The 70,791-nt window shown below is 33.3% G+C and overlaps 2 protein-coding genes across 2 annotated transcripts in view; both read left to right on the top strand.

The window, feature by feature from the left end:
* Nucleotides 1–16,019: 16,019 nt before the first annotated feature.
* LOC140447036 (phenoloxidase-activating factor 1-like) lies at nucleotides 16,020–46,835 on the top strand. Its single transcript, XM_072539622.1, has 6 exons — nucleotides 16,020–16,276; nucleotides 17,113–17,390; nucleotides 25,496–25,662; nucleotides 36,922–37,094; nucleotides 39,331–39,555; nucleotides 46,626–46,835. The coding sequence occupies exons 1-6, from the start codon at nucleotides 16,213–16,215 to the stop codon at nucleotides 46,784–46,786; spliced, it is 1,068 nt and encodes a 355-aa protein (XP_072395723.1). The 5' UTR covers nucleotides 16,020–16,212; the 3' UTR covers nucleotides 46,787–46,835.
* A 21,900-nt stretch (nucleotides 46,836–68,735) lies between these two features.
* LOC140446033 (CLIP domain-containing serine protease B4-like) overlaps nucleotides 68,736–70,791 on the top strand; it is a 19,354-nt gene continuing 17,298 nt past the window's right edge. Inside the window, exon 1 of the mRNA XM_072538536.1 lies at nucleotides 68,736–68,890. Coding sequence (XP_072394637.1) covers nucleotides 68,827–68,890 — 64 coding nt within the window. The 5' untranslated portion in view covers nucleotides 68,736–68,826. The remainder of the gene's footprint in view (nucleotides 68,891–70,791) is intronic.

The following is a 70,791-nucleotide window of genomic DNA, read 5'->3' as shown; positions in this document are numbered from 1 at the left end:
GAAAATGTCTTCTCCATATGACAATATCGCTTCTTTCTAATAAAATAGACTTTCTGGGATTCTTTTTCCAGCGGAAGCCTATTTCTTTTAAAAGTTTCCATAACGTACTTCGACTCATTTCTGGGTAATCCTTATCATCTCGAACTGAGACAAGAACTTTATCCAATGTTGGAAATTCTTGTCTAAAGAAGAATTCATGCACTTTCCGTCGAAGTCCTTCTTTAAAATGATATTCTATTTGAAATTTTGGTTTCCCTGGAACATTACGTGGCATTTGAAAACTACCACATTTCTCTTCTTTAATAACTCTGTAAATCGTAGATTTCCCAACACCAAGTGTACTGCTAACTAACTCAACGGTCTCATCAACACTTTCACATAAACGTTTGTCTGTAAATGATTTAAAACAATTAAATATTAATGTTTTTTCATTAACTGTTAGAGGACCAATTTTTCGGCGTTTACACGGCACTTCCAAATTTTCCATAACACTAGTATACACAATAAACTGCACCTTGCAACTGAAGTACCTACTTTTAGTGAACTGTTAAGAATTTTGAATACGCCACTTGGACCTTCCTATATACAAAATGGAAAAACCCACTATCACATTTTCTGTGGAATAAGTTTAGAAGGTAATTATCTAGTCAATTACTGTCGTAGATTCCTGGAATTAAAGAATTAAATGTTTGATTGTTGAAACCCTTACTTCGTGGAATGCACTCATTTCAGATAAAATAAAACGTTTTATTTTATCTAAAGAATTAAACTTTATTTTGCAAATAGGCAAAGAATTAAACTTTATTTTGCAAATAGATAAAATAAAACGTTTTATTTTATCTAAAGAATTAAACTTTATTTTGCAAATAGGTAGGTACTTATTAAACTTTTATTGGTTATATATAACCAATAAAATAAACATCTTACATTTCTTGCAAATTCATTAGTACCTGTTAACCTCCATCACTCCGACACTGGCAACCTTATTTAGGGATTAGTAACCCTCACAACTATTGTATTCTATTCTGCTCCAACCTTTATACCTGGTGGTCATACTCAATTTAAAATTGTTTTCCTATATACTTCTGTAAACTTGTGGACAAATATCTGTTTTTCATTGAGTCACCCGTATCAACAGTTTAGGGATTTGCATACATAATTTATTGTTTTATTACTCTCTCATACATAAAAATACACTATACCTAAAAAAGCTATATGCAGAGGAAGAACAAACGACACTAGAACCTGAAACACCAGAAATTACCACAAATGAAGAACTTAATATAAATGTACAGGAAGTTCCGAAGATACTTGAAAACCTAAAGAACAGAAAAGCAGCAGGTAAAAATGGGATACCAAACGAGTTACTAAAATATTGTGGAGCAGCAATGACAGAACAATTAACAATATTAATTAATAAAATTATACAACACAACGAATCAATAGCAATAATCGCAAATATATTCAACAACATATACAACTCAATTACTATTTAAATGGGAATAAGCCACAATTAAAAGTTAAAGTACGTCTTTTGACGTTTCAATTTCCACTTCGGAAATCTTTCTCAAAATACAAACATTAGTTTAAAAATTTAAAACTCCTAAAATTGTTCCCAAAGATAATTCATAAGAGAATCTACAAGCTGTGCCAAAGTCAAATTTCCACCAACCAGTTCGAGTTCACAAATGGTGTTGGCACTAGAGAGGCTTTGTTCTCAGTACAAGTCTTATTCCAGAGATGCAGAGACGTCAACTGCGACGTATACGCATGTCTGGTTGATTAAGAGAAAGCGTTTGATCGAGTACAGCACGCCAAGATGATGCAAATACTAAAAGAAACAGGAATTAACAACCAAGATCTGAAAATAATTAGAACTCTCTATTGGAGTCAGAGAGCAAATTTCAGAGTTGAAGGTGAACACACTGACTATGTGAAAATCATGCTTGGAGTGAGGCAAGTCTATATTGTCTCTTCTCTAATCTTCAATCTGTACTCTGAAAGAATATTTATCGAAGCTTTGCACGAAACTGAAAAAGGTATTCTACTAATTGGTTACCGGCTAAACAACATCAGATATGCAGATGACACCATAGTATTTTCGGACAACTTAGAAGCCCTACAAGTTCTTATGAACAAAATCACGTATTACAGTCAACAATATGGACTCAATATAAACGTTAAGAAGACAAAGCTTATGATAATTAGCAAGAAAAGAATAACAGAAGGTCAGCTCAACGTCAACCAATCCCCTGTAGAAAGAGTGACGCACTACAACTACCTCGGCACCATAATAAATGAAGAATCGACCAACAACCAGTAACTTGAGTCGGCACGAGTGGAGGCGAAAGACACTGCTCCAAAGACAGATTTAAATCAGGAAGAGGATGGTTAATTAAAACAGTAGCTTCGTTTAGTTCCGGTAGAGATTGATCAACGAGTGCAGCAGTTTGAATGGGTCGATCTGTAGCAAAAGCAGCCATAAACTCCTCAGGAGAGAATATATCCGAGTTAAATGGACTTACTTCAGATACTTAAAAGCCAGCCATAATATTCGTTAGAGTAATTGCATTGGGTAGAGCTGACTTCACCACCGCTGGAATATCATATATGGTCAATATTTGGCCCGGGTTATTCGTTATCCATAAATCGCAGGTGGTGTTGATGTATTTTTTTAGAGGATTATAAACACTTCGGTCTAAAGGCTAAAGTTTATGGCTGCAATGAGTTGAAACCGATAAAACAGTAACGCCGTTTTTTTTTTTTTTAAAATTTTCGAGTACAGTTATTGACAAATAAGAATCATGATTATCGAGCAACAATAACACTGGTTTTTCTTTTGAACATCTTACGTTGTGTATAAAATGCTCTGCAAATTTTATAAAATGTATTTCGGTCATCCCTCTCGAGAGATTCGTATCACCTATACTGCCAGGTGGACCACTTCGAACAAAGTGCCCACGATATTTTTCCCTAGGAAATATGAAATACGGAGGAATTGAATTGCCTGACACTGAAACAGCAATGGCCATCGTCACTAGAGTACCCCGTTCTGCAGATGTTATTCTGCCAATTTGTTTAAATCCTTTACGAGCCACTACTCTATCCGGTTTCTGTACGGTGGTGATACCGGTTTCATGTTATATATGTCACTCGCAGTTAATTTCAGCTGGTCTAAAACTGTTTTAAGATTTTTAAAAAATTGTGACACATTGTGTTCATTAAAACTCCAAGCTCTAGCTTGACTAGTAGCCTCTGGAGTTCTGATGGATAATGTCTGTTGTCGTTTTAAGAACGAAGTAAACCAATCAGGCCCTGCCATTTGGTTTGTAGACCAAGATGTTGAAACAGGAATATTAAGAGTCGTAGCATATTGAAAAGCCAACATTCGAACCTGCTTTAAAACCTGACTGACTCTTAAAAATATTTATACCTGCCTGTTCTTCTGATATCCTACATGCAGTACAGATGAAATACCTCCAGGTTCCGTTTGCAGTATGTTTTCATTTTTTTACAATATCGTGCAAGAGTGCGCACGCTTATATTATAGTCTTGCGAAACAACCTTCAAACTCATCTTGTCGATAATATGAGCACGTAGAGCTCGTTACATAACGTCAGCAGCTGTTTTTCCTAGCTCTGTTTTTCTTTTATAAGTTCGTATGATTACGTCTGAAAATAATTGGATAATATAATTAGATATTACTTTTGTAAAAAACAATAGACTTCATAGTGATACACGGGGCAGGTTGGCACAAATGCCAACCAACCCCGATGACAGTTTTTCAACTAAAATGGCTAACACTTGTTTATGAATTCACAAACTGTAAATTTGTTTACGTCAGATTAAAGAGTTATCAATATATGTTCACACCATCATCACAGAAAATAAATTCAATGTTTGTACTAGATTATATTAACCCTGATATGCCTAAAACCTACATGAAAATATTTTTTTATATTTTTGTCCAAATTTACGTGTTATATCAATTATCAAAAACATATTTATCGTAAAAACAAAATATTTATGAAAAATAAGTAAAAAAAAATAGTGTACAAAATAGGGTACACCAGGCATATAAACTACTATTAAGTTTCAGTGTGGTATGAAACAAAACATTTAACATGTAAGCCTACATTGGATTTTGAACACCTCATTTTTGCTCTATCGTGGCACAAACCACATCGAGTTGGTTTTTCCTGTGGAATTACTAAATGGTCTAGTCGATCATTACGAATATCAATGTTTTCATTGGCTGATGGACGACCTCGAGAATAGGAAGTAGGTTTTTTATTTTGTAGTAACAATGATGTTGCAATGCGTCTTCTAAATGATAACTGGTCCAGTTTTGCTCCACGCAAACGATGAAGTTCCCAGGCATTCTGAACAGTCATGTCAATGCATTGATTAATCAATGAAAAATACCATTTTTTGCCGCGAATAGAATTGCGGTAAAGACTAATATTTTGATCACTACAATCTACTCCGCCCATATTTACCTTATACTCATGTTCGAGATGCGATTGTTCTAACTGAAATGACAAATATTACTAGTATTACAGAGGAAGATTGTCAATGTTGTTTTATACCAAGATTGTCTTCTTCTCCGTCTGTGAATACCGCTTTACAAGATGAATTGGTTGAAGGCTAAGTTTGAACAGAGCGTTACTAAATTATTGTCACGCCATTTTACTGCAATTATATTTTGATCAGCAATTTTTCTGTAGTCATATCCTCTCTTTTGTTTTTTCATAATTTTTGAACCCATATACATGGGTTTATAGTACATCCACTAATAATTTTCCAACATAAACATGCCTCATTCTGGTATCAAAGAGACCGCCTTTCAAATCAAGGTTGTCAGACATATTTCCTAAAATTCCTAAGGTTATATTTAAAAAATATTCTCTATTCCCTATTCGTTATTATTCAATTGCTAGTCAACGAACGACACTCTTAAAAAATAATATGAACATATTCTCAAAAAATATATCTATAAATTAATTAACTAGGTACTAATATTTCCTGGACTCTTCACTAATGAATTAAAGCAACCGTGAACTTTGTATTATTACTTATACTCTAAGTAATTTTCGAATATCGGCAACATTGTAGTCTGGAGAGAATTTGAACATTCCGTTCATATCGACGTTGCCATGTTGGTGAATTTATCGGTAATACTTTTATAGATATAATGATCGACTTTTAAGAAATCAGACAACTTTTGAGAATCCAAGTTCTCAAAAACGGTTTCAAGAATTGTATTATTTTTTTCCAAATTTCATTGATTTTATACCTTACGTGGAAACATGAAAAATTGCAGATATGGTATTAAAGTTATACTCACTAATTTTAAACTCATGCATTATGGCAACAGCGAAGCGCAAAGCTATAAATCATAATGAACACCTGTTTGTCTGGCTATGTGATACCGTAAAATATTTCCTTTTGCAGAGGCGGAGGTTTATTATAATGTAAGTAATAGGATAATAAGGTAAGTTATAATATTTTTCTAGGATGGCATTTTTTAAGATGCATCAACTTCTGTGTTATCAATAAATAATGACAAGTATGTTAATGACAGCTCTGAATTAAAAAATAAAGATTTGCACGTACAATCCCAAAGAATAGTTTTAAATATGTATGAGTGTTTGAAAAAAGAAAATATTGGGATGGCTGATAATGCAATTGTTCTAATTGTATCTAATGCATTGCTATTGTCGGCTAAAAATATAACAAAGTCTTCTGCCGATTATCACGAAGATATGACAGCCGATTTATTTGAAAAGTGGTTTGTTGAACAACTCTTGCCCAATATTCCGCCCAATTCAGTGATTTTTATGGATAATGCGTCGTATCATTCCCGCATATTAAATAAAATACCTAATAATAACACGAAAAAGGACGAAATTTTAAAATTTATGCAACTTAAAAACATCACTGTTCCTAAAAAGATTCCAGTAAAGAAAGAATTAATTAGAATGATCAAAAGTCGGAATTTTAAAAACGAATGCGTTATTGACACCATTTGCAGCAGGCATGGCCATACTCTTTTGCGATTACCCTCATACTATTGCATTTTTAATCCAATTGAAATGGTTTGGGGTACCGTAAAAAAACGATTGCGAAAATATAATCAGTCACCAACATTAAGCGCAATGGCCATTGAGAATACAGTGTGTCGCATTTAAGATGAAGACACCTCTATATATCAGCTACTAAAATACATACAGATTTGACATTTTGCACAGTCATGCATGTTGATAGTGCACATTTTTTTAAGATAGTCATCTGAAATTTAAATTTTAAACGCGGCTTACTGCGAATCCACAAACAGGGTAAATTTTCGATATTTTGCTTCGCTTTAGAGAAATCGGAAAAACTTATTTGGAAAAGTTGTTCCACTTATTGTAACCGCACATACCAAATTTCATGACAAAATTGGCAATTTTAGTTTTTCAGTATTATTTGTAATCTCGATCCTAAATCTACAATTGGCTGTCTAAAGATGCATCTCGGGACAGCCAACTGTCCGTTTTAGAATCCTGACTACAATTGAAGAGCCGGAAACAATTCAAATTCAAAAGATCACCTTTTTCTGCTACGGAAAATATTGCTCCGATTTCTCACCAAAATCAATGTTGAGACTTTAGTTTAGATACTCTTGAATCTCAAAAATACTCATTTACATATTTTTCAAGCCTCGAAAATGCATATTAGGTATCGCATTTTTCGGATTTTAAATCGCCTATATCTCCAAAACTATTAACTTTTTAGAAAAATGACATAGATCTTATTTAGAGTCACCCAAAAACCTAAAAAATATTTTTTGGAGCACAAAAGGTGATATTTTGAATTTGTTAAAAAAATTGTTTAAACAATTTCTGCCCAAAAATTAAGAAATTTTCCTGAATATAAATATGTAAAAATTAATAAAAATTATATGATTTTTCTTGAAATATGCGTTTGATAACTGATCCCTTTTCTTAATTTCCCCGCCAATGGTCGGCATTGGCATCAAAGAATCTCAAAAGCCGACGCTTGACAAACTGACATTGGAAAAAGTATACCAAGAATAAATTGTTTGCATGAATGCCTTCCAAAGTACGGAACGATTACTTCATCTACAGAATGTGTTGTCGTTAAAGGTCCGTACTTCATAAACTTCTTATTCAAATTTACAAACAAAGGCCTGACTTTTGCAAATTTATCTCCTTGTTCTAAAGTACAGTTATCTGTCAGATGAAAATTTGATATAATAAATTTAAATTTATCTCTCGTAAAAGCTTCTGACATAAGTTGATTGTTAGCATCTTTGTCACGTTTCCAAAACATTCTCCTGCTAGGAATGTTTACATACCCACTCAATATGAGAGTTCCCAGAAAAGGATTCACTTCATATTCTCGAATTTCTTGTTGGCGATTCTTCTGTGAAGCATATCGATTAGTTTCTGAAGTTATCAAGTGTATGAGTTCTTTATCAAAAAATAGGGAAAACCATTCAAGGGGACTCTTAGAATCATGCTGTTCTGGAAGTTCGTTTACAATGATACATTGGTCTTTCATCTGAATGTCTTCTTTTAGCCAGTGGTAGATTTTTTTTTCTTAGACCCTTTAACTGTTCTTTTTTCTCCCTGCTCTGGTAATGAAATATCTTGAGAATCGGTTACTAATGCGTCACCGTCATTATTTTGCACATTTATTTCAGCAGAAGCTTTTAATTGCGACCCAGGTAAATTATCCATCAACATTATATTTTTATCACCAGAGTCTTCGTCTGTTTGGACATCATATGCATTTATTGGAGGCATCAAAGTAATACTATCTACATTTGCTACTAATTTTCATCATCTTCTAACATACTAAGCGCATCCTTCAACGAAAAGCCCCTAAAAATAAATAGTATGGTATTTTCCTGTCGTACAATATTTTGTGCACTAAAATCAAATGGCCTAACTCTAGTTATAAAATAATAATTTATCCAATTTATAAATCTAAATTGAAATATAAATGTGGTTTCTACAAGTAAACACAAAATTAATATATTTTTTGTATACAATATAACAAATATTTACTTATTTAGCAAATAGTATTCCGAATTCGGCCATGTTATAAAACCTGTAAACTTTATCACAATATTATCGCCAAATAGTTCGAGGCCAGTAATTCACAACTACACTCTATGGTTGATTGCTACATACTGAAAGTATTTAGGCGGTTATCAAGAAATATGATCCTTATAGATAATCAAGTTAAAAGATATTTGTGATGTAAAGTTTATTGCACGTCAGGCATATCTGGAATAAAAAGTGTACGACAACGAAAATTTAATTACCAAATGTAAAATCACAAATCAGCACTATATTCACTGGATAACGTTACAACTTCGGCTGAAAGTATGGTAACACAAGCGCCAACGGTTTGTGCATACACTGGTCGATGCGCTATGTTTTACTATAAACAGCGCGTAATTTAAATGCACAACGTCAACGTACCCCGTATGATAACCAACGCCGGTCTCCGGGACAATTTCGAGACAAAGAGTTACGTATTAAAATTAAAACCATTAAAACTCAATAAGATCAACGTAGATGATTTAAACACTGCACAACACAAACTAGACCAATATTCAGAAGAACTGGAACATAACATGAACCAACCATTCATCGAGGAACATTTATCCTTGTTGACCATATCAACCTTATCACTGATTATTACCCTGACAGAAACAATTGGGGTAAAAATAAAGAAAGAACGATACGTATGCGAACGGCACTCAGGATTTATTTGGAGAGCTGGGTCGTGGATAAGTGAATGGCAAGGGGGTTCGATTGGGACAACTACAAAAATGAAACAAAGGGGTTAGAGAGGTTCAAAAAAGGGTTAGAGAGTTAGTTAAAAGAAATGAACAAAATGGTTTAGAAAACAAATTAAACTATGTTTATTTTTACTTTTCCTTTAAAATTTAAACACAAAAGTTACCTGGATTGCACTGGGGTTTTACGCAAAAAATGCTGGGGGTGGAAATCAGACCTCACTGGAATTTCTGGGAGAACTGGGCTTAAACTCTCTGCCACACGAACAAAAACTGCATATCATACTGCGAATTATTGAAATTGAAAGTTGGGGTACTGGAACACAAACTTTGGAAACTTTTCTCCTTAAAAAACTGGAACAACTAGAATTGAATATTGAACTTTACAATTAACTGCCACTACACACTAGATTTCCATGAAAAGGCACGAATAATGAGAAAACAATACAAATTCGACGTAGAATTTTGGACAAACGCTAGAAGCAGCTGTCAACGCTGACAACGCCTCAGCGAGAATGAGATAATCCTTAAAAATCATTCACTTCTCAACTTTGTATAAACAAAACACTAAACCGGAATATTTATTTAAAACGCAGTATCGAGCGATTTAACGATAAAAGAATACCGACAACAAACTCTAAAATGGTTTATATTCGACCTCGGTGACGCTAAGATGAATTGAAAGAATTCGGTGTTTTAATACGTACGATAGGAACTGAAATACACTAAAAATATTCTTCGGTACTTTAGCAAATACGAGGGAATTTCAATATATTTCAATATATATTTCAAGAAATTTGCAAATGCTACAATCTTTGCTGTAAATTTTGAAACAAAAAATTCCCAAAAATTGCAATCGCCTGGTTCCAAGATCAGCCTCCACCTTCACCACTACGCAGAAATTCCATTAGACAGAAACTTCAAGGCTTAACCTTCAATCTCCTCAATAACCTCATAACTTTCCTTCATAACCTCAATTTCCAACAAGAATCTGAAGAAGAAGCAGAGATACCAATTACACTTTAAAAGCTAAAGCAATGGCATTGACTTTTTGTTAAAAAGGGGAGCTGTTATATGAGAAAATATTAACCTTGAACTAGCTGAAGTTCGCCGACTTCACATTTCATCATGAAGTTCCAATAGAAACCACTGACTTACAGAAGATTCGTTAGCCAACAGTCCTGGGAACAGCAACTCTGCGTTTTAGAGGCAGGTTATAAATTAGCGTCATAGACGACGAAGACCACCCTTAGCTGTTACTTCAACGCAGTTAGTTTTGTAGTAATTTTAAATTAATTAAATAATGTAATATTTCAATTGTAACAAATAAACTTCTTTTTTATATATATATAGAAAAAATGTATTTGTGTGTATATGTGTGAATAAAGCTAATTTTAAAGTAATAAATCTCAGAACTATTATGTTAGATTATAACGAATTTATAAAAAGTAACCAAGGTGTTTGTGTTTACCTTGAAACGTAAGTGTCGCTTTACAAAGACATCAAACGAATAATTTTTATGACAACCTGCAAGTTAAACATTTGGTTTTCTTCATAATTTGCATAATTTAAAAACTACAACAAAAATACGTCATCCGGTTTTCCCCATAGTACTGGTAATACTGTTCAGTACTATAAATTGCTTATATTTATTATTTAACATAAAATATTCTTGGTATCTGCCAGTTGAATTCGAGGTTTTGTTTCGTTTAGGATAACCTTTTCGAAATTTGTTTAATTACTTATTTACAGATAATTTTAGTAAGCAATATTTTATAAACAATGATGTTATTGTGTATATGTATTTTCGAATATATTATCTTTTTATTAGATTCTCAGAGGTCTTCATTAATCGTTTTGTTCTACTTGTAGATATTTCTGTTCAAATATTAGATCCATAAATAAGCATAGTGTCCATATGTATCTTCTTAATTTTGAGATTACGCTTAATTTACATATACTCCTAAAAGTTCACCAAAGATATATTTATATATAGAAAGGATGTCTTCAATTTCTTAAGAAATAAAAATAATACACCAACATGGTTCACACACCTATATTCCAACTTTATGTCTTACGGTCTTCTTATCGTCTATCATCTGTCAGCTGTCATTACACCTTGACAATCTTAGGAGAGTATCAAATTTAAATTAAAAAAAAGGCGGTAACATTAAGAAGCATACAACTCGGCCAACCGACAACAAGAGCGCCCTCGCTCTTCTATTTACAAAAATACAATTATTTGGAAGTACATAAACATGACAAAAATCATAATATTCATAAATATGTATCATAACATGTCATTTGTCATAAACTGTCATTGAAAGTACATAAACATGACAAAAATCATAACATAAATATTTGTTATAACATGTCATCTGTCATAAACCAAAATATACACTGAAAGCGCGGTTCGTAGACTTACTACGGTTGCCTCTTCTGACTGGAGTGGGGATGCTTGAGTTACGTCACCAGAGTACACAAGAATACAAAACCCATTTATTCGCGATTGAAACTGAATGTAGAGGGCAGGTTGATTGCAGTGTTGATTGGTTGAAGGGGAAGAATTACGTCACGAGAGTACAGTTTCGGGCTTAATGTTCATTGGTTAGGCGGAAGAGGCAACCGTAGTAAGACATTAATTGTTTTGCGCAAATATAAGTTGTAGTTGCTAAACATAAAGTAAGTAATTTAGTGTGAAAAAAAATGTGAATAAAATAAGAACCATAATATAAAAGGTTAAAATACTTAAATAAAATCTTAAGTTCTGTATGGATATAACCCATATAGAACTATTAAGTCGTAAAGGAAGACTTAATTTAGTGTGATAATTTCATCCATAATATGAGATGATCAGCATCAAATACACCTTCGAATGGTTTCTTAGTCACCTGAAACCCCTCAACATCAAAAATTAGATATCTGTCATTAGGTAATATTTTCTTAATGATATAAGGTCCCTTAAATTTAGGTAATAGTTTCTTATTTACACCAGGTGTAACATCAATATTAGGTGTCATGACATAATCGCCAATATTATAAATTGAAGCTTGTTTATGTCCTGAATCGTAATACAGCTTATTGCCTTTTGGGATTTCTCTACCTTGTCACATGCATTACGTCGTAGTTCGTTAATATCAGATTTGTCTTTGTTAATGGATGACAGAAAATACTTTAAATGATCTTTGGCATTACCTACTTGGTTCATTTCAAACAATAGTTTAGAAGGTGTCTGGCCTGTAATTCGATTAACAGTGTTGTTGACGGCAAATTCAACCTCATTAAGTACTTGATTCCAATATTCTGGTCCCTTGGTACGCCAGTAGCTACAAGAACATGCTGTATTCCATTATCTGTTAAAAATTCAGTGAATTGTTTGGACGTAAATGCTGAGCCGCGATCGGTGACTATTTTTAAAAGTTTACTGTAATTAAAGAAGTATGAGTTTAAATACTTAATAATCTCATTACACTTAGTTGACTTTCAAGCATACAATTTCAAGAATTTGGTAAAGCTATCTACAATTGCAAAAATATGTTTATAACCAGTTCCTTAAGATTTTTCAAGTGGTCCGCAATGATCCAAATGTAAAATATTAAATGGTTTGTCTCCTTTTGGTATGCTGTGTGAAAATCCTTACTTTTTACCACTGTTAGAAGCAAATACAATGCACTTCAAACAATTTGTAATATAAGTTCTTACCTTTTGTCTCATATTAGGAAACCAGTAAGATTTTTTTATGGCTTCACAACATTTATCTAAGTCCACATGTCCTAATTCATCATGGAAACTCCGAATCACATTCTTTTCCATTGATTTAGGTACCTAAAATAGTAGTAAATTATTACTTTTTCTATAAAGTATGTCATTGTTCATTTCAAACAACTTATGCTCACTGGGTTGTAACGTCTCCTTTAATTTACATATAATATCATCTTGCCCTTGTTTAATAGTTAAATTATGTTCAAAAGTGTTTTCCTCAATTACTAAAATACTTCCAAAGCACCTACTTAAAGCATCAACATGCTTCATGCTTGTTCCACTTCTGTGTTCTATAGTATAATCAAAATTATCAAGAATGAGACTCCATCTCATAATTTACACTATTACAGTCTGTCAGTATCTTAAATCGAATTCCATATAAGTATACTCTAAATCGGTGTGTTGATAACTTTTAGTTCCAAAATAAAACTATGCTGTTTAGAATCTGCTTGAGTAGTTCTCTGACTGTAAAAGAACACTGGATGAAATTTTTGGTCTGCTTGTTTTTGGAGTAATATTCCACTATAACCACTAGAGCTTGCATCACAATGGATTTGGGTTTCAGCTGTAGGAGAATAGAGAGCTAAACCAGGTTTGGACACTCAAATTTGTTTTAAACTATGAAAACTTTTCATTTGTTCTCTTCCAAATTCAAATGAAACATTCTTTTTTGCAGGCTATAGTCCTTTTCCATCATATTGAGAGCACATTATGTATGCAAATCCTCAACAGGTCAAAAAACCATAGGCGTCACCCTATACTTGTTTTGAAATAAATAAAAATAATTAATATTTTACGATGCCGTCAACAATTCATTATCTTTTAAAAAATCTTCTGTAAAATAAGTGTCCACTAATCTCAGTATACCTTTTTTGTACGTAAAAAACGTCGGTATATATGCCACACGGTTATTGTTAATTATACACGGGTGATTAACGAGAGAATTCAATGTTTCACGAAATAAATTAATGTAAACAGTAATTTAAAGGTGATTATTGTTTTCTATACAAGTTATCGCCTGACACAAAAAGAATACCTTCTTTGAACGATTACCTGGAATTACTGATAAGGCTTCACTAATGATAGTTTAAGTAGTTTTTATGCCACATTACAGCTTATGCCAATAATATAAATTAGAAATTGTTTACATCTTCCATTTAGTTTGTAGATGTACATTGTTCATGTCTTACCTACCTACGTTTTTGGTGTCGATATTTTGTTATTTGCATTTAAAAATGACGTCGACAACAGGTTTTATCCCGGTTAAGTGTAGTTTTAAAGGTGCCTTCAGTCTAAGAAAGAAAAATATAATATTAAATGTACACGATGCACTTGTACATCAACGCCCTTTAAGTAATGTTCGTGAAATCGTTAACATGTGTTCAAATATGACAGGGTTGGAGAAGCAACAATTTATAGATTCCTAAAAGAACGAAAAGGAGGAACTGTTTCATCTCCCAAGAAGAGTGGAGGGAGTAAACCCTTGGAAATTGAAGAAATACATTAAAAACATGATAAGACGCAGCGTCCACTCATTTTTTATAACAAAGAATTTCCAACATTGGACAAAATCCAAACATTAATTAGAGAAAACCAAGAGTTACCAATCATAAGCAACAAGAAATTATGGGGACTATTGAGAGAGATGGGATTTCGTTGACAAAAGAATAGAAGAAAATCCGTTTTAATTAAAAAAGATTACATTGTATGTTGGAGACGAGATTATCTAAGAACTATTAAAAAGTACCGAGAAGAAGGGAAACAATTTTTTATTTGGACGAGACTTGGCTAAATGAAGGTCATACTGTACCATATCTATGGGTTGATACAAATGTGAAAAGTTTCCGTCAGGCATTCATCGAAGGTGTATCTACTGGAATAAACAATATTCCCGTTGGAAAAGGACGCAGACTCATAATAACCCATATTGGAAACGAATACGGTTTTGTCAATGATGGATTATTAAGTTTTGCCTCAAAATCAACCAAAGATTACCACGAAGAAATGACTGCTGACGTTTTTGAAGAATATTTTGAGCAAATGTTGGATTTAATTCCAAAAAATTCTGTCATAGTCATGGATAATGCTAGTTACCATTCAAGACTAGCAGAAAAATTGCCAACAACGGCATGGAAAAAAGGAGAGATAATCGAATGGTTGGATAAACACGCAATTGAGTACAAGGAGAATTTGACAAAAAAGGAATTATTACCTATTGTAAGGCAACATAAAGCAGCTTATAAAAAATATATAATTGATGAAATGGCATTAAACCGTGATGTAATTATTTTATGATTACCCCCATACCAATGTGATCTGAATCCGATAGAAAATATATGGTCTCAAGAAAAGGGTGAAGTCGGACGCAACAACAAAACTTTTAAATTAGAAGACTTACAACAATTATTAGAACATTCCTTATCAAAAGTAACTCCAGAAAATTGGAAAAATGCTGTTAGTCATGCTCACAAGAAAGAAAATAAAATGTGGAATTTGGATAATATGACTGATGCAATGCTGGAACCGGTAATAATTAACATTGGAGTTGAAAATTCCTTAGATTCTGAAGAAAGTAGTGAATCTGAAATGGAATTTGATTAAAATAATATTCATTTTTTTACAAATCGGCCCCTGTTACGGCCACAAATTATTTTATATATAACCAATAAAATAAACATCTTACATTTCTTGCAAATTCTTTAGTACCTGTTAATCTCCATCACTCCGACACTGGCAACTTTATTTAGGGATTAGTAACCCTCAAAACTATTGTATTCTATTCTGCTTCAACCTTTATACCTGGTGGTCATACTCAATTTAAAATTGTTTTCCTATATACTTCTGTAAACTTGTTGACAAATATCTATTTTTCATTGAGTCACTTGTATCAACAGTTTAGGCATTTGCATACATAATGTGCTATCAATATGATGGAAATGGACTATAGAATTTCAGACTTTCAGCTATTTTTGGTGAACTGTACCTATACGAAATTTACCACATTTATTACAACATTCTGTTGCATTACATCATCACAATTGCTGTTGATTATTCTGTATGTTTTATGTTTGTGTTTCCTTTATTTATGTACTTATGGAAATTAATTTCTGATTGACGTAAAAACGCTTTTGATACGAAATAAACAAAAAACATATTAAGTAACAATTAAAGTTACTGAATTATTCAAAATGTTTTTTTATGAATACTTAATCGTTTCTATAATAATTGTTTCACGTCGAAAGATACTTATTTTAGAAAATGTTTTAAATATAAAGTATTTAATTCTTAAACAAGTATTAAAAAATAGGAAATATAAAAAAATATAAATCAAACAATAAATATTTATGGATATTATTACTTAATTCATAAAATTTATTTAGTTATTTGGTTACATGTGTTTAACAAAGACGTAAAAATTAATCGAAAATACCCAGATTATTGACATGCTATTTTTGACTTCTGTCAACACCGTTTTTTTTGCATCATACTGTAATGTGATAATCCGTCTGGTTTTACCAATACCCTCGGTCACAACAGCACGAGAGAAGCTGGTCTTCATAAATAAAAAGTTAAAAAAATAATTCTGATTAGTATAACCAAGGTCGACGAGGAGATTGAAGTTAGTGCTAGTTAAAATGGTGCAGCAATATATTGCGGTTTGTGCATTGTTTTTTGTGTTTGTTTGTTATGTTCATGCAGGTAGGCAATTTTATATACAAACTGAATAGATTATTATATATGTAAATAGACAAAGACAATGTATAGTAGATAAGAAGTCCTTAGTTGACGAGATTTGCTGTTAATGATAAGTGACAATAAATGTTAGTTTTAAGTATTGTTGTATAAAATTAACAAAGAAATACCAATAGAAAAGATCATATTATGATACTGGCCTTTGCTAATCCTCAGCAGCTAAAATAGAATAAAAATATGACTTCCAAGAACAATAACTGCTACAAACCGTTAACGTTATCTTTTTTGTCACCAGTTCCTGCTGCTTTACCATTTTTCGATCTTTTGAGGGCATCGCTTAACTCTCCGGTTGTTTTATCAATTATTTGTGTATGTTTGCATATTTCTTTCATTTCGATCTCTTGTAATTTACATTTATCCTCTGTCAGTAAGACCTCATAATGGCGTTTCCACTGTTTTAGATCTATTAACTGTAAGTTAGATTTTTCCTGTACTTTCCTCTGGAGAGACTGTATCACCTTCCACGCTTGCCAAACTATTGTTCCACCCATTATACCTATCCACCTCTGCACATCTTCGATCCCATATCTTATTTTTACTTTTTACTACTTCTCTTTTTACATCTCGATTTAATTTTTTATATAATATGTTGTGATTTTTTTCCTTTCTCGTTGACATCCATTTCTGATAAGCAGTTTTCTTCTTGTTTACTAACGTTTGCATATTCTCCGACCACCATTATTGATTTTTTGTTTCATGTTTGTTAGTTTTGCGTTGATTAATACAAAATACTTTTCTAGTTTTAATACATACATTCTTAAAAAACTAAACTTCTTTTTCAGATTACAGAATTGACTGTATATCTCCAAATAAAGAAAACACAAAATGTGAGTCAATATATAAGTGCAAAACATTTACAGATGCTCTTAAAAGTACTGTAACGCAATCCCAAAAAGATTTCATGCAAGAATCCCTATGTGGATATTACGATAATCTACCTATAGTGTGTTGTGGCACTCAGTCTGACTACACAGATTCCAACCGACCTCCAAAACGAACTAAAAGAAACACAGACTTCAAGACGAATTCTCTAATTCTGGAAACTCAATGTGGAGTGCTGGTATGTATGAATTTTCTCGTATATATTATTGATATATCCGTCGCTTTTATTTAGCTATACAAGCAAGCAAGCAATAGTACTCAACCCAAATTGTAAAGACTGGCATGCTCGTTAGGACGTTCGGGTATACAGTTTATTGGGGTGAGAAGGATTGATTCAATTAAATCAGGACCACTCCTTCGAGCCCCAATGCTCAACAGGTTATCTTCCAACCCTATGGTATGTTGATGGGATATAAAGGAAACTCTCATCACAATGACTATTATTATTATTATACAATGATATCATTGTACGATATCAAACATCAAACAGACAAAAAAATTAAATTCTTTAACAAAGTAAAAATAAAAATAATATCCAAAAGAGAAAAAAAAAATACTTAAAAAAGTTGAAATTACAAGTACTTGAAATAATAGCAAATTAAATACAAATATAACAAATTACACATAAGATTAGAAAATTTATTGTCATGAAGACAAATCATTTCAATATATCCTTACTACTTTAACAGTTAAAAAAAACAAAAAATACAAATATTATAGTTAATACAAGACTATAGTGTATTTTTATGTATGAGAGAGTCATAAAACAATAAATTATGTATGCAAATCCCTAAACTGTTGATACGGGTGACTCAATGAAAAACAGATATTTGTCAATAAGTTTACAGAAGTATATAGGAAAACAATTTTAAATTGAGTATGACCACCAGGTATAAAGGTTGGAGCAGAATAGAATACAATAGTTGTGAGGGTTACTAATCCCTAAATAAGGTTGCCAGTGTCGGAGTGATGGAGGTTAACAGGTACTAATTAATTTTCAAGAAATGTAAGATGTTTATTTTATTGGTTATATATAACCAATAAAAGTTTAATAAGTACCTACCTATTTGCAAAATGAAGTTTAATTCTTTAGATAAAATAAAACGTTTTATTTTATCTATTTGCAAAATAAAGTTTAATTCTTTGCCTATTTGCAAAATAAAGTTTAATTCTTTAGATAAAATAAAACGTTTTATTTTATCTGAAATGAGTGCATTCCACGAAGTAAGGGTTTCAACAATCAAACATTTAATTCTTTAATTCCAGGAATCTACGACAGTAATTGACTAGATAATTACCTTCTAAACTTATTCCACAGAAAATGTGATAGTGGGTTTTTCCATTTTGTATATAGGAAGGTCCAAGTGGCGTATTCAAAATTCTTAACAGTTCACTAAAAGTAGGTACTTCAGTTGCAAGGTGCAGTTTATTGTGTATACTAGTGTTATGGAAAATTTGGAAGTGCCGTGTAAACGCCGAAAAATTGGTCCTACAGTTAATGAAAAAACATTAATATTTAATTGTTTTAAATCATTTACAGACAAACGTTTATGTAAAAGTGTTGATGAGACCGTTGAGTTAGTTAGCAGTACACTTGGTGTTGGGAAATCTACGATTTAGAGAGTTATTAAAGAAGAGAAATGTGGTAGTTTTCAAATGCCACGTAATGCTCCAGGGAAACCAAAATTTCAAATAGAATATCATTTTAAAGAAGGACTTCGATGGAAAGTGCATGAATTCTTCTTTAGACAAGAATTTCCAACATTGGATAAAGTTCTTGTCTCAGTTCGAGATGATAAGGATTACCCAAAAATAAGTCGAAGTACGTTATGGAACTTTTAAAAGAAATAGGCTTCCGCTGGAAAAAGAATCCCAGAAAGTCTATTTTATTAGAAAGAAGCGATATTGTCATATGGAGAAGACATTTTCTAAGAACCATAAAGGAAATGAGAAACCAAAAAAGAAAAATATTTTATCTTGATGAAACATGGATCAACGAGGGTCATACACCAAATAAATTTTGGCAGGATGAAACTGTTACAAGTCAAAGGCACGCTTTTGTAAATAACTTATCTACTGGTTTAAACCCACCATCAGGAAAGTGACGCAGGCTGATAATAGTACACATTGGCAGTTCAGACGGTTTTGTTGAAGGTGGTTTATTAACTTTTGAATCAACTCGTACCGGTGACTACCATGAAGACATGAACGCTGATGTCTTTCAAGAATGGTTCGAACAAATGATAGATCTTCTTCCTAAGAACTGTGTAATAGTAATGGATAATGCAAGTTATCACTCCAGACTTATAGAAGGACTGCCCACAACCAAGTGGTTACAAAAAGACTTGCAGAATTGGCTGAGTTCAAAAAATATTACGTACCATCCCGGATCTATAAGAAAGGAACTTTATTCGTTGTGTGACCTTCATAAAGAAAAATTTTAAAAATACGAAATTGATGAAATTGCCAAAAATCGTGGAATGACAGTACTTAGATCCCCACCATATCATTGTGAATTAAACACGATTGAACTGGTATGGGCACAGATAAAGAGTGAAGTTTCAAGAAAAAATACCACTTTTAAAATTCATGATGTTAAACGGTTGTTTTTGGAGGCCGCAAATAATGTAAAACCTGAAAACTGGGAAAAGGCAGTAAATCACACTATTAAAGAAGAGGAAAAAATGTGGAAGCTGGACAATATTACTGATAAAATGATCGAGCCAGTTATTATAAATCTTGGTTCTGAAAGTTCATCTTCTGAATCTGATTTGGATTTGTAACAAGTAGCTGTAAGTTTTATATTAATATTTTTATTCATCTATTTAACATACCTTAGACGGTTTTAAAAACTCTTTTTCTCTTTTGTAATTTTTAAAAATTAAAAAAAAATGTGAATTTTTTAAAACCCTTTTTAATGTAGGCCAGTCAGTTCTAATATAGTGTGTGATAAAAGAGGTCACTTTTGTTTACATACACATAACACTTTATAGCACTGAAATAATTCATTTATTTTTTACAATTATTCAAAGTAATTTTTCAATTAATCTTGAGCACGCCCATGGAGTGGTCGGAGCTACCAGTTAAAATTATGCTAATTACTCTCTCGTTCATAAAAATAAACTATAGTTACAATATCCTGTAAGCTTTCATTAAACTTGTTTTTGAAACTATAATATTTAAACTAGTAGCTTCTACTATGTCATCACTAAACTGTTCCATTTATTAAAAACTTGATTAACTAAAAAGTTTTGCCTTTAAAAGACTCCTTTTTCAATATTACCTTTATCCAATTTATAATTATTACCTTTATAATTATTACCTTTATTTATTACTACTTTTAGTCTATCATCTTCGTTAATATTAACCCGTAACTGGTGAGGACCATTTTTTGTTACGTGTATGGTGAGTTGGAGTCACACTGACCCCAATTTGTTTTGCAAAATTAGACACTGATATTTGTTTATATTTAAAAAAAATGACTTCAATAACTTAAAGACGTTTATTTTGTTATAACATTTAACAAATATTTGAAATACTTATTACGCATAAAAAGTTAAACTAAGAAACAGCCCCAAAAACTGAGTTATTTTGTAACTAGACTAAACATTATCCTGTAACAAAAAAATGAGGAACAAAAAAAATTTTTTTTTCTTAAAAAATAAACTTAAACATTCAATTAACCTACCAACACAAAAAAATAACCAAAAACAAAAAACATCATAAAAACTACAATCCATTCTTATAGGCAATCTTTGCAAATGTGTGTTTCACACATGTGGCATATTGGCGCTTTGCAACTAACGCAAACTATCTTTGTTTTTCTATCCAATGATCGTGGACATTTTGAACACCTTACTTTTTTTCTAAAATAGCATTTTTTGTTCAGGAATGTCTGTTTTTAAAATGGAAGCGATATTATGTCTCAGTTGCCTTGGATTTGAGAAATAGTTAGTCTTCTTTCCATATGATCCTGCACAATCTTCCAAGCCAGAGATTTGATGAATTCATATCTCGACTTTTGGGCTTTTTCAGGTAGGGATGAGTATATTATAAACGCATTGACGGACGAAATATCCAAAATTGTATAAAAACAAGTAAGAGGCCATCTTCAACTTCTATGATGTGTAGAATTCACTGTACATTTTTTATGTAATGCATTGACGTCTTCTTTTGTTTGATTATAAAACTCGATAATTTCGGGTTTGTTTGTTTCATCGTTTACTGCATTACTGTAGTGCATTGAAGACATCAAAAGTAACGCTGTTCGTGGTTTAGGTACATATTAAACTAATGTAACTGTATCGCAAATCCAAATAGAGATCGTGTGAGCTCGTTTTAGTTGGCAAAAAAGAAATAGGTATTTCCATTTTATTTTTTTTGTGAGTACTGTAACGTACTCACTTACGTGAGTAACAGTACTCACGTAAGTTAGTAACGGTTAGAACCCTCAATACATTTTACAAGACGAAGAATTGATTGCGTTGGTTTGTTAAATTTTCTTTCTTTTTCTGACAATGTTTGGCCATCACTTAAAGCACCAGTATATACATACACATCCAAAAAGTAATGGATTCGGGCGTCAGTTAGTGCCATTATCTTTAAGCCATACTTTCGGGGGTTTTTGAGGCATGTACATGCGAAATAAACATCTACCCCGAAAACCAATGAGCATTTCATCAATACAAGCATACTGCCTTATGCAATAATTTTTTTTTGCTGTTTTCTACAAACTTATTGAAAATTGATGAAATTGGGGCAAGTTTTTCGGCTTTTTTACGTTCTTCCCTCGTAGTTTCGCCATCAAACCTAAGCGCTGTCAAAAGTATTAAGAATCATTTTACTGACATGGTGCATCTAAAAATTTCTCTACCAGTACTGTCGGTGGCTAATATCGAACTCAAGTCTTCCGTATTGGATTTAAATATGGCTGAGTAAAATAACAAACCGAATAACGCTCTCAGTTCAATAATGTCTAAATCTTTTAGACCCGTTCTATTATTATCGGTATATTTCGTTCTAATCCTGGTAAGTTTTTCATTTGTTCTAAGAACAATTTCTTCTAAAATATTAAGCACTTTTCTGGAGACACAATTTCCCAAGACATTAGGTTGGCCCAATAACTCCAGGAAGATGAGAGATAATTTTGAAACTTCCTGTTCTTACATTTGAAGGTGGAGTTTCTGCAGTACACTTGTATCGATTTTTGCCATAGTACGTTCTCGAAGGTCCTGGAGTTTGTTGCTGCTCATTTGGATCCGAGTCTGAATTAACCTCCGAAGATGCTGCATTTTGCGGGATATTATCCTCAACATTCAATAGAGGTTCCACGGTTTCCGGCTCCCATTCAATTTCTGAATCAGTCTCGTGTTCGCTGATATAGTCAGGATCATTGTCTGAGTCATTGTTACCGCTGAAATCACTCTCATCCGCGTCTAGAATACTTTGAGCCCATTGTTCAAACCTAAGATTATCGAAATATGTTTTCTTATATCGTGACAGGTCTATTTTTAACTGAAAATAAAAAAAAAACGTAACCGGTGAGGTGGGGTCACAGTGTCCCCACATCGCAGTTATTTCCGTATAATTTGTAAACATTTACCTATTTGCTCACGACTATCCCGCTCTATATCACACAATACACTGAGGGAAAGGTACTGAGGCGGTCAAGTAATCGCGCTAAATTGTAAGCTAGGACGTATGTCACTTTAAAAATCTGTTGGGGCTCGCATGACCCCTCATCACCAGTTACGGTTTAAAAAACTTTGATGTTACCCAAAAATCTCCCCTAAGAATTCTATAAGTCGATATGATATCACCACTTTCTCGTCTATTAGTTAATGGAGAGAAATTGAGCTTTCTTAGTTTGTAACGAAAATATTTTGCCTACCTCAGGGAACGAACATAGGGGTAGAAATAGGGGATAAAAACTATGGGGCGAAGATAGGGCAAGCAAAATAAACGCTACTAGTGCATACGACACTCAGTTGGTTGTTGGAGAGCTGGGGTCGTGGATAAGTGAAATAAATGGGTCGGATTGGGGCAGCTACAAAAAAAATGAAAGGGTACTTACATAAATCTCCTGGACAAAATGAAATAAGATATGGCAGACAAGGATACCTCTAGCTATTTAAAAGGGACGCCGCTTCGAAGAAAACTTCCTGCTGGAAAAAGAAAGAAAATTTCTTCCTCCCTAAAATCAAAAATACATACAAGGGTTAGGAGATTTTCTAAACTAAAATAAACAAAGGATCAGAGAAACAAATCAAACGTTTATTTTTGTCTCATACAAACAGTTATCAAACATAAAAATGGCACAAAAAATATACTATATAATTAGTTGCCAAATACAGAATAAAAAACTTACATGTGTCCGTTTACAAACTTCGTTTACAAAGGGGTTGGAGATACTACAAAACTTACAAATGTTATCGCACAGAGATTAACCTTTTTTTAAACAAACAAAACAAATGAATATCGAAAAGAACAAAGCTAGCTGTCATATGTTAACATTATATTAAAAAAAACAATTAAAATGACAGCTGTTAAACCATCAAATTTACAATTTATTATTTATTACAAATCCTTTAAATTTTAATGAAAGCAATTATTGTTTTAGCAAAAAAATGTCTGTCTTTACTTTAAAATTAAAATGTTAATTGTTACCTGATTTCACTGTTTAGCACTTAACTTTCAAAAAAAACTTGTTAACATCTATGGGACTGGAGCTGCAAAGGACATAACTCTCAACTTGAATAAAAATAAACCATTTCCATACGTAGGCAGGAACGATTGGAACAGAAACTTGATGGAGGAAATCAAGCTGTCGACGGGGACATTCTATATAAACATTTTCCAAATTTCATCAGTGCCGGTGTACTGCACAAATCTTATGGGTGATTACTCTGATCTAAACTGTCACATTGCATAGAGTATCATCACCTTAACCGGTCTTAAGATATTACACAAAAAAAATTGAATCGACTCGCGATTCAAAATCTCTTCTGTCTGCTCTGCTTGGGACTTAAATGTCGACTCCTCGATGCCTTACATTTTACAAATTTCAACGCAAAATAAATTTCCCTTTACGTCTCACAGCCAGTTTTTGCCTACAAACTTAAAACAAACAATCTACCCTTTTTTGACCTCGTTCTTCAGCAACGAACCGACAAAAAACTTCTTGAGTATTTACTTTTAAATTGGTTAACTGGAAATTTTTTACCTCACAATACATACAGAGAATAGGGGAATATTAATGTAAAGAAAGACAAAAAAATATTCTCAGTTAATACGTCTTAGAAAAACCGTATACCTGACTTGCAATATTATATTAGGGGACTTGAAACAACTTTTAAATATTCCAGTTTATTGCGTTTTAACGACAAAAGACAAAAACAGCTGAATACCAAAACTTGATATTTAGAATCTCAACTTAAAATGCCATAATATATTGATCGTTTTAAAATTCATTTGCAAACAGAAAAACGAAAATATTCCACCAAATTTAAAACGCTACATGTTCAGTCTCATAGTTTGATCTTCCATGATTAAAAATTAGCTTAGTAGCTCTTCGTTGTACTCCTTCTAATAAATTAATGTCCATTTGTAAATGGGGTGACCAAACTAACACTGCAAATTCTAGGTGAGGTCTGATATAACTTTTGTTGAGTTTCAAAAACAAGTCTGGAGACATTTTATGAAAATCTTTTGATACAAAGTATAAAACAGAGTTCGCTTTACTAACTACTGCTGCTGTTTAAGTAGACTACTTAATTTTTGGTTGACCATAACACCAAAATCATTAACTTTCTGTATCAATTTCAGAGAAACATGATTCAAAAAATATGTTATATATAGATTAATATATCCACATTGAACGATACAATACTTACGCGTATTTATTAGAATAGCCCATTTTAAGCTCCATTTTGATAGTTTGTTAAGGTCATTCTGAAAAATATTAACGATATGTGGACAGTGAAATAACTTTAAATCGTCGACATATGAAACCAATTTTGACTGCCATTCTACCAAACTACCATTTGACAGCACTGGGTACTGCACGTGAAACACTGCAATCATTTTCCACTTTGACCAAAAAGTTCTTTCAGATAGAAAGTTTTCTAACCACAATAGCTTATTCTTAATTTTCAATAGTTTTTTGGTCTCATTTTAATGATCCAAATAATTGACTCTGTCCTATCTTGGGATAATAGTAGTTTAGGTATTATAATTTTTAATAGTTTTTCATTAAAAATTATAAAGCAATTTGTTTACTTTTAGGTGAACGACCATCTCACAAGTGGACAACCACAAGACTTTCCATGGGCAGTAAAACTTATCTACAATCAAACTTTACACCGTTGTGAGGGGACTTTAATACATAAAAGATACGTCCTAACATCTGGGCAGTGTGTAAACAAATTTATTGTCAACTATCACGGAAAGTTGTAAGTAGCTAATACAAACGTTTGCTTTTTAAATTTTTGCACCATAAACGTCAAACTTTATTACCCCAGGCGGAATATGTTTTAAATTTAACATTTTTAATAGGAGTATAGTTTATTTGCTGGAATCACTTCAAAATGTAGCTTGCATCCATAATCACTATATGCGCTAATTGAAACCTTGTTCTTAATAATTTTTTATTTAACAAAATGTGAAAAAATGTTTTTCTTCAAACGTCAAATAATGATGACATTACTTATCTAACTTGAGCCTGTCAAAGTTTGATGTCTCCGCCGGCAGCAGTTTTTTTTTCCATTTCTTTACGGCGGAGGGAAAAATGTTGTCATGGCAACAATATGAAACATGTCACAAAGCAACAATACAGATGTCATTAACAACAATTAAACATCATTTTTATTTATAGTAATATTAAAAGTACAATTAGTTAATGAGACATTTTCAAAATTGAAACCGTGCAAAAATGTTCCCGACTCTTGATACGCATTGGTAATTGTTGATGATACTGATGGTCGAGAACAACTTTCAGCAATCATTCCCGATGTTGGCGAATCATAAGGGTTTGAAATTTTTTGAGCATTATCGTTCTTATTTCTTATTGAATCCTCTATATATCCTTCGGCAACCGTGCTTGATTTCCAGCCCCCATGTCGTTTGAGGCATTCTAGATTTCCGCCTCCATCAATTAAAAGTGTTGCTGAAGTTCGTCGTAAAGAGTGACCCGTGTATGCGCTTGCATCGTTTAAATTTAAATAAATAGCTACTTTTTGGGCTACTGCGCTGATCGAATGTATTCCCATAACGCTTCGGTAACACTTTCCATTTTGGTACTTGATAAAAAATCAGTTTTCAGTTATCAGTTAGTTTTGACCAATCATCGTAAAAGATGTAATTTGTCGTGTTTTACTGTGTGAGATTTTGATAATTATTACATTTTCTTTATCCTCAATGTCCACAGTCTTCATTTTTACCATTTCGTCGCATCGACAGGCGTCGGTAACCCCAATTAACAAAACAATCTGAAATATTTTTATAATTTAGTAGAGTATACTACATGCTTTGCAATATAATTTTTTTTACCTTTAATCCTAAATACAACTTATCTGGCGCTTCAAACAAAAATTTATCAAACTCGTCTTTAGTAAAAACTTTAGACTTCTTTGCAGTATATCCTTCGCTTGTTTTTTTCAGAAAGGCACGTAACTTTAAAAATTTGCTTATATCCACATTTTTTCTAATAACTAACTCGGATTTTATCATAGAGTATCGTGACCACATTGTAGAAGATTTCCATTTATTTTCATTTTCCATTATATTAAAATATGCCAGTAAAACGTAACAGCTAGTTTCGGTAACTTGCCGTACTCCTCTTATATCGCACCACCCTTGGAAGTGCTTGTACGCTAACCGATACTTTATTCCGGACTTGGAGGGCCCCAAACGTGCTACTGCATCATTAGCCGCGGACTCAATTTCGTTTAGATTTTTCATTTTCGCACTAAATTTGCGCTTGCGGTTGCAACAACAATAAGCTGTCTTTAATAATTGCAAACAACTGTCAAACAACTGTAACCAGGGAGACGCAAATCCCACCGACGACTTAATTATTTTAATTTCTAACATCTAGACGACTTTGATAGTTGTCACAGTTAATTTCGAGTAAAAATAGGTTATGAATTGTACTATTTATGGTTGAAAATTGCTACGTTTGAAGAAAAAATAGTATACTTTATTCGGCAAAGAAGCGACTTTTCTTGACTTGACCTCTATTACGCGCGTAATATCGGGCGCGTCAAGAAAAGTCATGCTTCTCCGCCTCATAAAGTAATATACTATTAACGCTCGTCTAGCTACAAATGAAAAATTTAATAAATAATAGCAATAATTAGGGAAAAAAGTTTAAAATATGGAGTTTTTTCAAGTTTTGTCGATTTCTTAAACATAACATACAACTGCATCAACATCATCATCATCTTTGTATCGACAATATTTGTAACGTTTATTCGTCTTTTAATTTCGTCGCTTGTTTTATTGGTACAATTGTCTCTTTGAGCAATATTTGGTTTTACGATTGGTAGGTGGCTAACCTTGACAATTACCCTTCACATTTTATCCGGGCTTCGGGCCGGCTGTAGTATGAGCTATTCATTTCACCCCGTAATCACACCAGGCAGTGTTAGAAAAGTTGATGGTAAGACAGAGCTAAAAGTACAGATGTAAGACGTAGATGCAAAGTGGAGAACATTAAGAACTGGGTAACGAATAGAAGAGTAGAATGAAACGATCATATAAGCCAAATGACAACAAATAGAGTAGTCAAGACCATGAAAACGATGGAACGGCAGCTTGCTTACTAAAGGCACATTGAAAAACAGACAGACTCATGTCTATATAAAAAGAAGAAGAAAAAGAAGGAGTTTTATTGGTAGTAGTTACTACAGCAGACTTTACACCTGGAAGTCGCCAGCAGACTCGAACGAAACAAATGTAAGAAACCAGATCGACTTCATTGTCATACCAGAAAGATTCAGAAACTCAATCACATCAGTGAAAACCTATCCCGGGGCTGACGCTCAATCGGATCACAACCCAGTGATGGGTAAACTGGGAATTAAACTAAAACGTATAGAAGGGAAGCCTAACAAAACCAAGATAAACATTAGGAAATTAAAGGATCCCAACATTAAACAACAAGTACAGGAATCCTTAAGAAGAAACATTGGAAACTTGAGTGAACCCGCACAAGACGCAGTTGCTAAATGGGAAGAAATAAAAAGAGCTGTTGAAATGACAAACAAGACACTTCTGTTACAGGAGCGTGTGAAGAAGAAAGAATGGATGACGGATAAAATCCTTGATATAATGGAAGAAAGAAGACAACACAAATGCAAAAATTAAGTGAAGTATCAAGAAACAAGTCACAATATAAAAACAAAGATAAAGGAAGCGAAGGAACGCTGGCTAAAGAAGAAATGCGATGAAATCGAAGAGTGCGACAGAAGATATGACTACCACAACATGCACAAAAAGATCAAAGAATTAACAACTAAAAAGAAAACCAATAATCTCCAACAGACACTAACAGACGCAGACGGTAACCTTATATCAGACGACTTGAAGCTCATTGACACATGGAAAGATTACGTAGAACGACTTTTTAACGATAAACGCAGAGCGACAGTGGACCAAGATGACGACATAACTGGATCCGAAATACTAAGGTCTGAAGTGGAAAAAGCCATTTCACCGCTAAAAAACGACAAAACTCCAGGTCCCGACGACATACAGGGCGAGATCATAAAACTCCTATGCGAAACGGATGACCACTTCCTCGATTTTCTGACAGGTCTTTTTAACACCCTTTACGACAAAGGGGAGATTCCGGAGGAATGGCTTCGATCGACCTTTGTAGCCATACCTAAAACACCAAGTGCAAAACACTGTGATCAACACCGCTTAATAAGCTTGATAAATCACATTACCAAAGTTTTCACCAAAATCATACACAATAGAATATATAACAAATGCGAAGCAAATATATCCGAAGATCCGAAGAGAGGCGATCTTCAGTCTGCAAGTTTTAATTCAAAGATGCAGAGACATGCACAAGGACGTCCCCTTGTGCTTCATCGACTTCTCCAAGGAGTTTGACAAGGTCAAACATGATAAACTCATGGAAATGCTCAGGAAGATGCATATTGATGGCAAGGATCTGCGCATAATAACCAGTCTCTATTGGAACCAAAGTGCTGAGATAAAGACGGGCAACTTACATAGTGGGAAGATAGATATTAAAAAGGGTGTACGACAGGGATGTGTCCTCTCGCCGCTCCTGTTCAATATATACTCTGAACAAATCTTCAGGGAAGCACTGGGAGAAGTTTCGGAGTGTATCAAAGTGAACGGAGAGGTAATCAATAATATTAGATATGCTGACGACACAATTATTATCGCAAATGACTGCAACGAGCTTCAAAGACTCATGCAAAGCATACACACAGCAAGTCAAGAATATGGTTTAGAACTCAATACAACAAAAACTAAAAGCATGCTCATCAGCAGAACACAACAACCTCCAATGCAATTGACATTAAACAACCGAAAAATAGAACAAGTGGAGACATACACATACCTTGGAACCACAGTCAACACAAAATGGGACCAGTCAACAGAAATAAGATCACGAATTGAAAAAGCACGAAACGCGTTCAACAATATGAAAAACTGGTTCACAAGCAAAATCTCAATGGAACTAAAATTAAGACTGGTCAAGTGTTATGTCTTCCCGGTCTTGTTCTATGGAGCAGAGGCATGGACCACAACGGAAACCACCCTGAAGAAACTAGGATCCTTTGAGCTGTGGATATATCGCCGTATTCTTCGGATATCCTGGACAGACCACATCACTAACGTGGAAGTAATGCAGAGAATAGGCAAAAGCAAAGAAATAATCTTCATCGTAAAGAAACGGAAGCTTGAGTACTTCGGACATGTCATGAGGCATACTAAGTACCGGCTGCTACAATTAATAGTCCAAGTAAAAATCGACAGTAGGAGGGGACCGGAAAGAAGACGATACTCATGGATGCATAACCTGCGACAATGGTTCGGACTAACATCGACCGAACTGTTCGGAGGTGCCGTAAAGAAAGTCAAAATAGCCTTGTTAATAGCCAACGTCCGAAACGGATAGGGCAAAGGAAGAAGAAGAAGTTACTAAATAAATACGTAAGAAGCTTAGGAAATACATAACTACTTTGGAGGCCATAAATGAGAGAATGATAAAAATGAACCTTACTATTAGAGGACACAAATGCGCAATCTTGGATGTATATGCAGTAAATGATGACGCACCAGTAAACATTAAAAACAATTTAAAAAAAAATTGAATTTATAGGTTGCAAAGTCGGCACATCTCGAGAAATTATCATCTTGGGAGACATAAACAGCAGAACTGAAAAAAAAACCATAACGCAGTTATGGGTTAATTGGGAGAGGACCACGTAAATGACAATGGTATCAGACTTATATCATTATGCGAAAAAATAAAATGAAAATTGCACATGGATTTTTTCAACACAGAGACATACACAAATACACATGGACGCAAAATACGAGAGGGTTAAAATCAATCATAGACTACGCAATCATACGACAAAAGACAAATATGATTGTACAAGATGTAAGAGTATTGAGAGCAGCTACCTGTGGAAGCGATCATCACTTATTAAAAGCTAAGATCACATTTGGAGTAAATAAACCTAAAGAAACAAAAAAAGGAAATGAAAGGGAGAAAGAAATAAATAACTAAATAATAATGAAGAACATTACACTCACTTAAAAAAGTGTAAACGCCAATGAACAAAATAAAGAGAATACGAAATCAGTAAAAATATTTGAAACGGTAGCCCAAGAAACGCCAACGGTTTCCACTAAACAACTGTTGTTGTCAGAATCCACGATGTCATTTCGTAGCGCTGTACAACGCTCACCTCAACATTTTACTGTAAAAAAAATCGGTTGCCTGTAAAGTCGGTTTTACGGGCGAAGATTTTACGTGACAACGTCTTTTTCTCGGTAGAATATTTATTGATATGAATATTATGAAATTGCACAATAGGAACAAGGAATTGAGTGAAAATAAGAATTGCACAAATTTTAACTATAGAAATATATTTTGTTTACTAAAACATTGTACATGTAAACTTAAACTTAACTAATTTCTATTTGAGTGATTTTGTTGAGGATAGGACGATGATAGGAGAAATATGAAATGAAAGGAAGTGTTTCTGCTGTAATGTGTCTTGAACGCCAAGAACGCTCGAGAAAGACAGAGACACAAGCACGGAAGCACGCACCGATTCAACGCGCCTAATTCCCTAGTGCTGCGCGCGCAGCGGACCGATCATGTTTGAGTGGGAGAGAGACGCAAGGCATTCGCCGGTCCGGCGGGCCTCTCTCTCGTTCGGTGACTCATCGTAACAGACGTGAGCGGGCGTTACACTTTTTCATGAATGACTCCGAGCCACAACCTAATTTAAGACGTTGTCACGTCAAAAATATAACACCAGTATAGAAGCTTCGCTTCAAAAATATACTGACGTGACTCTGGATGAGAAGTGTGTAATTCTTCTTTTCCTTTTTTGTTTTTTTTCATACGTTTACTTTTCATTTCGTTTTTTCAATGGCCGCATGAAGATCTCCAAAAATAATCCACATTTCAAAAACGCAAACCTACGAAAATAAAACACAAAAAATCCAGTTACGTTGAAATACAATAATTACAACAAATGTTAATACAATTAAAAACAAAATTCTTGAGTTAGAATTGGACTTTAAATTTCTTAAAGCTTAATAGAGCTTAATTTCTTAAAGCAAGTGTTAGACTAGCTATCTAAATAAACCAAATATACGAAGCAGAGCACTGTCATAAATAAAATTTTCACGACCACCATACTCAAAAGAATAACAAACAAGGTTGAGTTTCGAGCTAATCAAGCAGGCTTTAGACCAGAATCCTCCTGCATAGACCACATTAATACTGTGAGGGTAATAATGGAACAATCGGTTGAATGGAACACACCCCTATACATGGTTTTTGTTGATTTTGAACGTGCCTTTGATAGCTTGTCTCACGCTGCTGTATGGAAAATTTTAGAGCTAAGAAACATCCCGCAAAAAATAATTTCTATTATAAAGTCACTATATACTGATGCGAAATGCAGCGTGACACACAATGGGATGAACAGTGACGAATTCGACGTACTTACTGGAGTTAGACAGGGATGCGTGCTTTCTCTGTTTCTTTTTAACATAGCTATAGACTATGTTCTCTCCAAACTAGACTCCGACACAAGAGGGATACAATGGACGTTAACCACACGCCTAAGCGATCTAGAATACGCGGACGATATCTGCCTAATAGGTCAAAGGTTCCAAGATCTGGCTTACCAATTGGAAACACTTTCCACTGAAGCCAATAAAATAGGTTTGAAAATCAATATTAGTAAAACCAAGTCCATGAGAATAAATGCAAGGAACAACTCGCTATTTACTATCGACAATATGCAGATTGAAAATGTGGAAAACTTTACGTATCTTAGAAGTATCATAGAAAACGGAGGTACAGAAAACGATATTCGTATGAGGATACGAAAAGCCCAACAAGCTTTTAGCACACTCAACCCTATTTGGAGATCTGGCGAGTATACTAAAAGGACAAAGATCCGAATATTCCGATCAAATGCCATACCTGTCTACTTTACGGATGTGAAACCTGGAAAGTGACAAACACCCTCACAGACAAACTGCAGGTCTTTGTTAACAAATGTCTACGAAGAATTATTCGTATATTCTGGCCTAACACCATCAGAAACAAAGATCTGCTACACCTGACCGAACAAAAGAGGGTACAAAATGAAATTAAATCCAGAAAGAGGGGTTGGATCGGTCACATACTCCGAAAAAATAGTTCCAGTATCGCAAAGACTGCACTAGAGTGAAATCCCCAAGGGAAAAAAAAAGAGGTCGCCCAGTACAAACTTGGAGAAGACCCATCATGGACGATATAAGAGGCCAAGGAAAGTCTTGGAATGAGGTGAAGGCCTTAGCGCAAAATAGAACCCGATGGCGCGTTTTCACTGAAGCTCTATGCTCCTCTTAAGAGTTCAAGAACCTATATATATATATATATATATATATATATATATATATATATATATATATATATATATATACGAAGCAGAGCTAATACCTTTTAATACATCCTGAGAATGTGTTGCAATCACTATTAATAGTGAAGGAAGTCCACCCCTACTTGTACGGTAGTAATCACATTCCCCTTCTTATAATCCATCGGTTCAAATTTGTCTCAAAAACACCTCTCTTAAAACTATGCAAAAAAACATGCAAATTGGACACTCTTCTCAGACCAAGCAGAACAAAAACTCCAATTCCTTCATGACCCTACTACCTCAAATATAGCTTTACCTTATCAACAATTATCTAAGATACTATTGGAAGTAGAGCATATAGCAGTCAGAAAAAACAAAACTCTACAAACCCACATGACAGTACTGTGGTTAAATGACAACTGTGACATAGCCATCAAAAAATACAAGCTAGCTTTTAACCAATTCAGACGGTAACCTACTACACAAAATTAAATAAATATCGCTATAAGTTTAAGGAAACCAAAAAACAGACCTGGAATTCATTCGTGGCGTCCATCAACAACTTTACTCTGGTATCTACAAAAAGTTAACATCTGTATGAGTGCCTAATCGGTTTTTTGGTTTAAATTGATTTGAGGTTATAATAGATGATTCAACTACTGGTTCTCTTTTGTGAAATTATATATTATCTTACCCACCTTCTATGGCCTGAGACTAGTATGTTTAAAAAATATACTGACATGACTCTGGACGAGAAGCGTGTAATTCTTCTTTTCCTTTTTTGTTTTTGTCTATATATTTATTGTTCATTTCGTTTTTTGGTTAGGTTAACAATTGTACAGAAGGAATGTGACGTTTTCTATAGATAATCTCCATTTGTTGACAAATGGTCCAAGCAAAGATAAACTTACTTTCTACTAATGATGTCAACTATCTATAGTGTATTTTTATGTATGAGAGAGTAATAAAACAATAAATTATGTATGCAAATCCCTAAACTGTTGATACGGGTGACTCAATGAAAAACAGATATTTGTCAACAAGTTTACAGAAGCATATAGGAAAACAATTTTAAATTGAGTATGACCACCAGGTATAAAGGTTGGAGCAGAATAGAATACAATAGTTGTGAGACTTACTAATCCCTAAATTAGGTTGCCAGTGTCGGAGTGATGGAGGTTAACAGGTACTAATGAATTTGCAAGAAATGTAAGATGTTTATTTTATTGGTTATATATAACCAATAAAAGTTTAATAAAAACCTACCTATTTGCAAAATAAAGTTTAATTCTTTAGATAAAATAAAACGTTTTATTTTATCTGAAATGAGTGCATTCCACGAAGTAAGGGTTTCAACAATCAAACATTTAATTCTTTAATTCCAGGAATCTACGACAGTAATTGACTAGATAATTACCTTCTAAACTTATTCCACAGAAAATGTGATAGTGGGTTTTTCCATTTTGTAGGAAGGTCCAAGTGGCGTATTCAAAATTCTTAACAGTTCACTAAAAGTAGGTACTTCAGTTGCAAGGTGCAGTTTATTGTGTATACTAGTGTTATGGAAAATTTGGAAGTGCCGTATAAACGCCGAAAAATTGGTCCTGTAACAGTTAATGAAAAAACATTAATATCTAATTGTTTTAAATCATTTACAGACAAACGTTTATGTGAAAGTGTTGATGAGACCGTTGAGTTAGTTAGCAGTATACTTGGTGTTGGGGAATCTACGATTTACAGAGTTATTAAAGAAGAGAAATGTGGTAGTTTTCAAATGCCACGTAATGCTCCAGGGAAACCAAAATTTCAAATAGAATATCATTTTAAAGAAGGACTTCGACGGAAAGTGCATGAATTCTTCTTTAGACAAGAATTTCCAACATTGGATAAAGTTCTTGTCTTAGTTCGAGATGATAAGGATTACCCAGAAATGAGTCGAAGTACGTTATGGAAACTTTTAAAAGAAATAGGCTTCCGCTGGAAAAAGAATCTCAGAAAGTCTATTTTATTAGAAAGAAGCGATATTGTCATATGGAGAAGACATTTTCTAAGAACCATAAAGGAAATGAGAAACCAAAAAAGAAAAATATTTTATCTTGATGAAACATGGATCAACGAGGGTCATACACCAAATAAATTTTGGCAGGATGAAACTGTTACAAGTGAAAGGCACGCTTTTGTAAATAACTTATCTACTGGTTTAAACCCACCATCAGGAAAGGGACGCAGACTGATAATAGTACACATTGGCAGTTCAGACGATTTTGTTGAAGGTGGTTTATTAACTTTTGAATCAACTCGTACCGGTGACTACCATGAAGACATGAACGCTGATGTCTTTCAAGAATGGTTCGAACAAATGATAGATCTTCTTCCTAAGAACTGTGTAATAGTAATGGATAATGCAAGTTATCACTCCAGACTTATAGAAGGACTGCCCACAACCAAGTGGATAAAAAAAGACTTGCAGAATTGGCTGAGTTCAAAAAATATTACGTACCATCCAGGATCTATAAGAAAGGAACCTTATTCGTTGTGTGCCCTTCATAAAGAAAAATTTAAAAAATACGAAATTGATGAAATTGCCAAAAATCGTGGAATGACAGTACTTAGATCCCCACCATATCATTGTGAATTAAACCCGATTGAACTGGTATGGGCACAGATAAAGAGTGGAGTTTCAAGAAAAAATACCACTTTTAAAATTCATGATGTTAAACAGTTGTTTTTGGAGGCCGTAAATAATGTAAAACCTGAAAACTGGGAAAAGGCAGTAAATCACACTATTAAAGAAGAGGAAAAAATGTGGAAGCTGGACAATATTACTGATAAAATGATCGAGCCAGTTAGTATAAATCTTGGTTCTGAAAGTTCATCTTCTGAATCTGATTTGGATTTGTAACAAGTAGCTGTAAGTTTTATATTAATATTTTTATTCATCTATTTAACATACCTTAGACGGTTTTAAAAATTCTTTTTCTCTTTTGTAATTTTTAAAAATAAAAAAAAATGTGAATTTTTTAAAACCCTTTTTAATGTAGGCCAGTCAGTTCTAATATAGTGTGTGATAAAAGAGGTCACTTTTGTTTACATACACATAACACTTTATAACACTGAAATAATTCATTTATTTTTTACAATTATTCAAAGTAATTTTTCAATTAATCTTGAGCACGCCCATGGAGTGGTCGGAGCTACCAGTTAAAATTATGCTAATTACTCTCTCGTTCATAAAAATAAACTATAATGCAAATACCAAAGTATTTTAAATTGGCAGACTCTTGACTGTTTTTATAGAAGGTGGCCTGGAATTATATCAAATATTGTATCTCTCACTTTAGCATGCATTACCAAGACGATGCGGAAAAGGTAGTAAGTTTCTGTTGTACAATGATAATAATAATGTCTGCCAACAAACGAAACACCAAATAAAAATAATTACTTATCACTGTCTATAAAACCCAAAAACATTGTACCTGCCACGAAAGCCTACACTTCTTTAATAAAAAACTCAACTAATTAATAACAAATGTACGTTACTTGGTAACCTTTTGTGTATTTTTGTTTCAGAGCTAAAGTAACACTAGGTCTTTCAAATTGTCCGGATGAAAAATCTTGTACAAAAACTGAACTAAACGTTGGCATTGATGGAGTTACAATACATAAGGACTTCGGTATAGTTCGAGGTGTACCTCACGATGATATTGCATTAATTCGACTAGATAAGGATATAACTTTTAACGGTAAGTTGTAAGATTGTACTATTGACGCTGAAAAGACTTGGTTACTTTGTACAAACAGACACTGAAGTGCTTTGTTTGTCTTCATTTGAGAAACATCTCTAAATTAAGCCAGGTGTCCGTTTTAAATATCTAAATCTTCGTATCTTTGAATATAAACATTATTAACTGCAGAGTTTGTGTGTTTTTTGTTTATGTTTTGTTAAGTTAGTTAAGAGCCAACACATTAAATCTTCAGGTTCTCTGGGGTTTCTTGACGCTCTACGACCGCCGCTCTTGAGGAGGATCTTAAATTCTTTGATTTCATTCTCGTGTTCGTGGAGTTTCAACGGGATTCCGGCTTCTACGTATGAGAAGTTTTTGCGGGCCTCTGTGGTCGACGGGACAACACCGGCAATCAGAATACCTTTCGAGCTTTTTTTACAATGACTTTAAATGTATGTGTTAGTATTCTGAGAACGGTGTATGTCTCGAATTCCACAGAGATGCCGGCCTTCTCATCTCGTTGTGTAGCCGCGTTCCCTCTCCTCGACAGAGGCACAAGAATGCCGACAGTGTCGACTTTTTCTACTGCCCTTTGCTTCGTGTCACTACCTTTCGTAAACAGTATTTTCGATAGTTACTATTTTTATAAGGTTTCCGGCGACGAAACGTTATCGCAGCAAATCGGAAAAGCAATTACAAGCCCCCTTGGGGCTTTTATTCGCTCTTTAGCGTCACAGGTCCCACATAATGCTTTGATCAGTTCGACACGATTTGAAATAGTTCTAAAATCACTGTCTTTTCTATTTCAAAGACCGTGTTCTTACTGGCAGGGAGCATTCGGAGTCAACACGCCGGTTCTTGTGCTTCACTTATTTTTCTTCAAAGTGGATAGTCTTCTGTTATTTGACATCTTCGACGATATTAGGTTCCTGGATTAATAATAAAACTCAAAGTAGTATGGTAACGACACCAGGCCAACAAGATCTAGCGGGGCTAGTAGTATATGACGATTAGATCCCGATCGGAAGATGTGCTGCTCTTTTTAGTGTTTGAGAATTCGCAGCAATCTTCCGCCGGAAGGTCAATGACAAAGCAGTTAATAACGAGCTTTGTTATTGGCCAGCCAAAGTGACAATCTATGTCATGATTGGTCACTTTGGCGACATTCATGTCGTACGGTCGTTGCGTCCACCAGGTTCTCTAAGGTTTCTGAACGCTCTACGACCGCCGCTCTTGAGGATGATCTTAAATTGTTCGATTCCATTATCGTGTTCGTAGAGTTAAAACGGGATTTCGCCTTCTACGTATGAAAAGTTTCGCCGGGCCTCTGTGGTAGGTGAGGGAACACTGGCAATCAGAATACTCTTTTGTTACAATGACTTAATATGTGAGGTAGTATTCTGTTTTGTGGTATACGCCTCAAGTTCCACAGAGATGCCAGCCTTCTCACCTCGTGTAGCCGCGTTCCCTCTCCTCGAGAGAGGCACAAGAATGCCAGCAGTGTCGACTGTTCCTACTGCCCGTCGCTTTGTGTACACTACCTTCCGTAAACTATATTTTGATAGTTATTTACTATTTGCATAAGGTTTCTGGTGACGAAGCGTTATAGCAGCTCGACCCTGATCGGAAGAGCAATTAAAAGTCCCCGTCGGGGCTTTTATTCGCTCTTTAGTGTGACGGGTTCCAAAGAACGCTTTGGTCAGTTCGACCAGTCAGTTCTAAGACCAATGTCTTTTCTATTTCAAAAATCCGTGTCCTACTGACAGGGAGCATTCATAGTCGACACGCCGGTTCTCGTGATTCGAAGGTTTATCTTATAAAATGGATGAAGTCTTCTTTTATTCGATGTCTTCGACGATATTGGGTTATTGGATAAGTAATAAAACTCAACGTAGCGTGCTAGCAACACCTGGCCAACAAGGTCTAGCAGGGCTAATAGTATGACGACTGGATCCCGATCGGAAGATGTACTGCTCTTTTATACACTTCGTATTTGAGAATTCGCAGCAATCTTCCACCGGGAGGCCAATGACAAAGCAGTTAATAACGGGCTCTGTGATTGGTCGGCCAAAGTAACAATCTGTGTCGTGATTGGTCACTTTGGTGACATTCATCGGAACTCATTGTCGGTGGTCGGACCATAACTGAACGAGTATAGGCACTACATAGGTGTACCCTAACTCGCACTACATATCAATAAAATTTAAGCTACTGTATACCAATTTTCAATAATCCATTACGATTTAATTTACAGATAACATTTTCCCGATCTGTTTACCCCAACAACATGAAGAAGCTGAAGTTGGTGATAAAGTAACTGAAGTTGGATGGTTAAAAAAGAGTCCAATTAAACTGGGTGCGAAACTTACAATAGTTGACACTAAACTATGCCAGGAATATTACAAAGTAGAAAATTATAATATAACAGTAACTGAAAAAAATGTATGCGCAGGGGGATACGAGAAAAAAATTTGTACTGGTAAGTATTGCAATTATTTTTTGGTTTTTATTATAGATCTATATACAAAACAAAAAAATTTAATAAAATATAAGGGTTATATTTAGCGATCAAGAAAGAATTTGAAGCAGGACCAAATAATTATACGTGTATCACGAAAAATTAAAATTTTTTCAGAAAAAGTATATAAAACTTTTATATTTCTTCGTTATTTAATCAAAACGATTTGGGTTGTACCACAAAATCATCTGTGATTCTAGATTACACCATTCGTCTAGCCACATAATGAATATGTTAAAAACTTTGATTTGCAATATATTAAATCTTAAATTAAATTTATATTAAAAAGTAATAGCAGACTGTCGAACAATAGGCTGGTTTCCGTGTGTCGTACCAATGCACATACGATGATGATTATTAGTAGTAATTGCTGTCCCGGTGGAACAATGACGCAACTACAGAATTGTAACTTTTCAGGAGAGCCAAAAATATAAAATTATTTTACTTACTACCTTATGCAATGAAGCATAATGAAGTTACTGGATTAGTATTGCAGTTATTGCAGTATTGCGGTTGCTTAGCCACCGTGATGTGCGAATGTGATGTGAAATAATAAGAACGCGAAATAACCAACACAATAAAAATAAGAAAGTTACAATATCTGGGACACGTAATGAGGGGACCGCGATATGAACTGCTAAAGCTGATAATACAGGAAAAGATAAGAAGAGAAAGGAGCATAGGTAGAAGGAGAGTGTCATGGTTGAAGAATTTAAGGGATTGGTTTAAATGCAGTTCTACAGAACTCTTCAGAGCAGCAGTAGATAGAGTAAAGATAGTGATGATGATATCCAACCTCCAATCGGGAGACGGCACTTAAGGAAGAAGCCACCATGATATACTGTAACTCTACTACACATTCGAAATGAATTCTTAATTTTTCATCCCTAAAGTTGATCCTCAATTGCAATTGCGTTATTGTTTTCACAAAATAACTGAGGCAACAATGACGTAATTGCAATTGGAGATCAAATTTAAGGATCAAAAATTAAGAATTTAATTTTAGAAAGAAAAATTTAGAATTTAGTTTTAAAGATAAAATTTCCACAGACATACTCATTTTGTAAAACTTTTGGTTACCTAGCTAGTTTTGAAAGGCGGAATCGAAATAGGCACAAAACGTCATTGAAAAAGTTTATTAAACAAATCGAAAATTGTGGTAAAAGCAAACAATTTTAATAAAAAGGAACTTAAAAATAAAATTGAAATTGCAAAAAAAGTATCAACGAAAAATTTAATCGTAAAAGGCTTTACAAAATCCAGGAATTATATGTTTTGAAAGTAACTGTTTCAAAATCTTTTAGTTTGTTATCACCTAAAGTCGGTTCACAATTTGTTGATAGCTCACTACAAGTTTAACCCTAATTAGAAAACTGAAATACAGAGAGGATAGGTAATACGATATAATAGTAAAAACCAACCTAAAACTGACGGTTTAAGACGTTTTCGACTAACCCACCTTATATCTGAAGGAATACAATACCTTATAATCCTATTACGGGGGTATCTTGAATGGTTAGAGATGAACGACCAGTGTCGTAGAGTATATGATTGAAACATTTATTTGAACTAAATAAATATATTTTTTAAATTGTACTTATGTAAATTGTATTTTTTAATAAAACTTATTTATTTTATTTAAAAATAATAAGTTTCTTGCCATTTGTAAAAGATACATTTATTTAATTAAGGAAAAAGGCGCCAAATGTCGCCAGGCAAAATTTCCAATGTGTTTTAAATGTATCCATTATTTTCGAATCCGGAGAAAACTAATAAATATTTTTGAAAAATTTAAACGCAGAATGAAAGATTACATTATTACTTAGGACAGAAAGTCCCTGAAAACTTCTACAATGATTATTTTAATATGTTATGTAACAGGGGTGAAAATAAAAGAGAAAATATAGTATAATTTTTAATTGAAAATATTGCATGCAAAAGAAACTTTTTATTTATTCTAAAAAATATTTCATTCTGCCTTTAAATTTTTCAAAAATGCTTTTTAGTTTTCTCAGGATTTGAAAAAAAAATGGATACATTTAAAACACATTGAACATTTTGACAGGCGACATTTTGCTCCTTTCCCCTTTAATACCTTACGATTACAACTACTATTACTTACCTTATATAATTACGATTAGAAAACTATTCAAATTCAAAATAAATAGGATCAACTTCGGAATCCGAGTCGTCTTGAGGGTTAATAATTAGGTTAATAATCTCTACGGTCGCATCAATTATGTTATCAAAATCCCACATTTTTTGTTCTTCTTCTATTACATGTCTTACTGCATCTTTCCAGTTTTGTTTTGTAATATGTTATAAAGACTCGTATAACAATTCACGTACAGCTTGTATTTTATATGACTTATTTTTTCTAGCCACATAACTTTTCATTTGTGCCCTAATGAGTTCCATTGGATTTATTTCGCAGTGGTAGGGTGGAAGTCTAAAGACTGTGATGTTTCGCCTTTCCGCTATTTTGTCAACTACGTATTTCTTGAACTTAAATTTGTGTTGCCGGGCAATTTTTAAAAGTTCTGCTTTTACCATTCCATCTTCGTAAGGCAGATACTTATTCCGCAGCCAGTCAAGAATATCCTGTTTCTTCCACGCATTCGTTAGAAGTCTTTCTACTAGTCGTGAATGATAAGGTGCATTATCTAATACTATAATTGAATTTGGTGGTATGTGTTCAATCATTTGCTCAAAATACTCTTCGAAGACATCAGCTGTCATCTCCTCGTGATAGTCTTTTGTGCTTTTGGAATGAAATTCCAACAAACCATGCTTAACAAATCCTTTTTCACTGCCAATGTGAGAAATTATTAATCTACTGCCTTTACCAGAAGGTGGGGAGATACCAGTAGACCAACCTTCCATAAAGGCTTGCCTGGAGCTTAATATATTTTTATCTGACCAAATTTTTTTTAGAGTATGACCTGAGTTTACCCACGTTTCATCCTGGTAGAAGATGGGCCTTTCTTCAGCCCGGAATTTTCGTATGAATCTTAGATAATTTCTTCTCCAACATCATCTTCTCCTCCCGGTCAATCAAAAGTGATTTTCGGTCTGATTTCTTCCACCGGAAATTGATTTCTTTTAAAACTTGCCACAATTTAGTTCGTCCGATATGAGGCAAATCCGGGTCGTCTCTAACTTCTTGTAAAATTTTGTTTAGGTTTGGTATTTCTTTTTTGAAAAAAAATCCATGAATTTTCCTTCGAATACCATTTTTGGCAAATTCATCAATTTCAATAGGCTTTTTCCTCCTCTTTAAGTGTTCGTTTGTGTTTGGGTTAGCTATACCGTGTTTTTTTCTTTCTGATAGGAACCTATATAAAGTTGACTCTCCTACGCCAGTCATGTTTGCACAACTTTCGACTATGTTGCGAACAGTGTTTGTTGTATTCTGAGAAACCAGAGCATCGTGAACATTCAGGACAATAGTCTTCTCTCTTGGTGAATAGACAGACTTACTGACTGTACGCAACAGTACCGGTGTAAAACTTGATGATGAAGCCATCACAAACAATCTAACAAAACGAGCACAAGCGAAAGGTACGTATATGTTCGTAGGTATATGGAATAAAAAATCACTCACGCACTGCATATAATTCGCAAAAGAAATATTCGAGACGCTAATTACTGCCGTAGACGCGGAAACACCGACGAGCCGTAAATTACATGCGATCAAAAACGTACTAAACAAAAAAATTGTTTTCGTTCGTAATAACTTCACCCTTTCAAGTTAAGTTTCGAATATAATTATATTATTAAAAATCTGGGGAATTCCATCTTTATTATCTTGGAACGAATAGTACCTTCGGATATGAATTCCAGGTTTTCTAGTAAAGTGATTAAACGCGAAGATTAGTATTGAAATATCCAAAGAGATAAGGTATTCTTATTTACAAAATTGTTAATGGTTAAATTCTTATTTTTATTAATATAATATAATTACCAACATTAGTCGTGAAAGTTTTAATTGTTTTTTTGCTAAATATATTAGTATTAAAATATTATCAATATTATATATAACAGTATTAAAACATTATATTATTATTTAATGAATAAACACCTTAGGAACGCCTATGATTTACGACTGTTTTATGAGTTTGAGGCATATTTCGTGCTCTCAACAATTTGTGAACGAAGAATAAAGAAATTTTTGAAGAGTAAGCCCTACGCAGCTGGCATTTATGTAAAAACAATTCCGACGAACTCCGACCCCTTCTTTTTTGGCAAACATCAACTTTCGTCCACGTTGATTGTTTATAACTTTTTTTATACAGAAAGTAATCTTTCCCTTTTAAGATTTGAAGTAACATCACTTTAGTTATTTTGAAGTCACGGCCTTTCTTGTCTTTGGTGAAATCTAGTCCCATTTCATTGTACAGTGCTTTTACATTGTAAAACTCACTGAAATCCATTTCTTTAACGGTTAAAGAGGCTCCTGTTTTTTAAGCATTCTTAATTAATTCAACATGTTGCTCGGGAATGTATATGGGCCCTGATTTGCTCACCCTCTTCCCTGCTTTTTCTATTATTCTGTGGACTGAATCACCTTCATTTTGGGTGTGACCGCAAACAAGGTACTTGTGAGTAATAGAATTGATGTCCAAAGTATTGACAGCAAACAGGTACATGGTTATTAGACATTTATTTTTTTGTTAGCCTCCACAGTTATCGGAATAAAAAATCACATCAACTCCTGGGCTGGTTATTGAAAATTCTTTTATATAGTAACAAACGCAAGATCCGATTTTTATTGCCCCTCTATTCCCCACCACTTCATTCCAAAAGTAACAGCTAGCTTTATCGAATTCACAAGTGCTATCTGTTTCGGAGACCTTCTTTTTTCGCCTTTACTTCTACTACTGTTAAGTTATAACAGTTTAAGCGAGATTTGTTAAAAAATGCAGAAGTTTGTCCTATTGGTACAGTTAACATTAATTGTAAATCATAAGTAGCAAGATGTATATTGTTATTAGAATTTTTTCTTTTCTGTTTATCGTTAGTTTTTCTTTGCGACTTAGATCCTTTTCCTCTAAGTGACTTTCAATGGTTATTTGCATATTTTCTTTTTCTTCTGTTCTGGCAATTTTAAAAGATTCGCATTGGTCACAAAGATCTTTCTTCGGGATAAAAAAACCCTATATTAAATTCGCTGTTGAAAATACGAGAATAACAATCGTAGGTTGCTGACTCTTCTTCTTTTGCTTCTTTTCGTTCCTTTATATAGATCCTGTGAAGTTTCGTAATAATTAAACCACCGTCTATGTATTGCCTCGAAGAATCACTTCGAAGATAGTGAATTTCAATTCGTGGAATTGAGTTTATATGGCTACGCACAGAATCCAAAATTTTGTCACTTATTTTCTTGTGACTCTCGTGCTTTCCACGTTTATCTTCTGGTATAATGATATTTTTTTCACTTGAAACTGCTTTAATTATAAAGCGAATAGCTCTTTCAGTTATTTCAAAAGTATTAATGAGAAACGTTTTACATAACCGTTCTTGTTTTCCTTTGCCTGTAATGAAAAACGCACAATTTGTATTTCTGGGGGTGGTTTTTGATGTAGAAATACGTCGGTAGCTTAACTTAAGTGGCTGGATATAAGAAGCAAAAATATCTCGCCGTCTTTGCACGGACCCTAATGCCCAATACTCTTTAAACTGTTTCTCTCTCAGCGTTTTAGAATTCTTTAGTCTCTCAGAATTCTTTAGTCTATTCCTCTTTTCTTTCAACCAATTATCCACATTCCTTTGTCGTTTTTCCCTTCTTAACTTGAGAGCATTACCAAGTATTTAGGTCTTGGTGTGTATTTTATTTACATAAAATGCACTTATGTCAATGTTCGAATTTCTTCCTATTGCCTCGCAATAGGAAGAAATCTAGATAAAAAATGACACAGAATACAGTTATGTTAATGTTTCCGTGTATTTGTGAAAATACCTTAGAGCAACAATAATATAAAACACAATTGCGTCAATGTAGCACCGTAGGTACAAGCACACACTCGACCTATCGAAGCACAACTATACATTCTGTCATTGTTTCTCCGAGATTGGCTGATTTTTCAAATATGACGCATCTGCTCTCTAGTGGCTAAAAGCTGAACAACACGTCTGACAGTGATCTGACGAATGGGGTAACCAAGTTTGGACTCAATGACGACATAAACTCATTTTTGATAAATTTGCAGTTACGTCAATGGTCAACCGGGACAGCGAATGATGATTAGTGACACAACTTTGTTTCTGAAATTAAAGAAACGACATTTTATGTCACTATATTACAATGTTAAACAATCTTAACCACAAATATAATCTTACAGGTTGTTAAATATAAAGATGACATAAGTGTCTGTCGCTAATGTTCCAGGTAATGTGCGCGGTAGAACACGGCAAAATTTGAATGATGAAATTTTAATTTTATTCCATCCCCTTTCCTCTCTTCAGCCTTAAGTAATGCAATTTTGGACATAGGCCTCCCCCAAATTAATCCAGTGTTATCCATTTTGTGCCACCTAGTTACAGTTGTGTCCTCCGATCTTCTTAATGTCATCAGCTCATCTCATTTGTGGTCTTCCTCTTCCTCTGCTTCTCTTTCCTAACTATGGTATCCATTGTTGTACTTCGTGGTTCCATCTTTTATCCTTCAGTCGGGCATTGTGTCCTGCGAAGGTCCATTTTAATTTGACTGCATGTCCTCCTGCGACTTGGTGTTGGATAGAATAGATTGGACAATGATTTTCTTCGGTTCACGTTTATTCTGTAAATTGAATTTGAATGTTTTTCTGTAATTTTATAGGGTCCTATTTTCAATTCGTCTTTTTTTTTCCATTTAATTTGTTTTCATTTTACATTACATACTGAAATTCTTATATTTAAAAATTGATGTGATACTTTTAAAAGATTTCACTTTAAGAAAACGTACTGATCCCTACTTTAAACAAAATTTTTAAAAATTAAAGCACGAACAGATTTATTTATAGTAACCTTTTTTTTTATTTTTTCTTTTGCAGGCGTAAGTGGAAGTTCGCTAGCTAGACTAACATCCAGAAATACCTACGTTTTGGAAGGAATAAGATCTTTTGGACCAAGAACGTGTGGAGATACTGTTCCTACAGTATATACCAAAGTACAGCATTATCTCCAATGGATACACGATAATATTAAAAACTAATTACTTACTATATCTTAAACGGTTTTTAAATTATACTTTATTTTTAACACCAACTTATTTTATTACGATTTAACCCTTTAACCGATAGACCTACTTTTTTTGTAAAAATATAGTTTTGAATAGTAAAAGTAATTCATTATGCATCATTGCCAAGACAAAAATTTTCTTTGTCAGAAGGGCTGGAAAGGGTGGTATATATAGCTGCCATGCGTTTTAACAATCAACTAATACTTACTGGGCAATGGTAAGGGAGAGGCTGGAACAGTGGCCAGTCAGGTACAGTGGCCACTTTTAAATATTTTGTTGTTGTTTGATAGATACAAACGCGCCATCTAGTACAAACGCTAATAATTTTAGTCACAGCAGTCGCTTAATACGCTTGACCCCTGCACTATGGTTTCCAGAACCATTTTGTATACGAAGCTGTTGAGAGGTGTGTTGTGCAGAAGTAGCAGGTAAGTTTAAACCTCTTTTCAACCAATAATAATATACATATTAAATGTTCTGTATGTTTTGTGGTATACAATATAGTATTTAAAACTTGCAGGTGATGCAAATTATGATCTATCTTCAAAGTAGTAGATTTTAGGTTATGCCTTCTAAGCAATGAGCTTTTGGTACAGTGGTCACACACTTATGAAGAAACAGTGGCCACTGCTTTTGACAAAAAAAAGTGGTGGCCACTGTTCTTACATACGTTTGTAAAAAACAGTTGTCACTGTTCTTTCTGCAAAAAATATCATATTCTAACAAAAATTATTTTGTTTCAGATAGTAATATGCCACGGAAAATACCAAAAAAATCACGGTATTGGAAAAACTAGAGAAGAAAATATGAGAAAAGCGATTTATGATGTTTGGGAATGTGGATTATCACAAAAGGCTGCTGCTTTAAAATACGACATTCCACGCACTGCGTTTAGGAAATATTTTAAAAAGTACAACGAAAATAAAAGTAATAAAGATTGAACTTCATATGTTCTTGAGGGAGCTCCAAGATTGATACCAAATTATGGTATCAATCAAAATGTTTCTTCAACCGAGGAAAAAGAACTGAGTAATTATTTACAGACGATGACCAAGCTTCATCATGGTCTCAATCCGAAAGGTGCCAGATAACTAGCTTATCTGGCACCTTTCGGAATTGGCATATCGAATTGGCAATTGCTAATAGGAAAATATTATCAACTTCATGGGAAAAAAAAACAAGATGGCAGGCAAGTTTTGGTTTACAAGTTTTATGAAACGAAATTCAGAATTATCATTACTATCAGCAGAAGCAACTTCACAAGGTAGGACACTGGGGTTTAATCGACCAGTCATTGCAATTTTTTTAGTAATCTTAAGAAGATTTATGAAAAATATGCATCAACACCTAGTTAGGTATACAATGTTGACGCAACAGCACTAACAGATGTGCAAGTTACAGGAAAAGTAATAGCCAAAAAGGGACAGAAACAAGTAGGCTATATAGTTTCAACTGAAAGAAACACTTTGGTAACCATGTGCAATGCAATAAATGCTATAGGTAATTCGATTCCGCCGTTTTTAGGGTGCCTAAGAATTTTTTTTTAAAGATTATAAGGTTAGAAACGCACCTCCAGCCTCCCAGGGGTGTGCTGCACCATCTGGATGGATGACGGCAGAATTATTTGAACAGTGGATGATACATTTTGTCAAACATACTAATCCTACAAGGGAATCTCCCATTTTACTAATTATGGACAACCATGAAAATAATAAAATAATATAATCCTATTGACTTTGCCGCTACATAATAGTCATCGTCTTCAGCCAGTAGATAAAGCTGTATTTGGTCCTCTAAAGAAATATTACTCACATGGTTGTCAAAATTGGTTATTGAAAAAGCCTGGAAAGAGAATAACAATTTACGACATAGCAGAGATTTTGAGCGACGCTTATCCACTTGCTTTCTGTCCCAAAAATGTGGTATCAGCTTTTAAAACTACTGGGGTATTTTTATTCAATGATACCATTTTTAATGACTATGATTTTATTGCTTCAACCGTATGGCAAACATACACTAAGAAGAACAAGAACCAAATAATTTAAATATTAGCGATATTCAAATGTTTTATTTTATTCATATTAATAATCACAGACATGTAATATTGGCATAATTACTGTAATTGTTATCTTTATAAAACAGCACCCTTATATGGGCTTTCTAATTTCAACATTTAATTTACCTGATACCGTTAGACCTGAAGATGCTTAGCAAAGTGTAGTAAACGAAACCGGTCGTTTTGGTGGTAAAATTTAATTGATTGTGAGTAAGTCCTATTTTATTTTTTTTCCTATTTGTCTTTTAGAATCTTTTGTTTTTATTTTTAGAATCTGTAAATTTGTTTTATTTTGAACTTCTTGTACCAAATTTTTATACAATAAACAAATTATCAGTACAAACGGGGACACTTTACTTCAAAATTACTAATTTTTTATTATACTAAAAATATCCCAATAAAACTGTAAAAAATATTATCGGCAAAACCAAGTTATCTGCCAATTTGATATAGTGTAGCGCAGCACAAACAAATTTTAACAACAAAATAAATAAAAGAGATTTAATTTTAAAAGACTAAGAAAGATAAATAGACTGACAAAATAATATAATTAGCGATTGAACTAATGATCACCGACAGGAATATGGATATACATGATGAGGGTGTTAAATGTTTCTACTGTTGCAACTTATCTTCTGGGGATGTTACTTGTTTCAATTGAATTTATTGCTTAACATATCAGCGTGGTGTCACTAAGAGTGTGCATTGATACATAAACATAGTTTTATTTGTGAACTGTATTTAAATAAGTTAGCAGGTTTTAATGTATTTTACTATTCAGAATTTGGTAGAAACTTTAGGTCTTTCCAGTACTGCCTGCTTTGTGACTCTATTCGTCCAGTATACTCTGAGAACGTATCTTGGGACCCACATTTTAAAAGCGTTCAAACACATAACACCTAACCATTCTGATGCTTAATGTTTAAACAACAATAAACATATTTTTAGTTAAATGCATTACTTTTTGAAGTTATACTTCTATACGCGCGCTCCACGTTGGAAATTTGTATGGGAGTGAATCTGTGAAATCATTACATATGTAAGATAATGAGTAAGAGAGAGACAGAAGATATATTTTCTCTCTCTTCCTCTCTCGAATATAAAAATGTTTCTTTTGTATATATATTTAATATTATATATATATATTGTATATAATATATATACATATAATATTATAATATAATAAAATATTTACTAATATTATTATCTATGTGATATGTTTTGTATTATTTATTAAATGTTCAGAATTATATTAGTCTTTTGTATTTCAAAATAATAATCTCAATAAATCACTGTATGACCCCGAACTGTCAATTTTGAAATAAGTTTGTGTCATATCCTCGGTAGCATAGTAGTCAGTATCTCCGCCTGTCACGCGGGAGACCAGGGTTCGATTCCCAGTCGGGGAGGACTTTTATATTATTACATGATAAATTACACATAATATGTGTAAGTAGAAAAGTTATTATAGTATGGATATTATTGTCATTTTTAAATACTTATGAATATTGCATTTTAATTTGTATTGTATTATTATATACAGACTGAGACAAACAAGAAACTGTATAAGACAAGTAAACTCAGTGTTGTGGGATAAGAACATTACGATAAAGACAAAAAAGAGAATATATAACACCCTGACAAGAAGTATCCTGACATATGGGTCCGAAAACTGGACAATAAACAAGAGAAATAGAGGTAGAATAAGAGCAGTAGAAATGGAGTTCCTGAGGAGAAGCTGTAGACTTACAAAAAGAGACAGAATTGAAAACGCAGAGATTAAGCGGAGAATGGGAGTGCAATCAGACATAATCGACTATATAGAGGAGAAGAGACTATCCTGGTACGGCCACGTCAGAAGAGCGGACAGAGGACGCTGGATAAACAAAATCACAGAATGGAGCCCGATTGGAAGAAGAAAGAGAGGAAGACCCCGAAGGTCATTCAGAGATGAAATCGACGAGGCTATGGAGAAAAGAACCCTGCGAGATGGAGACTGGAATGACAGGGAAAATTGGAGAAAACGGTTGAGTGAAGGAAGACAGTGAAAACTGTGGAAATCCTTAGTAGTAGTAGTAGTATTATTATATTGAATTATGTTGCAATGTATTGTAGTAAATTTTTTATGTATATTATTGTCATTTTTAAATACTTATGAATATTGCATTTTAATTTGTATTGTATTATTATATTGAATTATGTTGCAGTGTATTGTATTTTTATATTAATAACAAAATAAACAATGAATTTTACTGCACTGATGAACTCCTTTCATACATATATGAAAATAAAAATATACATTTTCATCAAAATATTGATTCAATCCTTTATTTACTATACTTCTATTACAGGTCAAATGTTGTTTATTAATTGTGAGTAAGTTGTTATTAATTCTGTCTCTCTTGCTGCTATGTCTTACCTATAGCATTACATATGTAATGATTGTGCAGATTGACTCCCAAATAAATTTGTAACAGCTCATATTATTCAATATGAGACAACCTTTTTTAAATTTACAATTTTTGCATGTTTTTTTAAATTTCGTAAATAAGAGAAAACTGTATTATCTTCACCTAATGTTCTTTTTGAAGTACCTAATAAAACAAATAATAAAGAATGGTTATCTTAATGAAACGACTTTTATACCAAACTTTTAAACTTTATAACCAAAGTTTTGAGAAAGTTTTTAAAAACGTACGCGATATTGGGCGTCTTTCCTTTAACGTTAAGCGAGGAAAGCCTCGTTGACAAGAAGGCAAGTGTCATCAGTTTTATCAATCGCTAGAATGACAAAAAGTATACGCGGTGTTTGTAAAAGAGCTACACGAGGAGTAAAAATTAATTTGATTGAATTAGTAAAAAATTTAAATAGAAACATAGTAAATTAACGAGGATATTTAGATTTAAGAAAATTTAAGCTCTAATTATTTTTAGGAGAAAAAAAAAGATGGCGGTACGAGACATATGGACTAAGATAGTTGTCACATATGTACGATTTATACGCCGCTAAGAAGACATTTTATATATCTGCTATACACTTACGATCGCAACGTACTGATACTTACGGATGCTTTTTAGTCCCAAGGACCAAAGGAGTCTCAGTGACGTCCCAATGTCCCAATGAGTTATGTAGACGATCTTATCGTACTGTCCAGCTCTTGAGATAAACATTTAAATTATGTTAAACTATTATTTGATAGACCAGATCAGTTTAATCTCCAGGCGAATCAAAAAAGTGCGTGTTTGCTCATCATCATCATCTTTGGCTCGACAATCCTCTGTGGATCTTGGCCTGCTCTAAGATTCGTCGCCATTCTGTTCGGTTTCTGGCAATATGTTGCCATCTTCTGATTTTTAATATCCGTAAGTCGGTTTCAACTCCATCTAATCACCTAATTCGCAGTCGGCCTTTGCTTCTTCTTCCTACAGGTGTTCCTGTGGTTAGCTTTTTAGCAATCGTATTTTCTGGCATTCGTATTATATGTCCAGCCCATCTAAGTCGCTGTGTTTTAATGAACGTTATGACATCTGGCTCATCAAAGAGCTGATACAATTCAAAATTATATCTTCTGCGCCACTGCCCTTGGTCGTTTATAGCTCAAAATATTTTGCGGAGTATTTTACGCTCAAATATTCCCAAAAGTCTTTTATCTTTCTGCGTTAGAGTCCATGTTTCTGCTACATATGTGAGGACCGGCCTCAGCAATGTTTTGTATATAATAATTTTAGTTCTTCTTTGAATGTTTCTTGAGTGGAAATGCTTTTGGAGTCCATAGTATGCCCTATTTGTAAGATTTAATCGTCTTTTGATTTCTTCGCTTGTTTTATTTGTAGCAGTCAATAGCGACCCAAGGTATGTAAAGTTGTCAACACGTACAAAGGTATGAATTCCAAACACTGTTTCTCGTTCCTCATTTGCTATCGGATCCTTTGTGACCAACATGTACTTGGTTTTGTCTTCGTTGATGACTAGACCGACTTGTTTCGCCGCTATTTCAAATTCTAGGAGATATTGCTCAACAGGTCAATGTCATCAGCATATGCTAAGACTTATATCGATCTATTGTAAATAGTACCGCCATCCCTAATTCGTGTATCTCGGACTGCCTTTTCTAAGGCAATATTAAATAGGAGGCAAGCCAGAGCATCCCCTTGTCTGAGTCCATCCTTTATCTCAAAGGATCTAGAATTCTCTCCATGTATTCTAACAATGGCTTCTAAGTTAGACATTGTCATTCTCGTTAGTCGGATAAGTTTCTTTGGTATACCAAACTCATGCATTGATTGGTATAGCACTGTTCTCGTGACACTGTCGTATGCGGCCTTAAAGTCGACGAATAGGTGATGGGTTTCAATATTGAATTCTAATGTTTTCTCGAGAATCTGTCTTATTGAATGAATCTGGTCAATTGTTGATTTTTCTGGAGTGAATCCAGCTTGATATTTACCAACTATGCCCACTGTGTAAACTTGCAGCCTTTCGTAGAGAATATTTGCTAGTATTTTGTAAGCAGTTGTGAACAGGGTTATACCTCTATAGTTGTCACACTGGAGCTGGTCACCTTTTTTATGTAACGGGCATATCACGCCTTGAGACCATTCACAAGGCATGGTCTTATTATGCCAAACAAGAAGTAAAAGCTTATGCAGTGTCTGTAGAGCATCGCCACCATTCTTGTCGAGCTCACTGCAAATTTGATCAATTCCTGGTGATTTATTATTTTTAAGCTTTTTAATGGCTTGGGCCACGTTTTCGATGGTAGGTGGTCTTTGGTTTGGGTTGAAAAGATTCCAATCATTTCGATTTGTTAGGGTGTTATCTGCTTCTTCGATATGATGGCCATTAAATTTTGCATCGAAAAATTCAACCCATCTGTTTGCTGACGAGAAACTAAAGTACTTATGACATTTGATAACTTTCCGCCAATCCGGACAAAACTGCTGCTAAATCGAAACGGTTACCTCTGAGAAACCTTAATGAAGAGGAATCCCTAGTTCAGACTGCTAGTTGGTTCCACCGATTTATAAATAATTTTGCGGATTTACTAAGACCCTTAAGTAATTTAACCAATATAAGTAAGCCATGTAAATTGACGGAAGTGGAACAGAACTTCTTTGACAAAACTCCTTAGAAATATTTAAGGAATTACTGACTACCCCTCCAATTTTACAGCAAGCAGATAAAAATCTGCCGTATATTATTCGTAATGACGCGAGTGGTAACGAGTTGGAAGTAGTATTGTTTCAAGGAGATATCAATGACGAGCATCATTTAGAATCCTCTAGTAGTCTTTTGACCACTGTCGAACACAACTACTCCACTTAAGAAAGAAAAGCTTTAGCTATTGTTTGAGCATAGGAAAAGCTTTAAGGTTACGAGGTCTGGCTATTAAATAAGGAGACTGCTTAGGAAAAAGAGTTTTATTTTAAAAATTATTTCACAATCGAATACTCTCCTTCAATATATTCCCCTTCCCTCACCACATACCGTTCTATTCGTTTTTTTCATTGATCAAAGCAATGCTGGAAGTCTTCTTTTGTTAGAGCTTTTAGGAGTTCCGCCGTTTTTCGCTTTACCTCTTTCATCGACTCTAACCGAATTCCTTTCCTGTTCAAGGCAGACTTGATCTTCGGAAACAGGAGAAAGTCACAGGGTGCTAAATCAGGCGAGTACGGTGGGTGTTCGAGCACTGGAATGCCTCTAGCAGCTAAATAACGCTTCACAGACAGCGCGTTATGGGCAAGTGCGTTGTCCTGGTGCAACATCCACGGCTTGTTTTCCCACAACTCCGGCCGTTTCTTACGAACTCGCTCTCGCAGCGTTGCCAAAACTTTCAAATAGTAAGTTTGGTTTACAGTTTAACCCTCTGGAACCCATTTAGTCATCACGATGCCGTTAATGTCGAAAAAAACGATTAGCATGGTTTCAAATTTTGATTTCGACATCCTTGCTTTTTTCATTCTTGGCCATGCCGGAATTTTTAAGTGCATGGATTGTCGCTTAGTTTCAACATCGTATTTGAATATTCAGGTTTCATCGCAAGTGATGATGTTTTCCATTAATTTAGACGAGATTTTTCCCAATAGGTGGATTGGAAGACGTGGAACAATCGGATTGCCCGGCTAGATCCCCCGATTTGACTCATCTCGATTACTTCTTATGGGGTTATTTAAAATCTAAAGTATATTTTAATACCAAACAGTATTGCTGATTTAAAAGTTAGGATAACAGAAGAAATTAACAAAATAACCCCTAAGGTCGTACACAATGTTGTAGGAGAATTCCAAAATCGCCTCGGTTATTGTCAATAAGTGAATGGTGGTCATTTTGAACATTTAATTTAATTGTAAAGTACATTGAAAAATACATTCTAAATATTATGTAATATTATTATCTTCATTAAACCTAAACTTTTGTGATAGAGACATTATCAAAATTTTACATCTTAAAAATCAATTTTCTCAGTTAGGATTGTACAAAACTTAAAATACTTTATATTGAAGAACAGATAACTAAAATCCCTTTCTAACAAAGTGCCATAAGACCCCCTTTGTTATTTAAAATTTTCGAAGGGGTGTTTATAATTCAAAGGGGTGCTGGAGGGGTATAATATTTTCATACTGTAAATTGTTAATTTAAGAATAAAAATCAACCTGTTTCAGGTTTTTTTACATAGTACATAATTACGCGAAAAATTAATTTATTCCATACATATGGATTGCATGGTATAATTAAAAATTTACATTATATGAAGATAAAATGTATCAATATATTAATTTTATTTTCTTTGTTTTATAAATTCAAACTGAAGGTAAGTTTTTATAACGTAAACAAACTAAGTAATTTTGTCTATATTTTGTATACGTAAACATTTAAAAGCGTCAAACTAAAAGATATCCAATCTTCAAGGCTATCGTGCAAGATGTTGTTTAACCGGTCAGTTAATCGTGTGTTTTAGTCAAGTTTAATAACACCATTATAATACAAGTTTTTAAAGTAAACAAGTCGTGTATATCAATAATACAATATTTTTTTGGACCTGCTTCTTCTTACATACTTACAGGGTTCGCCAAACCTCTGGCTTTCTTACTCAGGCATTTAAAGCTAAACTATGGAGTATATAAAAAAAATTTTAAAACAAAACTAATGCATATCAAAGATATCTATAATTTAAAATTATTTTTAATTATACAGGGTCAGTCAACAACGGAATTAACAAAATGTTTTTTATTAGATTTTTATTTTATTTATTTTATTATAGAATTCACTATTAATTAAACCATTTTTCAATGTATTTTTTATAAATATGAAGTGTTTTATAAGCCTAAAGCTAGTATTTTTAAAATATTTAGACTTTTATTACTGATAGACGAGGAAATATGGAAAATAATAACAGCCTACGGAGTAAATGAAGATGCAAAAAAGGAAGAGAAGGATAAATTTTTCGAGGAGCTCCAAATGCAAATTGACAATGGGGAAGAAAATATAATTGTAATGGGAGATCTAAACGGTAGAGTCGGAAATAATAACAATGGAATTGAGGAATGCATGGGAAAAGAAGGAGAAGAAATACTAAACAAAAATGGCGAAAGAATAATAGAAATATGTATGGAGAATAAACTTGTTATAACAAATACAAAATTTAAACATAAAAAAGTACACAAATACACGAGAGTACAAGAAAGTAGAAATGAAAAATCAATCATAGATTACTTTTTGGTAAGTAGCAACAAATGGAAAAGAGTACAAGACACGAAAGTCAAAAGAGGCTCAGAGATTGGCAGTGATCATCATCTAGTAATAATGAGAATGAGAACAGCAAAAGAAAATGAAGAAAAGAGGAGAAAGGTAGTAAATGAAAAAGTAAAAAGCTACAAATTAAAAGAAGAAAGATATAAGCAGATATTCCAAGAAAAATTAGACAATATTTTGAAAGGTAGGGCAAAAACTGCTAGTATAGAGGAAAAGTGGGAAAATCTCAAGACCAGCTTAATCATAGCTGCTGAGGAAACTTGCGGGAAGACAAAAATAGCAAATAATAGCATGAGGAGAACTGAATGGTGGACGGACGAAATACGAAGGAAAGTAAAGAACAAAAAAGAAAAATGGAAGAGATATCTAAGTACAAAGCGCCCTGAAGATTATGAGACATATAAAGAAAAAAGAAAAGAGGTTAAAATAGCTGTAAAAGCAGAAAAAGAAAGGTCATGGGAAAAGTTTGGACTAAAAATGACAAATAATTATAGAGAAAACCAAAAACTCTTCTATGGCGCATTAAAACAGCTCAGACAAAAGAAAGAACACATGATGCCGAATATAAAAGACAAGAATGGAAAGGTAATAACAGAAGAAAACCAAATAATGGAAAGATGGAGAGAACATTTCAAAGAGCTAACTCATACAGACGTAGACAACATAGTGGAGATACAAGAAATTAATGAAGAACAAAAAGTAGAACCCATAACAACAGAGGAACTAGAAAAGGCAATTGAAAGAGTTAAATTAGGCAAAGCACCAGGCAAGGATGATATCACCCCGGAAATGATAAAATTCATGGGAATAGAGGGAGTGGACAGCATGAAAGAACTAATGAATGATATCATAAAAAGAGCAGAAATACCACAGGACTGGAAGAAAGACATTATACTACCAATACACAAAAAGGGCGACAAGAGAAACTGTAATAATTACCGAGGTATTACTATATCAAGTATTCCTGGGAAGGTATTCGCAAGAATAATAGAAACAAGAATAAAAACCCAAATAGAACCAACTATGGAAGATACACAATGTGGATTCAGGAAGGACAGAAGCACGCAAGACCACATATTCACAATAAGACAAATAAGTGAGAAAGTAATCAATAAAAATAGAGAAATACATATATGCTTTATTGATCTGGAAAAGGCGTTTGACAGAATACAAAGAAAGGACGTATGGAGAACATTGAAGGAAAGAGGAGTTGACAGGATAACAATTGATGTAATAAAGGATATGTACAATAATAATACAAATACGGTGAGAACCAACAACGAGGAATCCGAAGAATTTACTACAAGTCAAGGCCTCAAACAGGGATGCGTGTTGAGCCCACTGCTGTTCTCAGTGGTACTGGATACAGCAATAAAGAAAGCCAAGAGAAGAATGAGAAAACTAATATTAGGATACTGGCAAATGAAACAGACTCAACTATCAGAGCTTCTATTCGCAGACGACATGGTTTTGATAGCAGAAAACAGAGAAGACCTTCAGAACAACCTTGAAATCCTAGAAGAAGAACTGTCAAACATAAATATGAAAATAAATACAGAGAAAACAAAAACAATGATAATTTCAAATAAGAGAAAGACACACGCAATACAATTAAACGGAAAACAACTAGAACAAGTGGAACATTTTAAATACCTAGGAGCAATAATTGAATCAAACGGTAAACAAGACATGGAAATAAATGAGAGAATGGGACGAACAGGAAGCTTATTTAACACTATGAAAACAACATTTTTGGGAAAAAAAGAAATACCGGAGAAGGTAAAAACGGCAGTCGTTAAATCAGTAGTTAGACCTACAATCATGTATAATAGCGAGTCATGGACATTGACTGGGAGACAAAAATCTCGAGTCAATGCTATGGAAATGAGGTTCCTGAGGAAAATAGCAAACAGAAAGAGGACAGACAAAATACGAAACGAAACAATCAGACAAAACCTAAAACTAGAACCAATAAACGAAAAAATAGTAGAGGGGCAACTAAGATGGTTCGGACACGTGTGTAGAATGTCGAATGAAAGATTAACAAAACGAGTGTTTGAAACGAGAATGCAAGGGAAAAACAAACGAGGAAGACCAAGAGTTAGGTGGGTAGACGAAATCAGAAAAGAAGTTGAGAAGAAAGGATTGACATGGGAAAGTGCACGAAATCTAACACAAGACCGGATAGCATGGAGACAACAGTGCAAATCTTAACCCCACCAGCCTTACACCTAACGGTAGAAAGGCTTAGGACTAAGTAAGTAAGTAAGTTAGACTTTTATTGAGAAAAATGGTAATATTTAAAGGGATGTGTATTAGGTTTCCAGGCAATATAAGTGACTGTCAAAGTTTTTCTAGTGTAGTGTTTTTTTTTAAATAATTTAATATCGTTGACATCCAGCCATACAGTATACAATGTAATCACTATTTTCAAATTTTTTTTAACAGAACACTCTGTATATTAATATTTTATGTGTAGAAAATATTATAATCTTTCTTTAGGTATAATGTTTTACAGACCTAGCTTGTTTCGTTTTGTAGATACATACATAGAAAAAAATTCTAGATTTTATGTTTTGGTACATTTTTTTAATAACAAATTTTTTTACCTACTGAAATATAACAAACAGAAATTAATTGAGCCAGTAAATGAATTTGTGAACACTTTGCTTTATTACATTTATTATATTTTTTTATAAGTTAAATTGTAATTTCAAGGAAGATCAGTTAAATAATTTTCTAATGTCAATACCGACATTCTGAGAATGTATAAAGCGTGATTTGAAACAAAAAAACGTTAAATATATCTGCTAAAATATTTATTAAAGTAAATAGTATCCACTTGTGTCACAAAAGCTTATTATATTATTGTAGTTGCATATTTGAAAACATGGAAAGGTTTTTTCATTACTATGGATTGAAAATATTTTTGGAAATTTGATAGCAAAATACCTTTTCGCTTAAAGGTATGTTCAACACGATTTGGCAAACACAGTGTGCAACCAAAACATATCCGCACTTGCTTAAACAAAAGGAGAATCTATTGGTTTTACATTCAATAGACGAAGTTAAAATTGTTAAAAGTTGCGTGTACTTTTTAAGAGGGTCCGAATAGTAACCTTTAAAACCTTTACAACAACAACAAGGTAAGAGTTAAAACCGGCAATAAATACTCCAACGAAATTAAGACCACAACAGGCTTACTGCAGGGATGCTCTACATCTCCGACACGGTTCAAGATATTCCTCGAACAAATATTAAAACCATGGCAAAGGAAATGTGAAGGGATGGGAATACCAATCCGGGAAAACTTCTTCTACATATTAAGCTTTGTAGATGACCAAGTGGTAACGGCTCAAGATAAAGAAGATCTGTGCTATATGCTCCGAAAATTAGAAAAGTAATACACAAAAAATAGACTGGAAATAAATCTAGAAAAGACCGCATATTTAACAGCAGAGCAAGAACCAGTGAGAAACTTGGAAATGGACAATAATAGGGAAATTAACGGCACTGATAAATTCAAATATTTATAATTCATACTCTCAAAAAATGGAACCACCGAGCAAGAGAAAACCAGCAGATTAGCACAGACAAGAACATGTATTAAACAAATGAACGGGGTACTGTGGGATAGACAGATTACCAGAAATACAAAGAAAAGAATTTATAACACCTTGGTACGCAGTATAATGACCTATGGAGCAGAGAATTCGGTAATAAATAAACGATTCAGGTCCAAAATCACAGCAACTGGAATGGAGTTCACGAGAAGAAGCTGCAGAGTGACAAAAATGGATCGCATTAGAAATGATGAGATAAAACGAAGAATGCCAGTAGAAGAAGACATACTCAGCTACATCGAAGAAAAACGTTTAATTTGGTATGGACATGTGAGAAGAACAGATCATACAAGGTGGATAGCAAAGATTTCTGATTGGAGCCCAATAGGGAGGAGGAAAAGAGGTAGACCTCGAAGATCATGGAGGGATGAAGTGGACGAGGCCATGGAAAGACGAGACCTTAGAGATGGAGAATGGCAGAACAGAAAGGACTAGAGACGTTGGCTGAAAGAAGGAAGGCGGCGACAGCTGTAAAAAGCCTTATATAGATAGATAGGATAGTAACCAATGAAAAGCTTTGTATGACCTATAAGAAAACATACTCTTGCTTAGAGATATTTTGTCAGAGGAAAAAGTCATAATAGGAGGTAAGTTTAAAGTACTTTCTGGGGTAAATCTAGAACAGTATATGAATTAATAAATACATAAACAACTAGGCTTTGAAATCATACTGAAGATGATATGTTAGAATTAGCAAGACAATTAAATATGGCGATTAGTAACACATTTTTTTTATTAAAAAAAGTCCATTTGTCACATAGAAAAGTGAAAAAAACCATTTTCAAAAAGAGTATTTCATTACAAGAAAAGAAAATATAACTCAATAAAACGAGGGCAGGGTAATCGTCGGTGATATTATCTTTATTTGTAAAGTGCTTAAATGCTTAACATTAATGTAAGAAACAATATAAAATTAAAATATCAAAAAGAACCACAAAAAAACAAACAGTGGATGCTCATAGATGAGAAAAAGAATATTCAGGCAAAAATAGTAGCAAAAATGAGCTGAAACATAAAAGAAAATCCTAATAAATTAGTAAAAATATCGATACTATCCATACCCAATGCAAAAAACCCATAGCAATAAACCCACATTAATACAGTTTAAGAATCTGATGATAAAGAAAAGACTACATCAAAAATAGCAAGAAAATTGGTTGGATATCGACTTTCAACATTATAGGAGAAGAGTATAAAAATCTTGTGGTGAAACCAAGGTATATAAAATAGGCAAACATAAAATATAAAACAAGAAAACAAAATATTTTAATCAGTGGCATTTTAAAGTAATTACTATTCAAATGTGGCGTGTGGGAGTTTAATGTAAGTAATTTGTGCTGGAATCTACAAAGTGGCTATTACGTCAATTATCTGCTTTAACTGTATAAAAATGTTAGTAAAAATTAATCGATTTACTAGTATTTTATTATTATTCTATCATTTTAAATTATTATCATACCTCACAAATTAAATAGAAGAAACTGGTTTTATCTGAACATAAAGAGAAATAAAAACAAACAAATATACAAAGCTTCTTTAAATAATTTGTTTGTAAAACAATATTTAAACTTAGATTTTATTAATTTAAAATAAATCATATTACTTTTTTTAAATCTTTTGCAATTAAATTCGTGGTAGGAAGAAATAGTAAAAATTTCCTTTTTTTTTGTTTTTATAAATTTTACTTTCTTCTGAAATAGTATTTTTCTTGTAAAATTTGGACCACTCTGCATTTTTTACTAAATCCACAAAGTATTATTTCTGTTATATCTTTTATAGTATAGAATTTATCATGTTTTCTCATTTTTTTTGCAAGCCCCAAGACCTTGTCTCATGGCAAATTAGAGTGACCCCTTATTGGAAGTCTACACACAACTTTTTTTAATCTTCCACTATCTGTAAGTTGCATTAAAGACCTAATCATCGTGTGATTTTTATTTTGTCCTGTATAGTTGTTACTGTAAAAGTTCAATTCATCTACATTAGCTAAAACATTGTTTTCAATATAGTTCTTCAAGAAAGAGCAAACTTCATTACTTCCGTTTCCAACAATTACCTGATGGTATAAATAAAATATTGCAGTGACATTATTAATATGGTGGATGTCAAACGGTTAGTTGAAGTGTGGTGTAAGGTAATATTTTCTAAACTGGAATCGTAGGAAGCGATATGTTACCATTATAATCAAAACATAAAATCATCGAATTTTCAAGTTCGGAATAATATTTGCTAAAATACGCTGCTTCTGCACAAGTAGCTGCCTAACTGCAACTCCATTGGCTGTTTCATTTAACTGAGGATTTTTTATTCCAATATTGAGCAGTTGACAGACACAACAAGTGTCAATGTGGGGCATACCAAACCTATAAGTGAAATGCTCTTTGAAAAGTTTGTAGTAAAAACTATAATTCACGTTCAGTTCGTTATTTCTTTTGGAACAAATATAAAAAAAATTTATATCAAGCTTAGCATCCAAGTATTTTATTTCCTTAGACCAATAGTGACTTGTTTTCATAGGGAATGACTGAGAGGATAGTGTGTTCTTTTAAAAGATCTGTATAATCTTGTGGAAAAGACTTCCCATTCATCTCTTGATCTCTTTACTCTCGAGGAGTCTCACTTTTTACAAGATTGTACAGTCTTCTTACACTCTTTTCACTATATATATATATATATATATATATATATATATATATATATATATATATATATATATATATATATATATCTCCATTATTAGCCAATATATTTGTGGAAGATTTTGAAACAAATATTATTTCTAACCAAAATTTAAAACCCACAGTATGGTGGAGATAGGTAGACGATGTATTCTCAATATGGGCTTATGGATCAGATTTGTTGGACACATTCCTGAATGATAAAAACGATAAAGAAGAGGCAATAACATGTAACATGGAAAAGAAATATAATACCACACTACCTGTCCTGGATGTTTTAATCTCTAAGAACGATACTGGGTATGAGACTCAGGTGTATAGAAAACCAACACATACCAACAAATATTTAAATTTCAAATCAAATCACAATATTAATATTAAAAAGGAAATCAATAAATCCTTATACGATAGAGCCAAAGTTACTTGTTCTACCGAAAATTCGTTCTTGGAGGAAAAACATTTGTTAACATCTGTTTTATTAAAAAATGATTATCCTTTATCGTTAATAAATAAGGAATTTTCAATAATCGACCGAATAGAACAAAACAACTTAGAACGAGATACAATACCATACATAAAAGGATTATCAGAAAAACTTAAAAGGATAGGAAATAAATTCAACATTTCAACAACGTTCAAAACAACCAACACATTGAGATCTATTTTGTGTAAAACCAAACCTAACAATGAACAAGAAAGGACAAAGAATTGCATTTATAAAATACCTTGTGAATGCGATCAGTTTTATGTAGGTGAAACATCAAGGCCATTAAATGTTAGAATAAGTGAACATTAATCTTATATTAAAAATAGAGAATTTGATAGATCTCAAATATGTAAACACGCATGGGATAATGAACATAGGGTTCAATGGAATGACTCAAATATAGTCCTAAAAGAAACGGATGGTAAAAAGAGAAAAATCGAAGAAGCGGCTCTAATTATGCTAAATGAGACCAATTATGTCGCAAATTCCTCGGCAGAATGTAGTAGGATCTGGTTACCTATATTTAAAGAGGAAGTTATTAAAAGGAAAATACCAGTATTAGTAAGTTGGTAACATATAGAGGATACATTATTTATGTTTTTTAAATAACAAACATATAAAATCAGAATTTGGTGTTTATTGAAAGTAAACTAAATGCACGACCAAATACTTACCATGTCGAGATAATATTATGAGGTTTTTTCCCTCATAATTTACTATGAAATCACTAACAGGATATTTTTACTGTCATCATGGCATGTGTGTGTCTTTTTAAAGACAAATTACATGCTTTGATTTTTTCTGACGGATATTCTCAAATTAAAGTTGATTTCATGTAATCGAATGAACTATCTTACAAGTAAAGTCGTCCCAGGAACGCAACTCAACAATATTGGCAATATCATTTTAAAGTCGTCTACTTTAAAATGTATAATGTATGTCTGAATTGTCTATATAAATGAGTCAGATAAAATTAAATTATTAGAAGAATTTTTTCACCAAGTAATAAAAATACAAAATTTGTTTAATTTACTAATATTTGTATTTTGAGAACGATTTCCGAAGTGGAAATTGAAACGTCAATAAACGTACTTTAACCTTTAATTGTGGCTTATTCCTATTTAAATAGTAATTACTCTTTTCACTAATCATGCAGACTCAAATAAGCCTTTTTGCAGATGTTGATTCTTTTCTCGCGAAGTAAGATATAGAATTTAAAAGAATTTTTATGTTCATCAGAATGTTTGGAGTTAAAAAAAAACATCTTAGCTTTATCTTTAAGAGTGCTTGGGCTTTGCTGTAATTAAGGACTGATAAGAAAGCTATCGATAGCCCAGATGAACAGAAAACGATGTTACTGAATCGTTTCATACCGTTCTATTGATTCCGATTCAGATGTAAAAAGTTTGACTAATTTGTGCTCCAACGCCATATATATATATATATATATATATATATATATATATATATATATATATATATATATATATATATATATTGAAGAAGCTACATATTTGGTGACAGCAGGAGAGATAATTCTGCAAGGGCATTCTCTAATTTCTTAGATGCAATTTTAATATATAATTTATTTATATATTTATTTATATAATTTTAGTTAATTTTGTTTAATTCTATTTAATTTTACTTAATTTTGTTTACTTTTGCTTAATTTTGTTTTATTTTATTTAAAATTTGTATAGTTTATTTCATACAAATATTTTAAAATCAAAATTAGTCGTTCTCCAGTTGTTATAAAAAAAGATATTACATAAAATTATAATAAGTATATTTGTCTATGTATGTTAAGTACACTACGTCTCTATTTTTCGAGTCACGCTTAGTAGGATTTCGCGCCCGTCCAAAACATCATACCGAGCGATAAGAAGTATTCACTTCAAAAAATAGTAAACGCAGGAACGACTCACGAAGAGTTGTAACGCCATTGATGATAATGATAGCTTCACTTGATCACGCAGAAGATTAGGCTAACAAAATTAATCATATTATTGAATAGTCTAAAGGTGGGTACACCTATGCGAGCCGAACTCTTTGCGAACTGCTCGTGAGCTGTTCGCGAAGAGTTCGTTGAAAATATGTTTATGTTCAGGCTATCCAATACCCTAAGTATCTAATAACAAACCGAGAATTAATTTACTTCGTTATTCTAAACATTTCGGTATTTTGTTTACATTTATCTGTTATTAATTTCTCTCGTTACTTTTGAATAAGCCGCGCTCGTTCAGCAATTTTGTTTAACCGAATGATCTTATCGCACACTTAGCAGAAACAATTTATAGTCTCGACCACCGACCAAATTTAACTGCGAACATTCTTTGTGTTCGTCCCAAAAACCGACAGGCTGTGGTTCCTGACGAGCAACCAACGAACAGCTCGCAACATAGCGTTCACAAACGGTTCGCGAACAGTTCTGCTCGCATATGTGTACCCGCCTTTAGGTCTTAGTTTTACGCGACATTCACCTAAAGAGCCTCTCAGCCACTCATCAAAGAGCCTGTAGAATGATATGCCCAATGTTGCGCCACTCCTAGCACTGTCCAAACAGTAATCGTAGAAAGTGTCTACCATATCCAATGCTATTTTAATATTAACTAAAATGTAATATTATTCATTTGACTGTTCGAGTGTACAGACGTATTAAGAGCTCCGCTATCTAATCGAAGGGTAATTAAGTTGTAATTAAGATATCATTAGTCGTGAGTGATATCAACGGATATGGCTGTAATGTAAGCTATCACGATAAATTCAAGTAGACGTAGAAAAGCGAAATATTTAAATAGTTTAAATGTTTCCTATTCATACCGAAACAGAGAATATACAATTTAATCAACATCATCATCTTTGGCTCGACAATTCTCTGTGGATCTTAGCCTACTCTAAGATTCGTCGCCATTCTGTTCGGTTTCTGGCAACATGTTGCCATCTTCTGATTTTTAATATCCGTAAGTCGGTTTCAACTCCATCTAACTAACCATCCTAATTCGCGGTCGGCCTTTGCTTCTTCTTCCTACAGGTGTTCCTGAGGTTAGCTTTTTAGCAATCGCATTTTCTGACATTCGTATTATGTGTCCAGCCCATCTAAGTCGCTGTGTTTTAATGAACGTTATGATATCTGGCTCATCAAAGAGCTGATACAATTCAAAATTATATCTTCTGCGCCACTGCCCTTTGTCGTTTATAGCTCAAAATATTTTGCGGAGTATTTTACGCTCAAATATTCCCAAAAGTCTTTCATCTTTCTGCGTTAGAGTCCATGTTTCTGCTCCATATGTGAGGACCAGCCTCAGCAATGTTTTGTATATAATAATTTTAGTTCTTCTTTGAATGTTTCTTGAGTGGAAATGCTTTTGGAGTCCATAGTATGCCCTATTTGTAAGATTTATTCGTCTTTTGATTTCTTCGCTTGTTTTATTGGTAGCAGTCAATAGCGACCCAAGGTATGTGAAGTTGTTAACACGTCCAAAGGTATGAATTCCAAAGACTGTTTCTCGTTCCTCATTTGCTATCGGATCCTTTGTAACCAACATGTACTTGGTTTTGTCTTCGATTCCAATTCTAGGAGATATTGCTCAACATCTCGCTTGCTACGCCCTATTATGTCAATGTCATCAGCATATGCTAAGACTTGTATCAATCTATTGTAAATAGTACCGCCGTCCCTAATTCGTGTATCTCGGACTGCCTTTTCTAAGGCAATATTAAATAGGAGGCAAGCCAGAGCATTACCTTGTCTGAGTCCATCCTTTATCTCAAAGGATCTAGAATTCTCTCCCTGTATTCTAACAGTGGCTTCTAAGTTAGACATTGTCATTCTCGTTAGTCGGATAAGTTTCTCTGGTATACCAAACTCATGCATTAATTGGTATAGCACTGTTCTCTTGACACTGTCGTATGCGGCCTTGAAGTCGACGAATAGGTGATGTGTTTCAATATTGAATTCTAATGTTTTCTTGAGAATCTGTCTTATTAAATGAATCTGGTCAATTGTTGATTTTTCTGGAATTTAATCAACGGTTGAGTCAAATAATCGCCGATAAGGAAAAGAATCACAAAAGAAATTAAAAGCAGATAAACTTGAATACTGCACCGATGAAGAGATTTAGCGTATGAAACGAGCTGGACAAAAAACAAAAGGAGGAAAACTAACAAAAAAGGTAACATGGAAACCTAATTATCTTCTTTCTCTCAATAAATGTTGTTAATTGTTCTGTCATTGCTGCTCCACAATATTTCAGTAATTCGTTTGGTATTCCACCTTTACCTGCTGCCTTTCTGTTCTTTGGCTTTTCAAGTGTTTTTCGAACTTCCTGTACATTTATAATAAGTTCTTTATTTTTTGTGGTAATTTCTGGTGTCTCCGGTTCTAGCGTCGTTTGTTCTTCCTCTGCAGAGAGCTTTTTTAGGTAGCCAATTCACGTGTCCTTTTCAATTTGTTTTGGTTCTATTAGTTCTTAAAATTTCTTTTGCATACTGATAGGTATATTAGGAAATATTTGAAAGAATATATCGTTCCTTTCTGGCTAATTGGCTTAGTTCCAGTGCCATAAAACAAAACACACACACACATATCGTTCCTTAGATAGATTTAGAACTGGCGTTAGAACTGGCTCTGGTAAACGAGTGAGAATAAATGCAGCTAAAAGAAATTGTTGCTTTGATCCAGTCTATGTCAAAAGGATGAGGCTGTTATTCGAACTCGAAGGAAATACTCGATTTTAGTGTACATATCTTATGATTTTGATTTGAAAAATATCTTACTCCAGAAAAAAAAATTTTGTAAACTTTTATTCGTTGTTTAATTCATCATAATTTTGAAACTTATTGGAAAATATTGGAATTTAATAGTTTTTATTAATTTTACTTAAAATAAACTAACTGTTCGGTTAATGTTGCGAATCAGTGTATTTAATAAAGACACAAATGAGACCATAACCGATACAAATAGAGCTGCACAGTTTGTTTATCTAATAAAAAGAATTACTACATTATATTCTAATAATTTGCTGTAACCCTACAAAAGTGATGTCAAAGATAATAGTTTCTCGAAACAGTTTTTATATTTAATTGCAGTATTTATTTCCCGCGTGAAATATATAATTACCAAAGCACGCTTTACATAATAACAAAGACCATTGAGAATAGTTGTTAATATTCATTCTGTGTATTATTGCTTATGCCAGATATAAATCAAATGGTTTTTTTTATTAGTAATCTAATGATGTCACTTAAATAACATAGATTTTAGTTAGAAATAAGACTTTTACCAAGAATGAAGATAAATGGATTTATCAAACACTCCTCGTAAAAATATTATATATGCTGTACAAATAGGTTGTATGAACAGCTTTAAGACTAGTTGTTAAGAGAAGTCGCTCGAGAAAAGAAAATATCTGCCAATATGAATCAAAGAAATTTTTCAATTATTTTAACTTTGTTTTTGTGTACATTTGTGGGTAATACATGTAAGTATTTTATACGTTATTAGTACCTTAAATATATCGAAAAATTAGTTTTCTACTATTTACTTCTTTAGTATAGGTACTTTTAGGTTAAATTTTTTTTATTCCATTTTAGACTACAATGTGCTTTTATTGGTTTAGCATTGGCTTTTGTAGCATTGTATTTATATATAGATATACCGTAAATTCAGGTGACTTTGACTCACTTTCGAAGTTTAAATGTAGATTTCAGTATTCTGAATATAAAGTAATATAGTATGTTTCTTTATTTAGTTGTATCTGAGTTTTTGACTACTTTTTTACAAAAATTACACTAAAACACAAAGAAGGGCTTACTCTATTAAATAAAGAAAATATAAATATGTGGTGTGCAAAGTCACCTGCTCTGCTTTCATAAGCTAAAAAGCCCCATCTCCAAAGAATAAAATTGTACAGAAGACAAGAAAAACCAATTTTTTCTCCAGTATCACAGTTTTGATATTTTTAAATGAATTTAATGTGTAAATGGTTTTGTTTCAATGTAAAAATTATGGTTTTAACGTTAACATAAGAATATTTAAATTTCTTAGGAAAAAAATGGATTTAGGACTTTTTATTCTAAAGTTGGATGCTGATATATCAGATTCTAAGAAGCCCTAACTCCCTCGTATAGGCAGTTAAAGATTTTTAATTTAAAAATTAACTAATTATATACATACTGAACATAAAAGGTTTATTGAAAATACAACTTATGTTTTCAAGAACTGTGTAATATCTAAAAATGAATAGACATATAAAAATTTAAAGTTATGAAATAATTTAAAACTAAGTAACATAAGGGAAAAATTGATTGTATGATTCATTCAGCGTCAGTCAGTGTTTAATAAATCTGGCTTCTCTGACTCTTGGATGGTTAACCAAAATCCACGGCGATTAGATGGCATAAGAGGGCACAATTGTTCAACTATTTCTTTTTTCTTAGCTTTATTAAATCCTCTTACTCCTTTAGTTTTCTCAGGCATTGGAAAGTTCTTGATATATTTAGCTTGTAAGAAATTTCGCACTTTGGTATTAGATTCTTGGTAATCAGTGGAATATAGTAGATTTGTATTGCCTCACTTAGCTATTATTTTTACAATGTCTGTAAGATACAGAACGGTATCGTTGCCACGATGCATAAGTTTTGGCTTAGAAGTGTAGTCTTTCCAAGCGAAAAGATCCTCACCACTAAGCTCCTTTGTTTCCACTTTCCCTAAGTTTGCTTCCTGAACATACTTAACAAAATCTGGAAATCGTACACTTTTCCACTATGCTTCATAGCTAATTCTACCTGAAAGGAGTCAGCAGCCATAAAAGTATGACCTGGTTCGAAATAAAAAATATAAATGAGGTAGACAGAAATCTCCGAGCAATAATTAACAATATACACCAAAAAGTAAAGAAATTCTAGTTCTTATTTTATGCTGAGCAATTGTCCAGCCAAATACAAATATGTTTAACATCTCTGAAATGGTAAAAAAACGAGTAAAATGTATTTAGGATATCTTCCTTTGTTCTTCCACTAATTACCTCATGCCAAAATACCGCGAGAGGTATGGTCTTACGTTTAGTACCAATAGGTACAAAACTTTTATTAAATACTACTATTCTTCGAGTAAACACAACTTCTTTACAGGAATCCATGCGTGGCAACATGATTACTTTTTGAAAATCATCACAAAAGAACTTGGTGTGATTGGAGGAGTGTAGTTTTGTATGCTCTTTATATAATTGTCTTGATTCTGTAGCTTTTGCAATATGGCTCTTCCAACAGACACAAACCAAACAATCTGATGATAAGTTTTTCTGACTGTGGTCTTTATTATGTTCTTTAAACTTGAAGCACATGCTACATTCTTCATGACCGAGTTTCGTAAATGATACTT

The sequence above is a fragment of the Diabrotica undecimpunctata genome, chromosome 7, assembly GCF_040954645.1.
Source record: "Diabrotica undecimpunctata isolate CICGRU chromosome 7, icDiaUnde3, whole genome shotgun sequence".
Lineage (NCBI taxonomy): Eukaryota > Metazoa > Arthropoda > Insecta > Coleoptera > Chrysomelidae > Diabrotica > Diabrotica undecimpunctata.
The sequence above is the reverse complement of the archived record's forward strand: the minus strand, read 5'-3'. Positions and strand labels throughout refer to the sequence as shown.

Bases quoted from the DNA above. Each gene is read 5' to 3' on its own strand.
- LOC140447036 (XM_072539622.1), top strand. From the start codon at position 16,213: ATGGTGCAGCAATATATTGCGGTTTGTGCATTGTTTTTTGTGTTTGTT. The intron at 16,277-17,112 runs GTAGGCAATTTT...CTTCTTTTTCAG, and splicing joins TGTTTGTTATGTTCATGCAG to ATTACAGAATTGACTGTATA. The intron at 17,391-25,495 runs GTATGTATGAAT...GTTTACTTTTAG, and splicing joins AAACTCAATGTGGAGTGCTG to GTGAACGACCATCTCACAAG.